The following is a 72,089-nucleotide window of genomic DNA, read 5'->3' as shown; positions in this document are numbered from 1 at the left end:
AAATAACCTTTGAAGCCAAAATCAAACAAAGGGAGAAATACAGTGGGAGAAACCCATTTATTGCTTTCAAGCTTTTGTCTACCCCTGCTCTCTTCTATCTATCAAAACCCCATTGTAAAAGGACCCAACCAAACGTTTCCAGTCCAGATAGGCCCTGGCCGCCAACAGCTCCTTGTAATTACCTGTTGACATGGAGGCACACTAAGGACTGGCGGGAGATTCTGGAAGTATTGCACTTTTATCTACATGCCACCCTTCAGAAACTTCACCTCACGATCTACTCACTACCCATCTTCTGCGATGGGAGCTGTTCAAGAAAACAGGAGTACTGGAACCAGACTAATAACATACAACAACAACAGCAAACAAATCATGATAATCCTCAATCCAGAGAATTTACCAAGGTTCAAAGTCCTATGCACATTAAGTTCTTAGCTTGCCCATTCCACAGGAAGCCAGTAAGTAGGGAGTTCAGAGCTGTCATAAGGTGGCAACTGGGGAAATGGGGAGGGTCAAAGCCACAGATATTATAGAAGAAATTAACACTAAGGGCAATAAAATACATGATTCAATAACACCAGAATATGCAAATCTTATCCATCAGGCATTAGGCATGCAAGAGAGTGGTCCTGTGATGGCACAGTGGCAGCAATGGGATCTCATCCTGGTCTGGTTTACAGACCTGCTCCCCCATCACTGTGGGAGTTACAGGTTGGTCAGTATATATTGCTGCAGGATATATGTTTATTGTCCATTTATATAAAAGAAAACTTCCCCACAAGATTCCCTTACCTCCCAGTCATTCTGGGAACAGTACTCTGATCATTGTGGAACACTCTGCTTTTACTCCAGGAACACAGAGAAGTCCAGCTTCCAGACCTTTTTCCAAAGGTAGCAGAAGGAACAGCCATCACTGGTCCATGAGTCAAAATCTCCAGGATCACGCCCACTCTACAGAGCCTCCAAGGTTAAAAGCAGATGGGCCTGGCAGGAGGATTTTGCCCCACTGGCCATATCCTGGCTGCAATAACTCCTTTTTGGTTTTCATATACAACTGTATAGGACGGACAACAATGTGTGTTCGTATGTCCACAGGACTCAAGGCTCTCCTTGAGGGATTCTCACCCAAATGCTGTAGCACCGCCTGTCCATAAGCAAGATGACAAGACCTGCTGAAAGACTATTGGTGTCTGACTTCAGACCAGATTTCTACAAACCATCGTACCTCTCTATCATGCCTTCCCCAATAGGGTTATGTGGTACATGAAACTTCTATTTTATTCCTAATTGCTGAACCCATTCTTGTACTGCACGTCCAGTAGAATGGATGCCTTGATAACACTTAATCACCTGCAGTCGGCCACAGGCTGCAAAGAGACATTCTAGGTATGTTTTGGTCACTTCTTATCTGCAAGATGTGCAGGAAAAGAAAAGAATAGTCCAGTAGCTGCATCAACACAAGTCACGGTATACCAATATCCTTCTGATATTGGCAGGGGCCCAATATAATCTACTGTCACCTGACAAGTGGTATCATCCACTTTAATGCTGTCCCATGTTGCTGCAGGACTCAGTGTGAGTCCCTCTTAGAGCACACAAGGCATTCCTTCTGGGCTCTGCTGACTTCCTAAAAGGTCAGAAGCATGCCCCAAAGACAGACTACAGCTAACATTGTATTCTGCCCTGTGTGTAACAGATTCTGATGTAACCAGTGAACTACCTCAGAGGTAGGCTTTCCTTCTAGCCAGCAGACCAGTAATGATAAGTCTGCTTTGTCATTCCCTGGGGATACCAAAGGCAAATGGCAAATCATGTGCTGTATAGTAACTGTCCTAGTCTGACCAGAGGCCCATAGGTCTTGCCACTACTCTTGATCCCAGTGGGGCTGGTGACCAACCATCCAGATGGCATGGTACCATGTTAGTAGCCACAGGGTCAAGCCCTGATGGATGGCCTAGCTGTCATTGCAGAGAACCATAGTGTAGGGCTCATGGGTGATTGCGAGCCATATCGCCCACAACTCAACCCATTGACTGCTCTTGCCGTCTCCATCCTCCATCCATATTGTCTCAGTCTTAGGATGGGAAGTCACAGCCCTCCACTTCGGGGGCTGCCCACAACTTGAGTTATCTGTATAACCAGCATCTTCAGGTATAGGGGCTTTTCTGTCTTGATAAGGACTCTTGGCTACCAATGGCTCAAAGGCAAGTTTTTACTGCTTTCCAATACTGTATTTCTCTGGCCCCATTACTCACTGGAGTTTTCCACTTACGGGGCTGGAAGACAGAGCACTATGCTGCTGTAAGTATGCACCCCATTTGGCCAGAGCAAACAAATGTGCCCACCACTCAATGGCCTTTGGTTCCATTTTCCACCCAACCTGCAATGGGATAGGTGGTTATTACCTAAGCTGGAGTTTTTCCAGTGATTGGTTCCATAGCCAGCAAGACATGATACAAAGCAGCCAGTTTGTTCTCTATCAAGGTGTACCAGTAATCTTCTCCTTTCCATAGTTCTGACCAGAATCCAATAGGTTGGCATGTTCAAGTCGCTGCCAAAGACCAAATCCATAAAGGTCTTTGGTTACATGAGCATCTAACTCACATGATGTTCATGAGTCCATTACACGCAAGGCCTCTATGGCTTTGGCCGCTTTGCTGCTCAGTCAGCAGCAATAAAATCAGCTGCACATGTTTCATCCTAGTCTCACCTGATGTCGTCTTGTACCAACCAGTATAAGGGGTTCAGAATTTGTGCCAAGTGCAAGATAAATAATCTCCAGTAGCCCAAGAGACCCCAAAACTCTTGTAATACTGCCACAGTTGTAGGAGGAGGGAAAGCCTGAACCTTGTCTATGCCTGATCCTGGGATAACTTTAATTTTACAAGCCAGACAACCCCTAAGAATTTACAGACAACCCAGGTCCCTGAACCTTGATGCTGTTCACAGCCCATCCTTTCTCTTGTAGATGTTGCAGCAGTCTAGGAACTGCCCCTTCTAAATCTGCAGGAGAATCAGATGTGAGCGATCATGTAGTGATACAACCACATTGTTTGCGGTTTCTTCCATGCAGCTACAAGTCCATGACATATCGTGGGTCTGTGGAGGAATCCCTGTGCATGGACAGTCAATGTCCAATGCCAGCCTTCCCACATGAATGCAAACTGTTCCTGACTTTTCTGTGCTATGTCAATAATGAAGAAAGCATTAGCCAGGTCTACAATATAATTATACGTTCCCAGTTCATGATTGAGAGTATCCATAATGGTCAATTCCCTATAGTCCATGGTCATATGTCAGGAGCAATCTGGACTTTTTACTGGTCAGACTGGGGAATTAAAAGGACTATGAGTGGGCTTTATGATTCTCCAACTCTTGTAGAGCTTCTCCAATTTCCTTGTGCACCCCAAGCAATTTATACTGCTTAGTATTTGTCATTTGCAAATGTGAAGTCAGAGCTACAGGTGGATGCTTGCATGTCCCCTCAGAACGGCCTTCACCACATGCATCCTCAGTCTGCACTCACCTGCAGTGGGATGTTGCCACAGGCCCTGCAGGATATCTCCCACCAAAGTATAATCAAGGATGGGAGAAATGTACGCAGTACACACTCCTTTGGGGGTACATGCCCCAGCCCCAGTGGGATTTGGACTTTCTTCACTCTAATTGGCTTACTTCCATAGCCATCCATCACAGCAGAAGTTCTAGGAAAATGATCTGGATTGCTATAAATCAGAGAACACTCAGTTCCTGTGTCCACTAGCATCAAGACACATTGTACAATTTTTGTACACTTCATTCATAACTCAGGGTACCAAGGAATTGCTAATTCTACATGTGGCCTCTGTTCCCCACCATGTCCCCCAAGATAGGGATCTTTGCCTCCCCGACTCGAACCATGATGCCCAGTCGCCCTCCTGTGGGGTGAGGGCCCAAGCAAATTCTGAGTACTTTCCCCCAGGAAGTTTTGCAGGGACTCAGGCCAGATGTGAGGCTGTGACTCCAGCTTCTGTGTCTGAACCTCAGCAGCCAGATGCACTGCTCAGGCTTTAATTGGTGCCACAGTTCTAATAAGTTCCTATGGGCTGTCCATCAAAATTTTCTTTCACGACCCCAGCCATTATCAAATCAACCCTCATCTGGGTCCTCGATGTGTCTTTTGCACCTGTCCTTTCAGTCATAGCCTATACCTACTTCTGTGATCCTATTATTTCAATCTCCCCCAGATCTGCTAAAGTTCAAGTAGCCTCACTTTGGGTTGCCCTATCTGGGTGGCAAGAGTAGTCACTAGGAACCCAAAGAAAGATGTGGAAGCTGTATGGAGCACCAGATTTCTCATTCCCACTTTGAACAACTCCTCTCTGAAGTCTTGATGTCCATACTACAGACAATAGTTTTCATGCCCAATTTCCGCCTTACCTGTTGGAGCTCTACATATGTTTTCCAGCTAGTGGGTAAGTATGATAAATCACCCTGATTAGGCCAAACCGCCCTGATGGCAGCTGTCTGCCAATCCAGAGGTGTCTAATTCCCTGAGGCATGATGGGCACTTTGCAACTGTAGCCAGAGGGAAGAGTGAGTCATCAGGGAAGCCAGTCTACTCATTTCAGGACCAGACATGACAATATTTTCCACCCCCATATCCCAGAGACATTAAAGCCATGCAGGCAGAGGTTCCGTTGGCTTCTGCCTGTACTGGACGCTCATGTCCCCGAGCTCATACTTGGTGTAGGGGCGAAGCATTGGGTGCTCCACAACCTGGGGAGGGGGTGACTCCTCCCACTGAGGAGCCCGCGGTTGTTTGACTTTAATTTTTTTAATTACAGCTACGTGTACTTTTAACACAGTAGAGGCTCATGCTTCAGGCGATGGCCTTGGCAGCAGATCAGCTCCTGGCCCCGCCTCTTCATCCTCTGTACCACCTCTTCCCTTCCCCAGCTCCAGCTCCTCCACCATCTCCGGGCTGAAGGCACCGCTCCTTCCTTCTACTCCACAACAACCTTCTGCAATGTGGCTTCTGCTTCCTTGTCCCAGGAGCGTGATCCATCGTCTCAATAATGGTCTCTCTTCTTTAAGGGCATCCCATAGGTTACCATCCAGCACCTCCAAGCGATGCAAAAGTCTGTCTCTCTCCTCAATAACCCTTTCCACTATCTCGACAAACAAAGATCCTACAATGCCAGCTGCTACAAAGACACTCAGGCCTCTAAGCAACCTTCTATCTTACAGTGAGCTAATTTTGCAGCATCTGATGTCTCCAACCTTCCCCAATTCTGGGGAAGGCCCAAACCCTCTTGGAGGTACTTTATGCATGATCAATTCCCCCACTAAGAGCTCCCCAATTGGAAGCGACACAGGTAGGGGCTTCCCAGGTGAAGCTGCACCTTCTACTACTGCAGCCACTGGTGCCTTCCCACTGTCTACACTGGAGGTTCTAGGCATCTCCTCACTATCTCTAGGGTCACTCCACCAAAGGGTCACACTCGTGGAGACAGATTTCAGGTTCAGAGGTCCTGCCAACTACCGCCAGATGTAACTCCAGGGAGGAAACACCAGGGCAAAATACCTTTGAAACTGAAATCAGTCAAAAGGAGAAATAAAGTTTAAAACCCATTTATTGCTTACAAGCATTCATCCCACTTCTGTCTCTCTTTCTCCTGATGCATCAGAAGGGAGCAAATACTCCCCCCAACCTTTCTGGTTCAGATGGACTACTTCTCTCCAGCCCTTGGAAACACCTGTTGATACGGAGATGCACTAAAGCTGGATGAGAGATTCTGGAAATGTTGTAATTTTACCCACTCTGTTATGCACACATTCATGTCAAATGTTACTTCTGTGTCTTTTCTACTCACATATTAGTTCTCACTTTTCATTGTCAGAAGTTTCAAATCATCATATTGGAAAATTGTCTTTTAAGTAACTAATATTTGTCTGTGTCAGGCATAAAACTTTCTAGAATTTGGCCTATGAGGAGACCTTGTCAAATGTATTTGCCATTGAGAGTAGAAGAAGGAGAAGTAAACATGCAATTGCAGTTTGGTAAGGAATGAAAGCAGCGGGTAAGTGATGACAGTAGTGGGAATGAGTCGGACTAACCCAGGCCTGGGGTCCTGCTGGTGGAATCATAAGACAAGGTCAGCAATAAATTCTTGTGGGAATGTCATCTAAACTGGAGGTTAGGAAGTTGAAAAATGAGGGGTAAATTCATGCCTACAGTGTCCATGAAATGAGAAGTGTCCTGAAATACAGAAAAAGGATCAAACGAAATTTTACTATGTTGCATTATGGAAGAGGAAGTTGGAACAAAATGTACTGAATAATGAAATGCTGGTGTTTCCTTGAGGGATTATAACTAGGTGTGTAAATTGGTCTCTTGAATTGACATATTTTTCATTTAAAAAAGAATATCATCACATTGATATTTGTATTCACATTTTATTCTATTTCTCTTTTGTTCTTTCCTAATATAATTGGTCAAGGCTTATTAATATATCACTCTTCTAGCCCTATATTAGTTTTCTTGGACTTACAGCCATCTGTTTGCTAAAATACTCTACATACAAGATTAAGCAATTTAATTGGGACACCAATATAAATACATTTCATGTAACTTCAGTGAAGGATTTATCTTTAACAGAAATTACAAGTGCATTTCTCTCTTCATTGTTACTTAATTCATGACCCTTTGGAAAATTTTAAATAACTTTCATATTAGATAGCATCCAGTCAATAAAATATGTGCATTGTGTGATATCAAAGATTTTCCATTAGTAAATGCTTCTTTCAAATCCTACATCTTATACTTATTCCTCATTTAAAAATATATCTTCAGTTTATGAAATTTTTCTTATAACACATAAACAAGTATTTGTTCTTTTCAAAATTAGTCTCTTATTTAAGTAAGGTTTTTGGTTTGCTTTTTGTATGTGTTCTATTTAAAGGAATGGTGTTCACTATTGTACTAATATTTTAAGATAAGTTTCCCAAACCTCTTAGAATTGGAAAGGAAATGTTAGGAGTGAAGTCATGCTTAGATTTCCTGAAACATCTATTCTCATTTTTCTTCATTACAATTATCGTCTGAAAGAAGCTTTTTTGTAAGGAATTCAAAGGGGTGATGTGACAAGGGCTGGTACCAAATGGAAGGCCAAATCTAGATCAGGAAAAGGCAAAATCATATAGAAACTGAAGAAAATATGTTTAGAGATACTGACAACAACATTACCCTAATTCTTTCACAGCAATTTAAATCTTTTGACTAAGTCATTCAAGGCTCGTTTCACTTGTTTGTTCCTCAGAGTGTAAATGAATGGGTTCAGCATGGGGGAAATGGAAGTAGTAACTACTGTTACTCCCTTATTAATGGCCATTTCATCTTTTGCTGAAGGTTTGATATAAAAAAATATGCAGCTTCCATAGGTGATGGAAACCACGATAATGTGGGAAGAAGAGGTGGAAACGGCTCTTGTCCTCTGCTGGGTAGAGGGAAGTCTTAGAATTGTCCTGATGATGTACATGTAGGACAGAACCACACACAGCAGAGTTATGAGGAAAGTCATCACAGAGTTGATGATGATCATCTGCTCTATGAGCCATGTATCTGAGCATGAGATCTTCAGCATAGGGTTAGCATCACAGACAAAGTGGTCAATGGCATTAGAGGCACAGTATTCCAGGTCCAGTCCCAAGCTAAGTGCTGGCAATATGATCAATAAAGAAATTATCCAACAGCAGAAGATGAGCCTTTTGCAGACCGTGAATTTCACAATAGTCATGTAATGCAGGGGTTTGCACATGGCTACATATCGATCAAAGGACATGGCAGCCAGGAGAAAAAATTCTGTTATTACAAAAACATATGTAAAAAAAAGTTGGCATACGCAAGCATTATATGTAATAGTCCTGTCACCTGTTGATAAGCTGTACAAGAATCTAGGAATGCAGGCAGATGTGAACGAGATTTCTAAGAAGGAGAAATTTTGAAGAAAATAGTACATCGCAGTTTTAAGGTGAGAATCCACTAATGTGAGGATGATGATGCTCAGGTTTCCAGTTACACTCAACATGTAGGTGATCAGTAGAAATATAAAAATCAGAATCTGTAGCTGAGGGTCATCTGTCAATACCAGAAGGATGAAACTGGTTACAGATGTGTGGTTTCTCATTCCAGGGGCGCTGAATTTTGCCCAAATTGCATGTAAAATCAAAGGATGTAAGTTCTGAGTATATGATGGTAAAATTGTCCTATTATGGTTTTTTTCAGAAAAGTCACATGTATTTTAGGTGTGTTTTGTTTTATTTAATAATGAATTTTAAAAATATTTTTTACTTGGCTCTGTTGATTGCATATCATCATATGGATCAGAAACCTGGTTTTCAAATATTTTTACTACAATATATGGTAATATAGACATTTCATACTGCAACCCGGTATACAAGTTCACACCCACACAAATACTTACACACATATACGGGGAACAAAAATGACAATAAAATACTGATCCTTTGGTGCCCTTCTCTCTGATGTTATATGTTCTAATGTATCTCATTAAAAATAAATACAAATAACATTAAATTGATTTTATAGCCTACTAAATGGTCATGACATGTATTGGGAAAAATCAAAGGTTTTATGGATTTTTTGAATAGTATAGTATAAGGAAAACATTGTTTTCTCTGATAATTTTTAAATGTGCACTATTCTTTTAATCCCCACTTTGGAATGGATTCGTTCATCACACATTTGTTCCCTTAAGAATATTTCCCTTATCAATAACCAAAATTTTACCCAGTTTCACTATCTGCTTGTAGCACTTTTTTTCTTGAATGAACTATAAACACATGAGGTGTATTTTTGACACAAGATGACTCTAGATCCATCTACTAATACTGTTGAAGTCTCTGTTCTCCTTAACAACTCATGTTACATGAACTACCTGTCTGGAAAAAAATATTTTCTAATTGTTTTATTTGCTCTCTCCCCCTTCATCCATTTGCTGATTCTGACATAAACCTGACTCTTTGTGATTCATTCCTCTGTTTTCTACTTACACTCTTCAGAGAAGTACTTCCAAAACTCCCAGGCCACTTTAAAAACTTTCTATGTGTTTTTGTCACACTCCATGTTACTTAGAGGGTGTAAAAATTTTGTTGGAAACAGGATTTTCATTTGTTTAATGTAATAAGCACAGAGCAGTGTGGACTGAGATATAGAGTTACTTCAAGGTATTATATAACCTCACATCTAGATAAGTGATTTGTTTATAATGTGGATTCAATTTTAAAACTACTCTGACAGTTGCCAAAGGGTAAGGGACTTGGGGAGGTGGGTGGGAAGGGAGAGAGAAGGAGAATAAGGGGCATTAAAATTAGCACACATAATGTAAGGGGGGATGGGGAAGGCAGTATAGCACAGAGAAGACATGTAGTGACTCTATAGCATCTTCCAAAGCTAATGGACAGTGACTGTAATGAGGTGTGTGGTGGGGACTTGATAATGGGGGGAATCCAATAACCACAATGTTGCTTATGTGATTGTATATTAATGATACCAAAAAAAACCCAAACCAAAACAAAACAAAAATACTACTCTAACAACTGTTACTTTTGCTGAACCCCTTACTCTACTTTAGGTGATTCTTGTTGGCTTTTATGTGTGGTGGAGGAAATGCTCTGAGTGGCTCCTGAGTCACACCATAGCCTGACTACACACTTAGCATGTATGTAATATCTGCAAAGGCAAATTGTTTTACTTGACATCACTGGTTTATTTCATAGAAATAGCTTTGTTTATGGATTCCATTCATACCTCCTCATACACCTGTCTGAAATGTATTAACACCACAGATTAAAACTCTTAAATCCTGCGTTAGGACCATCAGCTGCTCTGCGGTTGATACTTATTGATGCCACATAAGTACACTAATTCCATCCAAAATGATTTCAACCTCCAATGTTTGCTTAAACCCATAAGTAAATTGAAGAATAACAAAGTCATTTGTTATAGAATGTCTAATTAACTGGCTATGAGAATGTTTCACTTAATTACTTTAAAAATAGTCCTTTCCTTCAGAGGTGGGACATACTCTGTATCAACCACTAGCCTATTACCCATAGTAAACCTCCAAGACTTTTCAGGTTTCGGTAAAGGAATGAAAAGATGACCATGGTTTTAAGTTTTAGGATGAGCAGGGCACCCTCATGAATGTGAACATCACACAACTAACAATAATTTAAGTGAATAGTTACTATAGATTCAGTAATTAAAATAATTAAATAGTTGAGTCAAAACAAGATATGGAAAAGGAAACATATACAGGCCACTTACCTCTCCTTTCTTCTGTCGTAACACAACTCTGCCCTACAATAGTCTTGAAACTTTAGGCAATGTCCTTGCTCCTAAATATCTTGAAAAAAAATTAACACTATTGTTTGACTAATGTACGTTTACTTCTCTTGTCTTACAGAAAACTAAACATTTCAGAGAGTGCAAGGATCTAAATTACGGCAGCAGATGATTTCCAATTCGAGGTTGCTTCCAGAAGTCCTTTGTTTCACCTATTTTAGGTGACCTAATACATGTTGATATACAAATCCAGCCCTATCAAAGCCTTCAGTCAACTCAAAGTTATAAACTCCTGTTTCTTTTTAGCACAATTCAATTAACTATTCATATCTCTCTAATCTTGGTAAAACATATAAAACTGTTTCTAAAAGAAAATAATTTTCTAAGTCTCTCAAAGACTACAGACATGGTAGTTTCAGTTGCTTGTTTATACTTGAACATCCTGAGGGTTAGAAGAATGAGGAAATGTTTGCATGGCTTGTATATGGACTCAAGTCCCAGATGAATTAGGATCCAAAGTTATTTATGAATCTTTTGTGTAATATTTTGGCAAGGACTCTGAAACAGGCAGCAGTGGGGACAATGTCCTCAGAGAACTGAAGATTCCACACTGCTATCCAACAAAGTACTTTACACAAAATATAAATCAAATGAGAAAGAGCAAGCCTAGTTTTTACTCCCTTTCTTCAATAACACCTATAGTGGCTAATTACTATAAGAGAATACAATTATACCTTTTCTTCTTCGGTAACATATTTTTACCATAAGCAAAGCCTATTTCTTATTAAAAAATTAATATAAGAAAAATAAAAAAATAAGCTAAAGGTAATAACCATCCTCAGTCTATTATACCTTTCCATATAATCCAACAGAAATATATTCTTATGAGCTGACATATTCACAAATATGAAGCATCATTTATGTCATGGCTTTCCAATTATTTTGACAATTTAAAACAAACCTTTCTACTCAATAGTTAGAAAATTGTATCATTTGGAAAAGACGCAGTATTTCATTTTGGTGCATTCCATCACAATTTGAAATCAATTCTAACACATGACACTTTGTGATTGCTTAGAAAACATTTCACTATTATAAATAATGACTATCTTGAGCTTATTAAGTGACCCTAAAATTATTATTATAAATATATAAATCTTTTAAACTCAAACTTCAGCTGTGATACAGACATTTTTGTACAAATACCCTGTTCTACTGACAATATTTTCTAAAACTAAGCACAAATTACTACTCCTTATGTATATATATCTTGTTACCTATGTACGTATATCCTGTTATGTGTATTGTGACTATTTCACCACTTGTAAGATGGTCTTTAAATGTGTTTATTCTATTTTACTTACATATAATTTCATGTTACTTTTCAGAAAAAATTTCTAATTTTCTAAATAGTCCTTATATATTTTACAAATCTTTCATACTCAGTACTTTTTAAATGATTCATGCTTTATATTTTTGTAATTATTTCTGTTTAATATTTATTGATTTTATTAACAATATATAAAATATTTAATTACTAAATATTGAATAATGTTAAATAAAAATTTTCATTTACTATTTAATAAAAAGTTAAATATTTCAATATTGATTTTAATAGTTTTCTATGAAACAAGCAGAGTAATAATCAGAAAAAATAATAATATGGGGGCATCTCACTTCCTGATTTCAAACTAAACAAGAAAGCTAGAGACAGTCCCGGCATCAAAACATACATACAGAACAACGGAGTAGAATAGACAGGCCAGAAATAAAGTTCCACATGTATTAATTGACAAGGAGTACAGATAACATGATACTGTACATAGAAAGCCCTAAAGAATACACTCCAAAACTACTAGATCTAATATCTGAATTCAGCAAAGTTGCAGGATACAAAATTAATACACAGAAATCTGTGACATTCCTATACAGTAAAGATGAACTAGCAGAGAGAGAAATCAGGAAAACAAATCCATTCACAGTTGCATCAAAAAGAATCAAATACCTAGGAACAAACCTAACTAAAGATCTGAAATACCTATCCTCTGAAAACTACAAGACCCTCATGAGAGAAATTAAAGAAAATACCAATAAATGGAAATACATCACATTCTAATGAATAGGAAGAATTAATATTGTAAAAATGGCCATTTTGACAAAGGCAATCTACAGATTGAGTGTAATTCCTATCAAAATACAAAGAGCATTCTTCGAAGACCCAGAGCAAATCATTCCAAAATTCATATGGAACCACAAACGACACTGAAGAGGCAAAGCAATACTGAGAAGGAACAATAAATCTGGGGACATTACACACTTGGACTTCAAGCTCTACTACAAAGCCACAGTAATCAAGATAATTTGGTACTGGCATAGGAACAGACCCATAGACCAACGGAACAGGATAGTGAGCACAGATATAAACCCAAGCATATATGTCAAATAATATACAATTAAGGAGCTATAAACATACAATGGGGAAATGACAGCCTCTTCAAGAACAGGTGTTGGCAAAACTGGATGCCAACATGCAAGAGACTGAAACTGTATTATTGTCTAACCCCATACACAAAAGTAAACACAAAATGGATAAAGACCTGAATTTGAGTCATGAAACCATAAAACTCTTAAAAGAAAACATAGGCAAAAATCTCCTAAATGTAATCATGAGCAACTTTTTCATGAACGCAACTCCTCAAGCAAGGGAAACATATGCAAAATGAACAAATGGGACTACATCAAACTTAAAAGTTTCTGCACAACAAAGAACACCATCAGCAGAACAAAAAGACATCCTATAGTATGGGAGAATATATTTGTAAAGGACACACCTGACAAGAGGTTAACATCCAAAATATATAAAGAACTCACACATCTCAACTCCCAATAAGCAAATAACCCAATTAAAAAGTGGGCAGAGAATATGGACAGACAATTCTCCAAAGAAGAAATTCAGATGGCTAACTGGCATATGAAAAGATTCTCCACATTATTAATTATGAGGGAAATGCAAATAAAAATCACAATGTGCTACCACCTAACACCAGTTAGTATGGCCAGCATTGAAAAGACTAAGAAAACCACAAATGCTAGTGAGGAGGCAGAGAAAGGGGAACCCTCCTACACTGCTGGTGGGAATATAAGCTGGTTCAACCATTGTGGAATGCAATATGGAGTTTCCTCAAAAATCTAAAAATATAAATACACTTTCATCCAGGAATTCCACTCCTAGGAATTTATCCAAAGAATACAAGTTCTCAGATTCAAAAAGACATATGCACCCATATGTTTATCACAGCACTATTTACAATAGCCAAGAAATGGAAGCAACCTAAGTGTCCATCAGTAGATGAATGGATAAAGAATATATGGTACATATACACAATGGAATATTATTCAACCATAAGTAGAAAACAAATCCTACCATTTGCAACAACATGGATGGAGCTGGACAAAATATGTTCAGTGAAATAAGGCAGGCAGAGAAAGACAAATACCAGATGATTTCCCTCATTTGTGGAGTATAACAATGAAGTAAAACTGAAGGAACAAAACAGCAGCAGACTCACAGACTCCAAGAAGGGACTAGCAGTTACCAAAGGGGAGGGGTGGGGGACAGAGGATGGCAAGGGAGGGTGAAGGAGATTGAGGGGTATTATGATTGGCACACATGGTGTGGGGGGATCATGGGGAAGACAGTATACTACAGAGAAGGCAAACAGTGACTCTGTGCAATGTTATTACACTTGTGGAAAGTGACAGGACTGGGGTAAGGGGGTCTCTATAACATGGGTGAATGTAGTAACCACATTATTTTTCATGTGAAACCTTCATATCAGTGTATACCAATACTACCTTAATAAAAATTAAATAATAGGTTAAAGATGGCAGTGTGAGAGGTGAGACAGGGGATTCCTCCTAAAACCACATATAATATGAAAATATAATTAATACAACTAATCCCGAGAGAACCACAGGAAAGAGGACTGTGCCAGACTGCTCACACCTAGAGAAAAGAACAGACGTCATGAAACAGGGTAATGTACCAAAGCTGTAGCCCAGCAGGACCCAAATCTTCCCCTGCCTCAGCTCATGAGTGGGAGGAAGATGAACTTAGCAAGCAGGGAGTGGAGACCTGGGACTGCTGAATAACTAACTCTGGAGATCTGCTCTGGGAGCAGAAACCTACATTTCATGGTGCTTTCATGATACTCATGTGATTTCAGGGTTGTAAAGCTAAGACAGACACAATTCCTAGATAGACTGAGATTCCACCCACTTGTGGAAAGCAGGGATCCATATCTGGCTGCTCTGGGACAAAAACATATACCTGTATGCTTGGACCACTGGATCAGGAACTGGAGACAGGCATAGCAGTTGGAAAGCAGGAAACAGCACTTTCCTCCCCCAAGGCACCAATACCGCATCACTGCAACCCCCAACATTGCTTCAGGGACTGAGCAGCTCCAGAGAGTAGGGATTCTGGACACTAGAAGGCTCCATACAGAAATATGAAATGCCAAAGGAACCTGGTCCAGTGTAAAATTAATGTAAGTCTTGAGAAAGATTTAAATGACATGGAACTTATGACTCTTCCTGAAAGGGAGTACAAAATAAAAATCATCACCATGCTAATGGAGGTACGGAGAGATATTTAAGAACTCAGGAATGAATTCCGGTCAGAGATCCAATCATTGAAGAGCACAATGGAGGGTATTAAAAGCAGATTAGATATGGTGGAGGGGAATATAAATGAAATAGATACTAGAGAAGAGGAATACAAAGGGGATGAGGCACAGAGAGAAAAAAAGATCTCTAAGAGTGAAAGAATATTGAGAGAACTGTTTGACCAATCCCAATAGAACAATATTCACATTATAGGGGTACCAGAGGAAGAAGATAGAGATAAAGGGATAGAAAGTGTCTTTGAGGAGGTAGTTGCTGAAAACTTCCCCAATCTGTGGAAGGAGACAGTATCTCAGGCCATGGATTCACTGATCTACCAACATAAGGGAATCAAAGAAGACAACACCAAGACATATAGTAATTAAAATGGCAAAGATCAAGGATAAGGAGAGAATGTGAAAAGTAGCCAGAGAGAGAAATAAGATCACATACAAAGGAAAGCACATCAGGCTAACATCAACAGAAACCTTACAGGCCAGAAGGGAGTGGCATGATGTATTTAATGCAATGAAACAGAAGGGCCTGGAACTAAAAATATTTTTCCAGCAAGATTATCATTTAAATTTGAAGGAGGGATTAAACAATTTCCAGATAAGCAAAAGTGGAGAGAATTTAGCTATCACAGACCATCTCTATAGTCTATTTTGGAGGGACTGCAATAGATGGAAGTGTTCCTAAGTTTTAAAGCTGTCACCAGAGGTAATAAAACCACAGTAAAAAAAGTAGAACAGTTAATTAGTAGCAAATGCAAAATAAAATTAACTATCCCCAAAGTCAATCAAGGGAAAGAAAAAGAGTACAGAATATGACACCTAATATATAAAGAATGGAGGCGGAAGAAAAGGAGGAGAAAAATAAAAGAAAACTTACATTGTGTTTGCAATAGCATATTAAGTTAGTTAAGTTAGACTCTTAGATAGTAAGGAAGTCAACCTTGAACCTTCGGTAACCACGAATCTAAAGTCTGAAATGGCAACAAGTACATACCTATCGCTAATCACCTTAAATGTAAATGGACTGAGTGCACCAGTCAAAAGACATAGAGTCACTGAATGGATGAAAAAAAAGACCTATCTAAATGCTGCGTACAAGAGACACACTTTAAATTCAAAAACATACACAGACTAAAAGTGAAGGGATAGAAAAAGATATTTCATGCAACTATAATAGAGAGAAAAAAGCAGAAGTTGCAGTACTTTATCAGACAAAATAGACTTCAAAAAAAAGAAAGTCACAAGAGACAAAGTAGGACATTACATAATGAAAAGGGGAAAATCCAACAAGAAGATATAACCATTATAAATACATGTGCTCCCAAATCAGGGGCACCTACATATGTGAAAGAAATGCTAACTGAAATAAAATGGGAGATAGAATGCAATGCATTCATTCTAGGACACTTCAACACTCCACTCACTTTGAAGGACAGATCAACCAGACAGAAATGAGTAAGGAAACAGAGGCAATGAACAAAACATTAGAACAGATGGCCCTAACAGACATATAGAAGTCTTCACCCAAAAGCAGCATGATACACATTCTTCTCTAGTGCACATGGAACATTTTCAAGAATAGGTCATACACTAGGCCCCAAAAAGAACCTCGGAAAATTCAAAAAGATTGAAATTGTAGCAAGCAGTTTCTCAGACCACAAAGGCATGAAACTAGAAATAAATTATGCAAAGAAAATGAAAAATCCCACAAACACATGGAGACTTCACAACATGCTCCTAAATAACCAATGGATCAACAACCAAATAAAAACAGAGATCGAGCAATATATGGAGACAAATGACAGCAATAATTCAACACCGCAAAATCCGTGGGATGCAGCCAAGGCCATGCTAAGAGGAAAGCATATTGCAATACAGACCTACCTCAGGAAAGAACAATCCCATATAAGCAGTCTGAACTCACAATTAATGAAACTAGAAAAAGAACAAATGAGGCCCAAAGTCACAAGAAGGAGGGACATAATAAAGATCAGAGCATAAATAAATAATATTGAGAAGAATAAAACAATAGAAAGAATCTATGAAACAAAGAGCTGGTTCCTCGAGAAAATGAGCACAATAGATAAACCCCTAGCCAGAGTTACAATGAAAAAAAGAGAGTCTACACATAAAAACAGAGTCAGAAATGCAAAAGGGAAACTCACTATGGACACTGCAGAAATACAAAGAATTATTAGAGAATACTATGAAAAATTATATGCTAACAAACTGGATAACCCAGAAGAAATGAACAACTTTCTAGAAAAGTACAACCTTCCAAGGCTGACCAAGGAAGAAACAGAAAATCTGAACAGACCAATTACCAGCAACAAAATCAAACTGCTAATCAAAAAACTACCTAAGAACAAAACACCTGGACCAGAAGGCTTCGCTGCTGAATTTTATCAAATATTTAGTGAAGACCTAATACCCATCCTCCTTAAATTTTTCCAAAGAGTAGAAGAGGGAATACTTCCAAATTCATTCTATGAGGCCAGCATCACTCTAATATCAAAACCAGGCAAAGACACCACAAAAAAAGAAAATTACAAACCAATATCCCTCTTGAACATAGATGCAAAATTACTCACAAAATATTTGCACACTGAATTCAAAAATACATGAAAAAGATCATCCATCAGGGTCAATTAGGATTTATTCCAAGGATGCAAGGATGGTACAACATTTGAAAATCCATCAAAATCATCCACCACATCAACAAAAAGAACAAAAACCACATGATCATCTCCATAGATGATGAAAAAGCATTTGACAAAATTAAACATCCATTCATGATAAAAATTCTCAACACAGTGAGTATAGAAGGCAAGTACCTCAACATAATAAAGGCCACATATGATAACCCCACAGCCAACATCACACTTAACAGTGAGAGGCTGAAAGCTTTTCCTTTAAGATTAGGAACAAGACAAGGATGCTCTCTTTACCCACATCTATTCAGCATAGTACTGGAGGGCCTAGCCATGGTAATCAGACAACACAAAGAAGTAAAAGGTATCCAGATAGGCAAGGAGGAAGCTAAACTGTCCCTGTTTGCACATGACATGATATTGTACATAAAAAACCCAAGAGAATCTACTCCAAAACTACTAGATCTAATATCTGAACTCAGCAAACAAAATTAATACACAGAAATCTGTGGCATTCCTATACACTAACAATGAAAAGCAGAGAGAGAAATCAGGAAAACAGATCCATTCACAGTTGCATCAAAAAGAATCAAATACCTAGGAACAAACCTAACTAAAGAAGTGAAAGACCTATACTCTGAAAACTACAAGACACACATGAGAGAAATTAAAGAAGATAACAATAAAAGGAAACACATCCCGTGCTCATGTATAGGAAGAATTAATATTGTCAAAGTTTCCATCCTTCCTAAAGCAATCTAAAGATTCAATGCAATTCCTATCAAAATACCAACAGCATTCTTCAACAAACTAGAGAAAACCATCCTAAAATTCATATGGAACCACAAAACCCCTTGAATAGCCAAAGCAATCTTGAGAAGGAAAAATAAAGCAGGGGGAATTATGATCCCCAACTTCAAGCTCTACTACAAAGCTAGATTAATCAAGAAAATGTGGTATTGGCACAGGAACAGCCCCATAGATGAATGCAACAGATTAGAGAGCCCTGATATAAACCCAGACATATATAGTCAATTAATATACAATAAAGGAGCCATGGACATATAATGGGGAAATGACAGCCTCTTCAACAACTGATGTTGGCAAAAGTGGACAGCTACATGTAAGAGAATGAAACTGTGTAATTGTCTAACTCCAAGCTCACAAGTAAACTCAGAAAGAATTAAAGACCTGAATGCAAGTCATGAAACCATAAAACTCTTAGAAGAAAACATAGGCAAAACTCTCTTGAATATAAACATGAGCAACTTCTTCATGAACATATCTCCCTGGGCAACAGAAATAAAAGCAAAAATGAACAAGTGGGACTATATCAAACTAAAAAGCTTCTGTACAGCAAAGGACACCATCAGTAGAACAAAAAGTCATCCTACAGTATGGGAGAATATATTCATATGCAACATATCTGATAAAGGGGTGACATTCAAAATATATAAAGAGCTCACATGCCTCAAGAAATAAAAAGAAAATAATCCAATTAAAAAATGGGCAGAGAATCTGAACACACAATTCTCCAAAAAAGAAATTCAGATGGCCAACAGGCATATGAAAAGATGCTCCACATCGCTAACCATCAGAGAAATGCAAATTAAAACCATAATGAGATATCACCTCACACCAGTTAGGATGGCCAACATCCAAAAGACAAACAACAAATGCTGGTGAGTATGTGGAGAAAGGGGAACTCTCCTACACTGCTGGTGGGAATGTAAATTAGCTCAACTATTGTGGAAAGCAGTATGGAGGTTCCTCAAGAAACTAAAAATAGAAATACCATTTGACCCAGGAATTCCATTCCTAGGTATTTACACTAAGAATGCAGGAGCCAAGATTCAAAAAGACATATGCACCCATATGTTTATCACAGCACTATTTACAATAGCCAAGAAATGGAAGCAACCTAAGTGTCCATCAGTAGATGAATGGATAAAGAATATATGGTACATATACACAATGGAATATTATTCAACAATAAATAGAAAACAAATCCTACCATTTGCAACAATATGAATGGCGCTAGAGGGTATTATACTCAGGGAAATAAGCCAGGCGGAGAAAGACATGTATCAAATGATTTCACTCATCTGTGGAGTATAAGAACAAAGGAAAAACGGAAGGAACAAAACAGCAGCAGACTCACAGAACCCAAGAATGGACCAACAGTTACCAAAGGGAAAGGGACTGGGAAGGATGGGTAGGAAGGTAGGGATAAGGGGGAAAAAGGGGCATTATTATTAGCAAACATAATGTAGGGGGGATGGGGCACAGGGAAGGCAGTACAGCACAGAGAAGACAAGTAGTGATTCTAAAGCATCTTACTACACTGATGGACAGCGACAGTAATGGGGTATGGTGTGGGGACTTGATAATGGGGGGAGTCTAGTAACCATAATGTTGCTCACGTAATTGTACATTAATGATAACAACATAAAAAAATAAAATAAAATAAAATGGGACAATTTGAGTTTGCAAATAGCATAATGAATTAAATAAAACATAGATAATATATTTTTAAAATCCGTGATCATATAGTCTTTAAATGGAAATTGATCACCAGTGGAAGTCACTAGGACATCAGATTACTACCACAAAACATTGATAAAGGAGGCAATGCTCCTTCCTACCTTTCCTTGGAGTCAAATACGTTATCAAAAAAGCCATGGATTCACAGAAATACAAAAAAAACAATGTTTCAAAACCTATTAAGAGAAGAGTGAAGCTCAACAATGTGTTACTGTGTGCTAAACACCATTTGTGAATTATTGATGGGGATATTCATAATAGAGACATCAGGCTGCCAAGACATGAATACACTGACTAATCTAAGCATTGCTGAAAGTATGTCAAATGTGCATTATAAGGGTCACGATGTGGTACAACAGAAAACATACCACCTCACCTATTGATCATTTTGCTAAAACCATGAATCTAAATCAAGTCAATAATTAAATCTAGCTAACATGTAAGAAGAAACTGGATGATTGAGAAACAAGATAAGTGACACTATTAGGAAGCAATCAGTTAAATATTCAAAGATGTCATTCACTACAAATGACCTAATTTCTCCCTTAATTAAAGCTAGAAAAAGTGAAAGGATTCTAAGGAAATTTTTAAATGATGTAAGTAATGTAACTACCAAAAGTGTTAGATTTTGATCCAAACACCTTACCTAAAAGAAATACAAAACAAAAAACAAAACATCTTTATGTGACCCAGGGAAATAGGAATACACACAGAATATAAAAATCTATTATAATTTATTGATAATATTGATATGTGGGATAACGGCATAATGATATTATTCTTATTAAGAAATTTTCCTTTTCAGATAGCCATATTTACAGATAAACTTGTGGGTGAAATATAATGAATGTATGTGTGAATGGTATAAGGTGAAATGCCAGCCAAAACATAAAATATCAGAGAGTGATAGAGAAAAGTATTTTTAATATATTGATAACTATGGAAACCAGACAATGAGTACGTCTGGTTATTATTGTATCTTGTCTCCTTTTATGAATGTTTAAAAATCCCCACCCAAGAATATTTGCAAAACCTAGGTTACTGAATAATTTTCTACAAAATTTATCTGCTTGGTGAGATTCGAATAAACCACTACTCGTAACTGGCTATGTGTAAGGCAAGCACACGGCCCTCTTACCTCTACTCACCACGGAGTCAGCTCTCGGGGACAGTGTCATTGCCTAATGATAGCAGAATTGCTTGGCTTCTAACACGGCAGGAAAGTCACACCAGTTTAAGCAACCTCCCTCCTCTTAGCCATATTCTTCAATCTCTATTTATCATGAACGAAATAACTATTTAAACTCATCGGAATCATGAGCATGTTTATCCTTTGTTCAGATCTCACATTGAGATAATGTGTGACTAAATAGTAGCAAAGAGCAACCAGGTTATGGTCTAGAAAACTAATATCATGGATAACATATATATTTGTGACCAAGCTATGAGCCCAGAGGATAAAGCAGGCTGGAATAGAAAATGATTTTTCACCTTTGTTAAAGAAGTCAGAAATCAGTGGTGTGACAGTAGTTATATTCACTTGAATCACTGAGGACTTGATTTTCAGAAGTTCAACTCTACACCTTTTGTGTAGTGGTGTACATAGGCTAAGGAACTCCCACTTGGGCTAAAAAGCAAAAGTAAAATATTAACTGAAGTATATATGTTGTCTGGATTTAAGATGAATATCAGAGAAGCTGAATATCTCAGAATTCTGAAGTGAAGGATAGCCATAGGGTGAGGATACCTGCCCAGATGCTTTCATCTGGTTGAGATGTGGAAGGCCACTAAACATTTTTGGTATTCAATGGGGGCTAAAAATTGGAGAACCTTTCTCTCAAACTCCCTTAAATATTGAGAAATCCATGCAGGGCCATCTATGTTCTTAATGGGCTCCCCTGAGGAGGCTCTGCACAGAACAGATGATTAGCAATTAGAAAAATGCCTAGAGGCAGGATTTCCTCAATGAGATTGAACATCCAGGCTAAAGACCATTTTTTCTTTTCTCCTCTCCTCTGGTTTTTACTTCTTTTTCCATTTCCACTAATTACTTATTTCTCTGTATTTGTTACCTGATTTTTAAAATGTAATTTTACAGTTTTTATAGTATATAATCCAATTAACATCATTTATTACCATTATTTTAATATTCATAATGTGTATCACAAATATATTATATTTTACTTTTTTGAAACTTTGTTAAAATAAATTTTCTTAAAATTTAGTACTCACAGATATTTCTTTGATGGGTGTTGAATTTTGTCAAATGCTTTTTCAGCATCTCTGGAGATGATCCTGTGGTTTTGTCCTTTTTGTTGATGTGGTGTATGCTGATGGATTTTCAAATATTGTACCATCCTTGCATCACTGGAATAAACCCGACTTGATCATGATAGATAATCTTTTTGATGAATTTTCAAATTCAAGGTGCTGATATTTTGTTGAGTACTTTTGTATATGTGTTCATCAGGGATACTGATGTGTAGTTTTCTTTTTTTGTGGTGTCTTTGCCTGGTTTTGGTATTATTCTTATGCTGGCATCATAGAATGAGTTTGGAAGTATTCCCTCCTCTTCTGCTTTTTGGTAATCTTTAAGGAGGATGGGTAGCATGTCTTCACTAAGTCTATGATGAAATTCAATGGTGAATCCATCTGGTCCAGGGGTTTTGTTCTTAGGTAGTTTTTTGATTACCAATTCAATTTATTGCTGTTAATTGGTCTGTTCATGTTTCCTGTTTTTCCTGGGTCATCCTTGGAAGGTTGTATTTTTCTAGAAAGTTTTCCATTTCTTCTAGATTACCCAGTTTGTTAGCATATAAGTTTTCATAGTACTATCTAATAATTCTTTGTATTTCTGTGGTGTCCTTAGTGATTTTTCCTTTCTAATTCTGTTTATGTGCATAGACTCTCTTTTTTTCTTGATAAGTCTGGCTAGGTGTTCATCTATTTGGTTTATTTTCTCCAAGAACAAGCTCTTGCTTTCATTGATCCTTTTTATAGTATTTTTCTCCTCAATTAAATTTATTTTCTGCTTTAATTTTATTATGTCCCTCCTTCTACTGACTTTGGGCCTCATTTGTTCTTCTTCTAGTTTAATTAACTGTAAATTTAGACTGTTCATATGGGATTGTTATTCTATCCTGAGTAGGCCTATATTGCAATATACTTCTCCCTTAGCATGGCCTTTTCTATGTCCCAGAGATTGCTTGGTGTTGAATTATTGTTGTCATTTGTTTCCATGTATGGCTTGATCTCTGTTTTTATTTGGTCATTGATCCATTGATTATTTAGGAACATGTTGTTAAGCCTCCATGTGTTTGTGGGCTTTTTCATTTTCTTTGTGTAATTTATTTCTAGTTTCATACCTTTGTGGGCTGAGAAGCTGGTTGGTACAATTTCAATCTTTTTGAATTTACTGAGGCTCTTTTTGTGGCCTAGTATATGATCTATTCTTGGAAACATTCAATGTGCACTTGAGAAGAATGTGTATCCTGCTGTTTCGGATGGAAGGCTCTGTAGATGTCTGTTAGGTCCATCTCTTCTAAATGTGTTGTTCAGTGTCTCTGTTTCCTTACCTATTTTCTGTCTGGTTGATCTGTCCTTTGGAGTGAATGGTGTGTTAAAGTCTCCTAAAATGAATGCATTGCATTCTATTTCCCCCTTTAATTATGTTAATATTCATTTCACATATGTAGGTGCACCTGTGTTGGATTCATAGGTATTTATAATGATTATATCCCTGTGTTTGACTGACTCCTCTATCATTATGTAATGTCCTTCTTTGTCTCTTGTTACTTTCTTTGTTTTGAAGTTTATTTTGTCTGATACAAGTACTTCAATTCCTGTTTTTTTCTCCCTATTAGTTGCATGAAATATCTTTGGAAAAGACATCCCTTCAGTTTAAGTCCTTGTATGTCTCTGGGTTTGAAGTGAGCTGTTGTGGTCAGTGTATAGTTGGGTCTTGGTTTTTCATCCATTCAGTGACTCTAAGTCTTTTGATTGTTGCGTTTAGACCATTTACATTTAGAGTGATTATCAATAGGTATGTACTTATTGCCATTGCAAGCTTTAGTTTTGCAGATATCAAAGGTTCTAGAGTAACTTCCTCATTATCTAATGGTCTAATTTAATTCACTTAGTATGCTATTATAAACAGAATATAATGGTTCTGTTTTTTCTTCCTCCTTTTTCTTCCTCCACCATTCTTAATATATTAGGTATTATATTCTGGACTCTTTATCTACTGCTTGACTGACTTTGGGTATAGTTGATTTGATATTGCATCTGCTCAGTAATTAATTGTTCTACTTTCTTAGTGTGGTTTTATTTTCTCTGGTGACAGCTATTTAGCCTTAGGAACACTTCCACTATAGCAGTCCCTCCAAAATACACTGGATAGATGGCTCGTGGGAGCTAAATTCAGCTTTTTATCAGAAAATTGTTTAATCCTTTCCTCAAATTTAAATGATAATCTTTTCATGTATAGTATTCTTGGTTCAAGGCCCTTTACCTTCATTGCATTAACTATATCATGCCATTTCCTTCTGGACTGTAAGGTTTCTGCTGAGAAATCTGATGACAGCCTGATGGGTTTTCCTTTGTATGTTATCTTTATTCTCTCTCTGGTTGCTTTTAATTTTCTGTCCTTATCCCTGATCTTTGACATTTTAATTATTATATGTCTTGGTGTTGTCTTCCTTGGATCCCTTGTGTTGGGAGATCTGTGCACCTCCATGGTCTGAGAGAATAACTCCTTCCCCAGATTGGGGTATTTTTCATCAATTATCTCCTCAAAGTCACTTTCTATCCTTTTTCTCTCTCTTCTTCTCCTGGTATCCCCATAATGCAAATGTTTTATTCTGTTTTTATTGGTCACATAGTTCTATCAATTTAATTTTATTTCTAGAGATCCTTTTTTCTCTCTGTGCCTCAGCATCTTTGTATTCCTCTTCTCTGATTTCTACTTGATTTACTGTCTCCTCTGCTTCTTCTAATCTGCTTTAAAATCCCTCCATTGTGTGTTTCATTTCAGATACTGTGTTCTTTAGTAATTGAATCTCATTGTTCCCTGTGGTTTTGAATGTTTTTCTGTACCTCCATGAGCATGTTTATGATTTTTATTTTGAAAAGTCTTTCTGGAAGATTTATATATTCAGTTTCACTTGGCTCTTTTCCAGTGTTTGTGGGATTTTGGTTTGAACCAGGTTCCTTTGGTGTTTCATATTTGTATGTCATACCCTCTAGTGCCTGAAGCTCTACTCTCCAGAACTGCTCAGCCCTTGGGGCAATGGCAGGGGTCACAGGTGAGTGGCACTGGTGGTTGTCAGGAGGAAAGAGCTGTTTCCTGCTTCTCAGTGCAGTGCCTGTCTCCATTGCCAGGGCCATTGGGCCAAGCATGCAGGTACAATCCTCTATGGCTTGTGAGAGTGTAGCTGCAATAGACTGGCCTCCCCCTGGCTGGCCTGGTACAAGAGGGGGGTAGCCAGTTTGCAAGCTGGTGCCAACCGGGAGGAAGGTACAGCAGGTTGTGTATTATGGTGGGAGGCCTCGGAGCTGGGTACCCAGACAGGGGAATGGAGCACCTATAGCTCTTGAAAGTTCCCAATCTGCCGGACAGAGTGTGCCCAATTTTGTCCACCTGTCCTTTCTCCTGAGCAGCAAGATCTCTGCAATCCCTGCCCCTTTAGCAGCCCACCTGCTGTTACTAAGTCTCTCAGACTGCCTGCCTTTCTTTTATCCCAGAGCAGCCACATGTGGATCCCTGCTTTCCACAAGCAGCTGGAATCTCAGTCTCTCCAAGTATTCCACCTGTTTTAGTTTTCCAAGCCCACTAATCTCCAGAGCACCATGCAGTGTAGGTTTGTACTACCAGAGCAGATCTCCAGGGCTGGGTCTTCAGCATTTCTTGGTCTGAACACCCTCCCCACTCCATTTCTCTTCCTCATGCCAGTGATCTGGGGTTGGGAAGGGCTTGCATCCTGCTGGATCACAGCTTTAATATGTTGCTCTGTTCCATAAGGCCTCTTCTGTTCTTCTGGTGTATGCAGACTGGTGCAGCTTTCTTTCCAGTTGCTCTTTTAGGATTAGTTGTATTAACTACATTTTCATATTGTATGTGGTTTTGGGAGAAGGTTTCTGTCTCAATTCTCATGCCATAATCTTTAATCCCCTTTCAATAATTCATGCTTTTAAACTTTGATTTCTCCACATTTCTCCAGTGTAAATTATGAATACACATATATGTTGTAGTATTATTTTCAGGTTTATCAATATACATTTTCAACAAATTGTGGCTTACATTTTATTTCCTTTAGATATTTAAAAATAAATATTTTACCAGGATTGCTTCTTACCGTCATGCCATTCTTTATCGATTTTTCACAGATTCAAGTCATTGTTACTTTGATGTTTTTTCTCTTCATATGTTAGTTCTCATTTGCATCTTCTGAAGCTTCAAATCATCATATTGGTAACTTATCCCTTATGTAACTAATATTGGTCTAGGCATCAGGCATAAAGCATTCTAGAATTTGACATATGAAGCAAACATTTTCCAAGGCATTTGCCACTGAGAGTAGAATGACAAGAAAATGTGAAATTGCAGTTTGGTAAGGAATGAAAGCAGCAGGTAAGTGATGACTCTAGTGTGAATGAGTCGGACTGACCAAGGCCTGGTGGTACTGTTGGTGCAATCGTAAGACAAGGTCACCAAAAGATTCCTGTGGGAATGTCATTTTAACCGGAGGGCCCTTTGGGTTTAGAAGTTGAAAAATGAGGGGACAATTCCTGCCTGCATAAGTGACAGTATGAGAAGTGGCCTGAAGTACGAGAACAAGAATCAAAGGAAATTTTGCTATGTTCAACTATAGAAGTGGAAGTTGGTACATAATGCATTGAGTAATGAAATATTAGTCTTTCTTAAAGGAATTATAATTAGGTGCATAATTTGGATTCTTGAACAGTATTTTCTCCCTTTAAAATAGAAAATCATCTCATTGATATTTGTATTCACATTTTATTCTTTTTTTTTATACCCTGAATATTTGACTTACCTCTTATTTACCACTCTTCTACCCCAATATTAATTTCCTTGTGCTTGCTGCCATGTGTTTGTTTAAATGCTCTACATTCAAGATTGAATATTTTAATTGGGACATCAATGTTAATTTGTTTTATGTAACTTCAGTGAAGGATTTATCTTAAACAGGAATTGCCAGTGCATTTCTCTCTTCATTGTGACTTAAATCATGCTCCTTTGGCAAATTTTAAATAACTTCTATATTGGACAGGATCCAGTCAATAAAATAATATGTGAATCAACTGGTTTTAAAGATACTCCATTAATAAATGCTTCTTTCAAATCATAAATCTTATACATATTCCCTATTTGAAAAATATTTTTCATTTATGAAATTTTACCGCATAACACTGAGAAAAGTATTGATTCTTTTCAATATTAAGCCCCTTCTCATTAAAGTAAGGATTTTGTTTTATTTTTGTTTTTCTGTGTGTGTGTGTACTTTCTTTTGAGTTATGATGCTCACTATTGTACTAATATTTTAAGATAAATTTCACAATCCTTTCATCAATGCTAAGGAAATCTTAGTAGTGAAATCAAGTTTAGATTTCCTGAAACACCTATTCTCATTTTTCTTCATTACAATTATCATCTGAAAGAAGCTTTTTTATAAGGAGATGAAAGCGGTAAATTGACCAGGGTCAGTACTGGATGGAAGGACAAATGTAGATGAGGAAAAGAAAAAATTAGGCAGAAACAGAAGAAAAAGTGCTTAGGGATGTGGACATCAGTGTTCCCCTAATTCTTTGACAGCAATAGAAATCTTTTGACTAAGTCATTAAAGGCTTGTTTCACTTGTTTGTTCCTCAGAGTGTAAATGAAAGGGTTTAACATGGGGGAAATGGAAGTAGTGAGTATAGATACTCCCTTATTAATGGCCATCTCATCCTTTGCTGAAGGCTTGATATAAACAAAGATGCAGCTGCCATAGGTGATAGAAACCACGATAATGTGGGAAGAACAGGTAGAAAAGGCTCTTGTCCTCTGCTGGGCAGAGCGGAGTCTTAGAATTGTTCTGATAATGTACATGTAGGACAGAACCACACACAGCAGCGTCACAATAAAAACCATCACAGAGCAGACAATAACCATCTGCTCTATGAACCATGTATCTGAGCATTAAATCTTCAATATTGGGTTAGCATCACATTCAAAGTGGTCAATGACATTAGAGGCACAGAATTCCAGGTCCAGTCCCAAGCTAAGTGGTAGCAATATGATCAACAATTTAGTCATCCAACAGCAGAAGACGAGCCTTTTACAGACCGTGTAGTTGATAATAGTCATGTAATGCAGTGGTTTGCAGATGGCTACCTATCGATCAAATGACATGGTGGCCAAGAGAAAAAATTCTGCCCCTGCAAAAACATCTGTAAAAAATAGTTGGCATACACAAGCATTATATGTAACACTCCTGTCACCTGTTGATATGCTGTACAAGAATCTAGGAATGCAGGCAGAAGTGAATGAGATTTCTAACAAAGAAAAATTTTGGAGAAAGAAGTACATTGCAATTTTAAGGTGAGAATCCACTAACATGAGGATGATGATGCTCAGGTTTCCAGTTACACTCAACATGTAGGTGATCAGTAGAAATATAAAAATCAGAATCTGGTAGCTGAGGGTCATCTGTCAATCCCAGGAGGATGAAACTGGTTAGAGATGTGTGGTTTCTCATTCCTGGGTCCTGTCTTTTTCCCAGTCTGCATGTAAAAGCAATGGAAGTAAGATCTGTGTAGAGAGTGGAAAAATTGTCTTACAGTGGGTTTTGTTCAGAAAAGCCAAGCAATGTATTTTACATGTATTTTGTTTTTCTTGATAATGAGTTTTAAAAATAATTCATGCTCTTGGCTCTGTTGATAGCATATCATTAGGTGGATCATAATCCTGGCTTTCAAATGTTTTTTAATACAACATATGGGGTAAGGTAGACATTTTATGTCGCAGCCCAGTGTACCTGCTCACACCTACATAAATACTTAAACACATATATTGGAAACAAAAAACTAACCCTTAGGTTCTCTACTCTCTGGTGTGTATGTTCTAATATATCTCATTAAAAATAAATACATGTATCATCAAGTTGTTTTTATAGCCTACTAAGTGGTCATGACTGTATTTCAGAAAAAAAATAATGTTTTTGTGGAATTTTTTGAATAATATAGTCCAAGGAAAATAGAATCTTCCATGAGAATTTTTTAAATGTGCACTATTAGTTTAATTTGCACTTTGGAATAGATTAGCTCATGGTATACTACTTCCCTTAAGAATATTTCCCTTATCAATAACCAAGGTTTTCCTCATTGTCACTTCCTGCTTGTAGCATTTTTTTCCTGAATGAACTAAAAACACAACAGTTGTGTGTGAAACAAGATAGTTCTAGATTCCTCTACTAATGCTGTCAAAGCCTGTTCCACTGCACAAGTCATCTTATATGTCCTACCTGTCTGGAAAAAATTTTGTGTAATCATTTATGTTTTTTCCCTCCCCTTTACTACATCCATTAGGCTGATTCTGACCTATACCTGGGTCTTTGGGATTCATTCCTCTGTTTCTATTTAACTCTTCAGATAAGTCCTTCTAAATCTCCCAAGCCACATTAAGAACTTTCTCTGTTTTTGTCACACTTTATGCTTAATAGTATATGTTAAAAATTTGCTGGAAACAGCATTTTCATCTAGTTTAACGTAATAACCTCAGAGCTGTTGGTGACTAAGATATAGAGTTAATTCAAGGTATTATTTATCCCCAGACCTAGATAAGTTACAATATTTATTATGTGGACTCAATTTTAAAACTACTCTGACAACTCTTTTGCCATATCTTGACTTTAATTTAGAAGATTCTTGGTGGCTTTTATGTTTGGTGTAGGAAATGTTCTGAGTGGCTCCTAAGTCACACCCTGACCTATGTACTCAGCATATATATAATACCTACTTTGAGGCAAAAAAATGTTACCTAACTTACCACTGTGTTTCGCAGAGAAATAGCTTTCCTTTTTTGGATTCTATCCATATTTAGTCAACACACTTGCCAGGAATATATTCACACCACAGAATAAAACTCTTAAATTCTGCTTTTGGACCATCACCTGCTCTGTGGTTAATCCTTACCTAACAACAAATAACTGCACTAATTCCTTCTAAAATGACTTCAATCTCCAATGCTTCTTAAAGGCCATAAATAATTTGATGAAAAACCACATCAATTGTTATGCAAATTCTAATTAACTGGCTATGTAAAGGTTTCACTTAATAAGTTTAAAATATCCTTTCCTTCATTAGTAGGAGATACTCTAAACATACCATCTGCCCATTTCCCATAGTAAATACCTAAGAGTTTTCAGGTTTTGTTAAAGAATGCAAGGAAGACCCTGGTTTGATGTTTTAAGATTAGCTGGGCACTCCCCTGAATATGAATATCACACAACTAACAATAAATTAAATGAATAGCTGCAATAGATTAAGCAATTAAAATAATTAAGTAGAATAAGAGACTCGAGACATAGAAAAAGAAACATTACACCTACCTACCTCTCTTTTCTTCAGTCTTAACACCCTGTGCTTTACACAGGTCTCTAAATATGAGCCATGTCCTTGCTCCTAAATATCTTGAAAAAATTAATAGACACTATTGTTTCACTAATATATGTTTCCTTATTTTGTCTTTTAAAAAAGTGCAGAAATCTAAATTATGTCAGCTGATGATTTCCAATTCAAGCTTGCTTCCAGAAGTCCTTCGTTTCACCTATTTTTAAGTGACTTAACATTTGTTGATATACAGATCCAGCCCTATCAAAATCTTCAATTAACTCAAAATTATAAACTCTTGTTTCTTTTTACCACAATTCAATTAACTATCCATTGATCTTGGTAAAATATATCAAACTGTTTCTTAAAAAAAATAATTTTCTTAGTATCTCAAAGACTACAGACATACTGGTTTCAGTTGCTTGTTTATCCCGGAACATCCTGAGGGTTAGAAGGATGAGGAAAGGTTTACATGGCTTGCATGTGAACTCAAGTCCCAGATGAATTAGGATCCAAAGTTATTTATGAATTTTTGTGTAATCTTTTGGCAAAGACCCTGAAACAGGCAGCAGTGGGGACAATGTCCTCAGAGAATTGAAGATTCCACAGTGATATGCAACAGAAGCCTTCACAGAAAATAAAAATCAAATGAAAAAGAGCAAGCCTACCTTTATATCCTTTTATTCAATAACATCTTTAACTGCCAATTACCATGACAGAATACAATTACTTTTGTACTTTGGCAACATATTTTCACCTTAAATAATTGCTATGTATTATTAAAACATTAACATAACAAAAATGGAAAAATTAAGCTTAAAAGTAATAATGACACTTAATGTCTCTATTACACCATTCCATAAAATTCCATGTAGCATATTCTTATTAATTGGCATATTCACAAATATGAAACGTCTTTTGTGGGTAGGTTTCCAAACTACTTTGATAATTAAAAACAAACCTATTTTTTAATCAATGGTTATAAATTCGTATCATCATTTGGAGAATAAGTAATACTTCTTTTTGGTTCATTCCATTATGATTTGAAATCAATTCTGACAGTTGAAACTTTGTGATTTCTTAAAGAAAAAATTCACTATTATAAAGAATGACTACCTTGAGCTTATTATATGATTCTATAATTTTATTATAAACATGTTTTTTTATGTATCAACTTTCAGGTGCGTTGCAGTCATTTTTCTATAAATATCATTTCCTTTTTATAATATTTCCTAGAACTGTGCATTGTTTGTACTTATTATATATTAACAATTTGTGATATATTTTGCAAATATTTGACCACTTTTAAGTTGGTCTTTATTTATGCTATTTTATATATGTAGAATTTCATGCTACCTTTCAGAAAAATATTATTGTTTTCTGAATAGGCCTCATATATTTTTCATAATCTTTATGCATCATACTTTTTAAATGAGTCCTGCTATTTATATTTGAAATTATTGTTGTTTAATATTTATTAATTTTATTAATATTAAATAAAATGTTTAATAAATATTTGATATTTATACAATTTTTAATCTTTATTAATATTGAATAAAATTTTAGATATTTTAATGTTGATATTCATAGCTTTCTATGAACCAGAATAATAACTAGATAAAAGAACAAATCTGAAGGTATCACACTTCCTGATTTCAAACTATACTACAAAGCTACAGTTGAAACACTATGGTTCTGGCATAAAACCAGGCACATATACCAATGCAGGAGAATAGACAGCCCAGAAATAAACCTCCACATATATTATTTGACAAGGAAGCCAAGAACACTTACTGGAGAAAGGAACGTTTACAATAATGGTGTTGGGAAAACTGGATGACCATTTACAGAAAAATGGAATTGGACTCCACTCTTTCACAGCTCATGAAAATGAACTGGAAATGAATTAAAGATGTGAACATAAGACTTGAAATTATAATGCTCCTAAAAGACAGTATAGGGAAGAATCTCCTTTACATTAGTCTCGGGAATAATATTTTGGATATGACACAAAACCACAACTGACAAAAGGAAAAACAATAAGTAGGACAACATCAAACTAAGAAAATTCTGCTCGGAAGGACACCATCAACAAACTGATAAGGCAAACTACCAAACAGGAGAACATTTTTGCAAACCATACCAGATAAACTGTATTTAGGGCCCTCAAAAATTCCAAAACATGTAGGAAACACATACAACTCAAAAGCAACAACAAAATGAAAACCTGATTTAAAAAATAGGCAGTTGAACTAACCAGGCATTTTTAAAAGAAGTCATCCACGTGGAGAATAGGTATATGAAAATATGATCATCATTAATAACCAGATGCAAATCAAAACCACAATGAACTATCAGTTCCCACCTGTTAGAATGCCTATCATCAAGAACACAGTAGGTAATAACTGTTGGTGTGGATGGCAAATAATAGGAAGCCTCCTACATTGTCTGTGGGAATGTAAATTTGTCAGCCCTTTTGGAAAACACTATGGATTGTCCTCAAAAAACTAAAAATACAAGTGCCTTCTGATCCATAAATCCACTTTGGGGACATAGACAAAGGGATTGAAAACAGGTGCTGAAGTGAAACATGAACTCCCAGGCTTACTGCAGCATTATTAATAATAGCCAGGAAAGGAATCAACCTAATTCTCCATGAACAGATGAAGGAAGGAAGAAGATGTGGTACAAATACACAATTGAATATTATTCATCCTCAAGAAAGAAGGAAATTCTGCCATGTGTGGCTCCATGGATATGCCTTGAGGGCATTACGCTAAGGGAGGTAACTCAGGAAAAGAAAGACAAATACTGACTGGTATAACTGATGTGTGCAATCAAAAACGTTTCTATGACAATCTGTTTTCATAGAAACTGAGAGAAGAAAAGTGGTTACCAGGAAATACTGGGGGTGGAAATGGAGAGGGTATAAACTTGCAATTAGAAGATGAATAAGTTCTGGAGATCTAATGCACAGCATAGTGGTTAAAATCAACAATATTCTATTACATACTTCAAAACTGCTGAGAGAGTAGTCTGAAAAGTTCTCACCACAAAAGAAGTGATAATTATGTGATGTGATAGAGATGTTAATTAAAGCTATTTGGTAGTCATATTGCCATATACAATGTATCTATTAACACATTGTAGACCTGAAATTTACACAATGCTCTGTATAAATTACATCTTGGTAAAAAATTCACCACAAAGATATAACAATTATAAATATATATGCACTCAACATCACAGCACCTAAATATATAAAACAATAATTAACAGACCTAAAAGAAAAAATAGAAATACCAAAATATTAAGAGACTTCAGGACACCAATTTCATCAGTGATAAAACATCCAGGCAGATATCCAATAAGGAAACACGACTTGAAAAAGACTACGGACAAATGGATCTAAAAGGCATACACAGAGCATTCTACCAAATAGCAGCCATGTGCACAATCCTTTCAGGCATCTACAGCTTATTTCTCCAATGTAGATCACATGTTAGGCTATAAGTCCTAAATTTAAGAAGACTGAAACCATATCAAGTATCTTTTCTGCCCCACAAGAGCATGAAACTATAAATTAATCCTATAAAAAAATTGGAAAATCCGGCGAGGCAAGCCAAGATGGCGGCGAGAGTAGGAAAGTGGGAATCTTCTCCCAAAAAATATATATTTATGAAAATACAACAAATACAACTATCCCTAAAAGAGAGAACAAATGTCACAGGACAACAGCCAGACTACATCCACACCTGCAAGAAACCAGCGCCTAGTGAAAGGGGTAAGATACAAGCCGCAGCCCGGCGGGACACAAGGCCCCTCACCCCAGCTCCTGGCAGGAGGAGAGGAGTCGGCGCAGGGAGGGAGAGGGAGCCCAGGACTGCTAAACACCCAGCCCAAGCCATCCACACCGGAGCACAGACACAGTGAATGCGTGGGGTGCTGGAAACTAGGGAAGAAGGACAGTAATACCTGTGAGTGGGTCCCGCAGCTGGAGCCCCAGGGACAAAGAAAAGCGAGTGCTTTTTGAAAGTCTTAAAGGGACAGGGACCCCAAAGCTGGATGGGAGCATCCCGGGTCACAGTCCAGCAGCTGGAAATTCCCGGGAACTCCGGGCGTACTAACCCCCTGGATATCAGCTTTGAGACCCCTCACAGAAGTAAACAGCCAAACAGACCCCCATCCATTAACCCTCCAGGGCACTGCCATAGCAGAGCCACAGCCTGAGGCTGGCCATGTCCACAGCAAGGGAGCTTCCTCCATCCCAGCTGGGCAAGGTAGAGACCCAGTCTACACGCAATTGCCCAACACAAGCCACTAGGGGTCGCAGTTCTCCCAGTAAAGAAAGACCAGGAGCAAGTGGAAAGAGTCTTGGCTCTCCCAGCTGACAGATGAGTCAATAGCATACCACTGCACCTATCAACATGAAAAGGCAAAAAAATTTGATCCAGACAAGACTAACCCAGACATCTTTGACATCTTCTACATCTTCCCCTGAGAAGGAACCTGGGGAGATAGATTTAACCAATCTTCCTGAAAAAGAATTCAAAACAAAAGTCATAACTATGCTGATGGACTTGCAGAGAATTACGCAAGAACTAAGGAAGGAGAATACAGAAATAAAACAAGCTCTGGAAGGACTTCAAAGCAGAATGGATGAGATGCAAGAGACCATTAATGGACTAGAAAACAGAGAACAGGAACAGAGAGAAGCTGATGGAGGGAGAGATAAAAGGATCTCCAGGAATGAAAGAATATAAAGAGCACTGTGTGACCAAATGAAACTGAACAATATCCGCATTATAGGGGTAACAGAAGAAGAAGAGAGAGAAATAGGGATAGAAAGTGTCTTTGAAGAAATAATTGCTGAAAACTTCCCCAAACTAGGAAAGGAAATGGCCTCTCAGACCACAGAGGTACACAGAACTCCCATGACAAGGGATCCAAGGAGGGCAACATCAAGACACATAATAATTAAAATGGCAAAGATCAAAGACAAGGACTGAGTATTAAAGGCAGCCAGAGAAAAAAACGTCACCAACAAAGGAAAACCCATCAGGCTATCATCAGAATTCTCAACAGAATCCCTACAGGCCAGAAGAGAATGGCATGATACACTTAATGCAATGAAACAGAAGGGCCTCGAACCAAGAATACTGTATCCAGCATGATTATCATTTAAATATGAAGGAGGTATTAAACAATTCCCAGACAAGCAAAAGTTGAGGGAATTTGCCTCCCACAAACCACCTCTACAGGGCATCTTACAGGAACTGCTCTAGATGGGAGCACTCCTAAAAATAGCACAGAACAAAACACCCAACATATGAATAATGGAGGAGGAAGAATAAGAAGGTAGAGAAAAAAAGAATCATCAGACCATGTTTATAATAGCTCAATAAGCGAGTTAAGTTAGACAGTAAGGTAGTAAAGAAGCTAACCTTGAACCTCTGGTAACCACAAAGCCTGCAATGGCAATAAGTACATACCTTTCAATAATCACCCTAAATGTAAATGGACTGAATGCATCAATCAAAAGACACAGAGAAATAGAATGGATAAAAAAGCAAGACCCATCCATATGCTGCTTACAAGAGACTCACTTCAAACCCTAGGACAAGCACAGACTTAAAGTCAAGGGATGGAAAAAGATATTTCATGCAAACAACAGAGAGAAAAAAGCAGGTATTGCAATACTAGTATCAGACAAAATACACTTCAAAATAAAGAAAGTAACAAAAGATAAAAAAGGACATTACATAATGATAAAGGGCTCAGTCCAACAAGAGGATATAACCATTATAAATAAATATGCACCCAATACAGGAGCACCAACATATGTGAAACAAATACTAACAGAATTAAAAGAGGAAATAGAATGCAATGCATTCATTTTGGGAGACTTCAACACACCACTCACTCCAAAGGACAGATCCACCAGACAGAAAATAAGTAAGGACACACAGGCACTGAACAACACACTATACAGATGGACCTAATAGACGTCTATAGAACTCTACATCCAAAAGCAACAGGATACACATTCTTCTCAAGTGCACATGGAACATTCTCCAGAATAGACCACATACTAGGCAACAAAAAGAGCCTCAGTAAATTCCAAAAGATTGAAATCCTACTAACCAACATTTCAGACCACAAAGGCATAAAACTAGAAATAAATTGTACAAAGAAAGCTAAAAGGCTCACAGACACATGGAGGCTTAACAACATGCTCCTAAACAATCAATGGATCAACAACCAAATTAAAATGGAGATCCAGCAATATATGGAAAAAAATGACAACAATAACACAAAGCCCCAACTACTGTGGGATACAGCAAAAGCAGTCTTAAGAGGAAAGTATATAGCAATCCAGGCATATTTAAAGAAGAAAGAACAATCCCAAATGAATGGTCTAATATCACAATTATCGAAATTGAAAAAAGAACATATGAGGCCTAAGGTCAGCAGAAGGAGGAACATAATAAAGATCAGAGAAGAAATAAATAAAGTTGAGAAGAATAAAACAAGAGCAAAAATCAATGAAACCAAGAGTTGGTTCTTCGAGAAAATAAACAAAATAGATAAGACTCAAGCCAGACTTATTAAGAGGAAAAGAGAGTCAACACACAGCAACAGATTCAGAAACTAGAAAGGAAAAATCACGACGGACCCCACAGAAATACAAAGAATAATTAGAGATACTATAAAAACCTATATGCTAACAAGTTGGGAAACCTAGGAGAAATAGACAACTTCCTAGAAAAATACAGCCTTGCAAGACTGACCCAGAAAGAAACAGAAAATCTAAACAGACCGATTAACAGCAAAGAAATTGAAGTGGTAATCAAAAAACTACCAAAGAACAAAATCCCCGGGCCAGATGGATTTACCTCGGAATTCTATCAGACATACAGAGAAGACATAATACCCATTCTCCTTAAAGTTTTCCAAAAAATGGAAGAGGAGGGAATACTCCCAAACTCACTCTGTGAAGCCAACATCACTCTAATACCAAAACCAGGCAAAGACCCCACCAAAAAAGAAAACTACAGAGCAATATCCCAGATGAACGTAGATGCAAAAATACTCAACAAAATATTAGCAAACTGAATTCAAAAATATTTCAAAAGGATCCTACACCACGATTCATCCCAGGGATGCAAGGATAGTACAACATTGGAAAATCCATCGACATCATCCACCACATCAACAAAAAGAAAGACAAAAACCACATGACCATGTCCATAGATGCTGCAAAAGTATTCGACAAAATTCAACATCCACTCGTGATAAAAAATCTCACCAAAATGGGTATAGAGGGCAAGTACCTCAACATAATAAAGGCCATCTATGATAAACCCACAGCCAACATCAGACTGAACAGCGAGAAGCTGAAAGCTTTTCCTCTGAGATCGGGAACAAGACAGGGATGCCCACTGTCCCCACTGTTATTCAACATAGTACTGGAGGTCCTAGCCACGGCAATCAGACAATACAAAGAAACACAAGGAATCCAAATTGGTAAAGAAGAAGTTAAACTGTCACTATTTGCAGATGACATGATATTGTACATAATAAACCCTAAAGACTCCACTCCAAAACTACTAAAGCTAATATCGGAATTCAGCACAGTTGCCAGATACAAAATTAACACACAGAAACCTGTGGCTTTCCTATACACTAACAATAAACTAATGGAAAGAGAAATCAGGAAGACAATTCCATTCACAATAGCATCAAAAAAGAATAAAATAACTAGGAATAAAGCTAACCAAGGAAGTGAAAGACTTATACCCTGAAAACTATAAGACACACTTAAGAGAAATTAAAGGGGTCACTAACAAATGGAAACTCATCCCATGCTCTTGGCTAGGAAGAATTAATATTGTCAAAATGGCCATCCTGCCCAAAACAATATACAGATTTGATGCAATCCCTATCAAATTACCAACAGCTTTCTTCAATGAACTGGAACAAATAGTTCAAAAATTCATAAGGAAACACCAAAGACCACAAATAGCTAAAGCAATCCTAAGAAGGAAGAATAAAGTGGGGGGGATCTCACTCCCCAACTTCAAGCTCTACTACAAAGCCACAGTAATCAAGACAATTTGGTACTGGCACAAGAACATACCCACAGACCAATGGAACGGAATAGAGACTCCAAACATTAAACCAAACATATATGGTCAACTAATATTCAATAAAGGGGCCATGGACGGACATACAATGTGAAAATGACAGTCTCTTCAACAGATGGTGCTGGAAAAACTGGACAGCTACATGTAAGAGAAGGAAACTAGATCACTGTCTAATCCCACACACAAAATTAAATTCAAAATGGATAAAAAAATTGAATGTAAGTCATGAAACCATAAATCTCTTAGAAAAAACCATAGGCAAAAATCTCTTAGACATAAACATGAGTGACCTCCTCATGAACATATCTCCCAGGGCAGGAGAAACAAAAGCAAAAATGAACAAATGGGACTATATCAAGCTGAAAAGCTTCTGTACAGCAAAGGACACCATCAATAGAACAAAAAGATATCCTACAGTATGGGAGAATATATTCATAAATGACAGATCTGATAAAGGGTTGACATCCAAAATAAAGAGTTCACACATCTCAACAAACAAAGAGCAAATAATCCAATTAAAAAATGGGCAGAGGAGCTGAATAGACAGTTCTCTAAAGAAGAAATTCAGATGGCCAACAGACACATGAAAAGATGCTCCACATCGCTTGTCATCAGAGAAATGCAAATTAAAACCACAATGAGATATCATCTCACACCAGTAAGAATGGCTACCACCCAAAAGACAAACAACTACAAATGTTGGAGAAGTTGTGGAGAAAGGGGAACCCTCCTACACTGCTGGTGGAAACGTAAATTAGTTCAACCATTGTGGAAAGCAGTATGGAGGTTCCTCAAAATGCTCAAAATAGAAATAACATTTGACCCAGGAATTCCACTTCTAGGAATTTACCCTAAGAATGCAGCACTCCAGTTTGAAAAAGACAGGTGCACCCCTATGTTTATCGCTGCACTGTTTACAATAGCCTAGAATTGGAAGCAACCTAAATGTCCATCAGTAGATGAATGGATAAAGAAGATGTGGTACATATACACAATGGAATATTACTCAGCTATAAGAAAAAAACAGATCCTACCATTTGCAACAACATGGATGGAGCTAGAGGGTATTATGCTCAGTGAAATAAGCCAGGCAGAGAAAGACAAGTACCAAATGATTTCACTCATATGTGGAGTATAAAAACAAAAGAAAACTGAAGGAACAAAACAGCAGCAGAATCACAGAACCCAAGAATGGACTATAGTTACCAAAGGGAGAGGGACTGGGGAGGATGGGTGGGAAGGGAGGGATAAAAGCAGGAAAAAAGAAAGGGGGCATTAAGATTAACATGTATATTGTGGTGGTGGGGGCACGGGAAGGGCTGTGCAACACAGAGAAGACAAGTAGTGATTTTACAGCATCTTACTATGTTGATGGACAGTGACTGTGAACAGGTATGTGGTGGGGGGGGACTTGGTGAAGGGGGGAGCCTAGTAAACATAATGTCCTTCATGTAATTGTAGATTAATGATACCAAAATAAAATTTTTTTAAAAACTGGAAAATCCAAAATATGTGGAAATTAAACAGAATGCCCCTGAACAACCAATATTCTAAACAATAGGTTAGCCACTAAAAGCTTTTTTATAGAGTTAAAAATAAATAAACCAAAAGTATACATAATATGGAAGCATAACAAACATTAATTATTTCTAGGTCTTATTGAATTCGTTTTTGGAGAATGAATATTCTTGCATTTCAAATCTCCAGATTTGTTAAGATATTGTGATGCTCCAGAATATTGATTACATTGGTAAATTGTCCATGAGCACTTAAGAGGAATGTGTGTTCACCTTCACTTTGGGGGTGTTATCCCTAAAGGTCATTTTGGACAAGGCAATTGTTAGTATTATTGCAGCCTTCTAGGTCTTTACCATTTCTCTGGACATGGTCTATCAATGCTTGAAAAAAGGGTTTTGAAATATTCTGTGTAATTATGTATTTGTTTATTTTCCAACCTTCCACTTTTAAAATATCTGTATATTTGTATTTCAAAAGAATGCCTAGTATAGCACATAGTTTGACTCTGTACTTCATCTAATATTACAATCTCTGCACATTTAGATTTACATTTATCATCTTTTTGCTTGTTTCCTATTTTTCATTATTCCAAAATCACTACAATATCTAAAATTAAAAAAAAGAATATCACATGCTGCTGTGGATTTGGTGCTAGAATTTTCATGTACCACTGGTGTGAGAGCACTAATTAGTACCATGATGTTGGAGATCTGTTTCTGGCACCCATTATCACAAAACATACATCTTTGATACAATAATAGCACTCCTAAGTATATAATAGTGAAGCAAAAGGAATATTTATATGTCCCTCAAAAGAAGAATAAAAAGTGCATAGCAGCATTGCTAATAAATACCACCAACAAATGAAGTATGAAAAATGAGCACAGCAGCATTCCTTATGAATACCACCAAACTGGAATCACCCTACAGATCTTGAGAAGTAAAAGAATGAATTGTTATACATTTTTGCAATGAAAATGGTCAATGACTTAATAAAACAACATGTATAAGCTCACAATTATAATTTTGGATGCAAAAAAACCAGAAACTTTGTGATTTGACTTATATAAACTCAAGAAAAGTTAAAAATAATTATTGCAACTGTTAAGGTGAAGACTGTTGTTAGCTTTGAACAGATAAGTATTCTTTGGTATGGAAGGGGATTCTTTGATAAAAATTATCTTTATTCTGACTATGGTTACAAGGATGCACTCACTTTGTGAAAATTCACTAAAGCATACATTGATCTGTATACCTGATATATATATTTATACATATATTTATATGTGGTTCAATATACATTATAGCTAATAATGTTATCCTTCATCCAAGAAAGATATCCATATGACCAGAAAACATAAAAAAAGGTGTTGAATATTGTTAATCATCATGGAAAAATAAATCAATGAAACGAGACACCACCTCACAGCCAATAGGATGGATAGAATAAAAAAGTCAGTTAATAACAGGGACTGACAAGTTGTGGAGAAATACGAATGCTCATACAGTGCTGGTGGGAATGTAAAATGGTGCAGCCATGCTGGAAAAGACTTGCATTTACACAAAAGATTAAATGTAGAGTATAATATGACTCTATTCACCACAATTCCATTCCTAAACATATACCCAAGAGACATGAAAACATATATCCACATAAAAACCCATATACAAGTGTTTATGGAAGCATTATCCACAAAAACAACAACGTAGAAAAGAACCAAATGACTATCAGTGGATGAATGAATAAATTAAATGTGCTATATTCATATACATTTATATTTCAAAGGGGTCCTATTCCAGCATATGCCTGTGCCTGTACTATAGTCAATAGGGCAATCCCTGCATGACTGGTTATATTAAATACTCTGATGAATGGTATAGGCCATGAAAATGAAGAAATAATAAATGCTATGACTTGGATGAATTTTGGAAACATTGTGCTGAGTGATAGAAGCCTGTCACAAAGACCAAATATCATATGATTTCATTCATATCAAACCTCAGAATAGGGAAATATAAAAGACAGATATCAGATTAGTGATTGCTTAAGGATGGGAAGGTGATATGTGTTGGACATAAAAACTAAAATGGGGGCCTCTTTGGAAGTGATGGAAATATCCTAAAATGGACTATGGTGACGGTGGTACATATGTATGAATATAATAATAACCATTAAATCATACACTTTAACTGGGTAAAACGTATGGCATATGAATTAAATCTCAATGATGCTGTTTTTCAATAATACCCTGTCACACATTACAGGAAAGGAATATTTCAGAATAATCTCTCTTGTGATTAAACATACAAATGTCCCAAACAAATGTTAACAAAATAGGTCTAGTGTAATACAGAAAGGATGGTAAACCAACATATACTTCTATAACTTTCTGAGATCATAGGCTGGTTTGATATTTGAAAATAATTAATACAGTCTCATTACATTCATAGAATATGAATAAAATCCTATGAATCTCTCAGTTGATTTTAAAATGTATAAAATTCCAAATCTATTTATGATAACCCATCAAAAAAAAGGGAACTTCTCTAATCTGACAAACTGCTTATATACCCACACATGCTTTGCAAACATCATGCTCAATGTTGAATGTTGATAGCATACTTCTGAGTCTCTAATAAGAAAATGATCTTTGATACATCATTTTTGCTCAACATTATATTGGAGCCTGTAGATAGAAAAATTAACAGAAAAGGATAATAGATATAAGAATTTTTTAATGCATAAAGTTGTTAATTGAGAAAAGAAATTATGTCTGTGTTGAAAATCAAAAATAATCTAAGAAAAAGTTTTAGAATTTATGACGCAACTTAAAGTTCATGGACAAGTCAATACACAATAATCAATTTTGCTCCTATGTACTGAAGGTGAGAAATTAGAAGATAAGTATTTGCAATCATTTCCTTTATAATATCATTCAAAACCAATGAATACTAATAAATAAATTTAATTTGTCATTTGCAGTAATTCTAAGTGCACAGACAAATATGCACTCAAAAGTAAAACTGTAAGATATTGAAAGAAGTTAAAGAATAACTAAATGAATGAACAGGGATACCATATTAATAGATTGGAAGGCTCTATACTCTGCAAATGTAAATAGTACACTGACCAATTGTTGCATTGATTTGGTCAATCAATCCATTTCACAAAGTCTATCAAAACACTTGCACACTATTTTTCTGTTAAGTAAATGTCTGATTCTAAAATTTGTTTGGCAATGCAGAAGACTAAGTCTCGAAAAACACTCCTGAAAAAGAGCAAAATTTTATTGACAGTAGTATGAAAAATAGACCAAAGGATAAGACAGGAAGCAAGGAAACAGACCCATGTGAATATGCCCCTGACTGTTTCTCCAAGCCTGTCTATCTCTGTGTCCCTAGGTAACTCTGGGGGGAAAAATATGTTCCCAGCCCAGGGCAAATAACCTTTCAAGCCAAAATCAATCAAAACGAGAAATAAAGTGGAAGAAATCAATTTATTGCTTTCAAGCATTCGTCTATCCCTGCTCTCTAATATCTATCCCAACCCCACTGTAAAAGGACCCAACCACATCTTTAAAGTCCAGGTAGGCCCTGGCCGCCAAAAGCTCCTTGTAATTACCTATTGACATAGGCACACTAAGGCCTGGAGGGAGATTCTGGAAGTATTTCACTTTTATCCACATCCCACCCTTCAGAAACTTCACCTCACAATCTACTCACTCCCTATCTTCTGCAATGGGTCCTGTTCAAGAAAACAGGAGTACTGTAACCAGACTAATAACAAACAAAAACAACAGCAAAAAAATCATGATAATCCTCAATCCAGAGAATTTACCAAGGTTCAAAGTCCTATGCAGATTAAGTCCTTAGCTTGCCCATTCCACAGAAAGCCAGTAGCTAGGGAGTTCAGAGATGTCATAAGGTGGCATCTGGAGAAATGGCGACGGTCAAAGCCACAGAGATTATAGAAGAAAATAACATTAAGGGCGATAAAATACATGTTTCAATAACACCAGAATATGCAAAACTTATCCATCTGGTATTATGCATGCAAGAGAGTCATCCTGTGATGGCACAGTGGCAGGAATGTGATCTCATTCTGATCTGGGAGTTACAGGTGGGTCAGTATATATTGCTGCAGGATGTACATGTACTGGCGGTTTACATTAAAAGAAAACTTCCCCATAAGATGCTCTTACCTCCCAATCATTTTGGGAACACTACTGTGATCATTGGAAACCACTCTGCTGTTACTCCAGGAACACAGAGAAGTCCAGCTTCCAGACCTTTTTCCAAAGGTAGCAGAAGGGCCAGCCATCACTGGTCCATGAGTCAAAATCTCCAGGATCACGTCCACTCGACAGAGTCTCCAGGGTAAAAAGCAGATGGGCCTGGCAGGAGGATTTTGCCCCACTGGCCATATCCTGGCTGCAATAACTCCTTTTTGGAAGTCAAATACAACTGTATAGGACAGACAACAATGTGTGTTAGTATGTCCACAGGACTCAAGGCTCTCCTTCAGTGATTCTCACCCAAATGCTGTAGCACCGCCTGTCCATAAGCAAGATGACAAGACCTGCTGAAAGACTATTGGTATCTGACTTCAGACCAGATTTCTACAAACCATTTTACCTCTCTATCATGCCTTCCCCAATAGGTTTATGTGGTACATGAAACTTCTATTTTATTCCTAATTGCTGAACCCATTCTTGTAATGCACGTCCAGTAGAGTGCATGCCTTGATCACTCTCAATCACCTGCAGTCGGCCACAGACTGCAAAGAGACATTCTAGGTACCTTTTGGTCGTTTCATATCTGCAAGATGTGCAGGAAAAGAAAAGAAGAGTCCAGTAGCTGTGTCAACACAAGTCACGGTATACCAATACCCTTCTGATATTGGCAGGGGCCCAGTGTAATCTACCGTCACCGGACAAGTGGTATCAGCCCCTTTACTGCTGTCCCATGTTGCTGCAGGACTCAGTGTAAGTCCCTCTTAGAACACACAAGGCATTCCTTCTGGTCTCTGCTGACTTCCTAAAAGGTCAGCAGCATGCCCCACAGACAGACTACATCTAACATTGTATTCTGCCCTGTGTGCAACAGATTCTGATGTAACCATTGAACTACCTCAGAGGTAGGCTTTCCTTCTAGCCGGCAGACCTGTAATAATAAGTCTGCTTTATCTTTCCCAGGGGATACCAAAGGCAAATGGCCAATCATGTGATGTACAGTAACTGTCCTAGTCTGACCAGAGGCCCATAGGTCTTGCCACACCTCTTGCTCCCAATGGGGCCGGTGACCAACCATCCAGATGGCATGGTACCGTGTTAGTAGCCACATGGTCAAGCCCTGATAGATGGTCTACCTGTCAGTGCAGACAACTATAGTGTAGGACTCCTGGGTGATTGCGAGCCATACTGCCCACAACTCAGCCCATTGACTGCTCTTGCCCTCTCCATCCTCCATCCATATTGTCTCAGTCTTAGGAAGGAAGCCACAGCCCTCCACTTTGGGGGCTGCCCACAACTTGAGTTATCTGTATAACCAGTATCTTCAAGTATTAGGGGCTTTTCTCTCTTGATAAGGACTCTTGGCTACCATGGCTCAAAGGCAAGTTTATACTGCTTTCCAATACTGTATGTCACTGGCCCCATTACTCACTGGAGTTTTCCACTTATGGTGCTGGAAGACAGAGCACTATGCTGCTGTAAGCATGCACCCCATTTGGCCAGAGCAAACAAATGTGCCCACCACTTTGGGTACAGTTTGCACCCACCCTGCAATGCCATAGGTGGTTATTACCTTAGCTGGAGCTTTTCCAGTGATTGGTTCCATAGTCAGCAAGGCATGATACACAGCAGCCAGTTGATTCTCTATCAAGTTGTACCAGAAATCTTCTCCTTTCCATAGTTGTGACCAGAATCCAATAGGTTGGCATGTTCAAGTCACTGCTAAAACCCAATCCATAAACATCTTTGGTTACATGAACATCTAACTCACATCTTCATGAGTCCATTACACGCAAGGCCCATATGGCCTTGGCTGCTTTGCTGTTCAGTCAGCAGCAATAAAATCAGCTGCACATGTTTCATTCCAGTCCCATCTGATGCCATCTTGTACCAACCAGTATAAGGGGTCCAGAATTTGTGCCAAGTGCAAGATAAATAATCTGAAGTAGCCCAAGAGACCCCAAAACTCTTGTAATACTGCCACAGTGGTAGGGGTAGGGAAAGCCTGTACCTTGTCTGTGTCTGCTCCTGGGATAACTTTAGTTTTACAAGCCAGACAACCCCTAAGAATTTACAGACAACCCAGGTCCCTGAACCTTGATGCTGTTCACAGCACATCCTTTCTCTTGTAGATGTTGCAGCAGTATAGCAACTGCCCCTTCTAACTCTGAAGGAGAATCAGATCTGAGCATGATAATGTAGTGATACAACCACATTGTTTGCGGTTTCTTCCGTGCGGCCGCAAGTCCATGAAATATGGTGGGTCTGTGGAGGAATCCCTGTGCGTGGACAGTGAATGAGCACTGCCAGCCTTCCCACATGAATGCAAACTGTTCCTGAATTTTCTGTGCTATGTCAATAAAGAAGAAATCATTAGCCAGGTCTACAATATAATTATGCATCCCAGTTCATGATTGAGTGTATCCATAATGGTCAATTCCCTATAGTCCATGATTATATGCCAGAAGCAATCTGGACTTTTTACTGGTCAGACTGGGGAATTAAAAGGACTATGAGTGGGCTTTATGATTTTCCAACACTTGTAGAGCCACACCAATTTCCTTGTGCACCCCAAGCAATTTAGACTGCTTAGTATTTGTCATCTGCAAATGTACAGTCAGAACTACACATGGATGCTTAGCATGTCCCCTCAGAACGGCCTTCACCACATGCATCCTCAGTCTGCACTCACCTGTAGTGGTGTGTTGCCACAGGCCCTGTAGGATATCTCCCTGAAAAGTATAATCAACGATTGAAGAAATGTACACAGTACACACTCCTTTGGGGGTACATGCCCAAGCCCCAGTGGGATGTGGACTTTCTTCACTCTAATTTTCTTACCTCCATAGCCATCTATCACAGCAGAAGTTCTAGGAAAATGCTCTGGTTTGCTATAAATTAGAGAACACTCAGTTCCTGTGTCCACTAGCATCATGACACATTGTACACTTTTTGTACAATTCATTGACAATTAAGGGTACCAAGGAATTGCTAATTCTACATGTGACCTCTGTTCCCCACCATGTCCCCCAAGATAGGGATCTTTGCCTCCCCGATTCAAACCATGATGCCCAGTCGCCGTCCTGTGGGGTGAGGGCCCAAGCAAATTCTGAGTACTTTCCCCCAGGAAGTTTTGCAGGGACTCAGGCCGGATGTGAGGCTGTGACTCCAGCTTCTGTGTCCTGGACCTCAGCAGCCAGATGCACTGCTCAGGCTTTAATTGGTGCCACAGTCCTAACAAATTCCTATGAGCTGTCCATCAAAGTTTTATTTCACTACCCCAGCCATTATCAAATCAACCCTCATCTGGGTCCTCGATGGGTCTTTTGCATCTCTCCTTTCAGTCATAGCCTATACCTACTTCTCTGATCTTATTGTTTCAATCTCCCCCAGTTCTGCTATAGTTCAAGTAGCCTCACTTTGGGTTGCCCTATGTGGGGGACAAGAGTAGTCACTAGGGACCCAAAGAAAGATGTGGAAGCTGTATGGAGCACCAGATTTCTCATTCCCACTTTGAACAACTCCTCACTGGAGTCTTGATGTCCATACTACAGACAATATTTTTCATGCCCAATTTCAGCCATACCTGTTGGAGCTCTACATATGTTTTCCAGCTAGTGGGTAAGTATGATAAATCACCCTGATTAGGCCAAACTGCCCTGTTGGCAGCTATCAGCCAATCCAGAGGTGTCTGATTCCCTGAGGTATGATGGGCACTTTGCAACCGCTGCCAGAGGGAAGGGTGAGTCATCAGGGAAGCCAGTCTACTCATTTCAGGACCAGACATGACAATATTTTCCACCCCCATATCCCAGAGACATTAAAGCCATGCAGGAAGAGGTTCCGAAGGCTTCTGCCTGTACTGGACGCTCAAGTCCCCCAGCTCATCCTGGGTGTAGGGGCGAGGCATTGCCTGCTTCACAACCTGGGGAGGGGGTGACTCCTCCCACTGAGGAGCCCGCGGTTGTTTCACTTTTATTTTTTTAATTACAGCTACGTGTGCTTTTAACACAGTAGAGACTGGTGCATCAGGCGGTGCCGTGGCAGCAGATCAGCTCCTGGCCCCGCCTCCTCATCCTCTGCACCACCGCTTCCCTCCCCCAGCTCCAGCTCCTCCACCGTCTCCGGGCTGAAGGTACCGCTCCTTCCTTCCACTCCCCAATATCCTTCTGCAATGTGGCTTCTGCTTCCTCGTCCCAGGAGCGTGATCCATCGTCTCAATAATGGTCTCTCTTCTTTAAGGGCATCCCATAGGTTACCACCCAGCACCTCTAAGCGATGCAAAAGTTTGTCTCTCTCCTCAATAAACCTTTCCACTATCTTGACAAAGATCCTACAATGTCTGCTGCTACAAAGACACTCAGGCCTCTAAGCACCCTTCTATCACACAGTGGGCTAATTTTGCAGCATCTGATGCCTCCAACCTTCCCCAATTCTGGGGAAGGCCCAAATCCTCTTGGAGGTACTTTATACGAGACCAATTCCCCCACTAAGAGCTCCTCAATTGGAAGCGACACAGGTAGGGGCTTCCCAGGTGAAGCTGCACCTTCAACTGCTGCAGCCACTGGTGCCTTCCCATTATCTACATTGGAGGTTCTAGGCATCTCCTCACTATCTCTAGGGTCAACCTACCAAAGGGTCACACCCGTGGAGACAGATTTCAGGTTCAGAGGTCCTGCCAACTACAGCCCGTTGTAACTCCAGAGAGGAAATTGCAGGGCAAAATACCTTTGAAACTGTAATCAATCAAAGGGAGAAATAAAGTTTAAAACCCATTTATTGCTTACAAGCATTCATCCCGCGTCTGTCTCTCTCTCTCCTATTGCATCAGAAGCGAGCAAATACTTCCCCCAACCTTTCTGGTTCAGATGGACTACTTCTCTCCACCCCTTGGAAACACCTGTTGATATGGAGATGCACTAAAGCTGGGTGAGAGATTCTGGAAATGTTATAATTTTACCCACACTGTTATGCACACATTCATGTCAAATGTTAATTCTGTGTCTTTTCTACTCACATATTAGTTCTCACTTTTCATTGTCAGAAGTTTCAAATCATCATATTGGAAAATTGTCTATTAAGTAACTAGTATTTGTCTGTGTCAGGCATAAAACTTTCTAGAATTTGGCCTATGAGGAGACCTTGTCAAATGTATTTGCCGTTGAGAGTAGAATAAGGAGAAGTAAACATGCAATTGCAGTTTGGTAAGGAATGAAAGCAGCCGGTAAGTGATGACAGTAGTAGGAATGAGTTGAACTAACCCAGGCCTGGGGTCCTGCTGGTGGAATCATAAGACAAGGTCAGCAATAAATTCTTGTGGGAATGTCATCTAAACTGGAGGTTAGGAAGTTAAAAAATGAGGGGTAAATTCATGCCTACACTGTCCATGAAATGAGAAGTGACCTGAAATACAGAAAAAGAAACAAAGGAAATTTTACTATGTTGCATTATGAAAGAGGAAGTTGGAACAAAATGTACTGAATAATGAAATGCTGGTGTTTCTTTGAGGGATTATAATTAGGTGTGTAATTTGGTTTCTTGAATTGACATATTTTTCATTTAAAAAAAGCATATCATCACATTGATATTTGTATTCACATTTTATGCCATTTCTCATTTGTTCATTCCTTATATAATTGGCTTAAGGCTCATTAATATTTCACTCTTCTAGCCCTATATTAGTTTTCTTGGACTTGCTGCCATCCTTTTGCTAAAATACTCTACTCTACATACAAGATTAAACAACTTAATTGGGATACCAAAATAAATACATTTTATGAAATTTCAGTGAAGGATTTATCTTTAACAGAAATTACAAATGCATTGTTACTTAATTCATGACACTTTCTCAAATTTTAAATAACGTTCATATTAGATAGGATCTAGTCAATAAAATATGTGAATTGTGTGATTTCAAAGATTTTCCATTAGTAAATGCTTCTTTCAAATCCTAAATCTTATATTTATTCCTCATTTAAAAATATATCTTCAGTTTATGAAATTTTTCTTATAACACTTAGACAAGTATTGATTCTTTTCAAAATTAAGTCTCTTATTTAAGTAAGGTTTTTGGTTTGTTTTTTGTTTCTGTTCTATTTAAAGGAATGGTGTTCACTATTGTGTTAATATTTCAAGATAAATTTCCCAAACCTCTTAGAATTGGAAAGTAAATGTTAGGAGTGAAGTCATGCTTAGATTTCCTGAGACATCTATTCTAATTTTTTTCATTACAATTATCATCTGAAAGAAACTTTTTATAAGGAGATCAATGGGGTGACTTGACCAGGGCTGGTTCAGAATGGATGCCAAATCTAGATCACGAAAACGCAAAAGGAGACATAAACTGAAGAAAATATGCTTAGGGATACTGACATCAACATTCCCCTAATTCTTTGAGAGCAATTTAAATCTTTTGACTAAGTCATTAAAGGCTCTTTTCACTTGTTTGTTCCTCAGAGTGTAAATGAATGGGTTCAGCACGGGGGAAATGGAAGTAGTGAGTATAGATACTCCCTTATTAATGGCCATTTCATCTTTTGCTGAAGGTTTGATATAAACAAAGATGCAGCTGCCATAGGTGATGGAAACCATGGTAATGTGGGAAGAACAGGTGGAAAAGGCTTTTGTCCTCTGCTGGGCAGAGGGGAGTCTTAGAATAGTTCTGATGATGTACATGTAGGACAGGACCACACACAGCAGAGTCATGAGGAAAGTCATCACAGCACTGATAATAATCATCTGCTCTATGAGCCATGTATCTGAGAATGAGATCTTCAGCATAGGGTTAGCATCACAGAGAAAGTGGTCAATGGCATTAGAGGCATAGAATTCCAGGTCCAGTCCCAAGCAAAGTGGTGGCAATATGATCAACAGAGAAATCATCCAACAGCAGAAGATGAGCTTTTTGCAGACCCTGAAGTTCATAATAGTCATGTAACGCAGGGGTTTGCAGATGGCTACATATCGATCAAAGGACATGGTAGCCAGGAGAAAAAATTCTGTTATTCCAAAAACATATGTAAAAAAAAGTTGGCATATGCAAGCATTATACGTAATAGTCCTGTCACCTGTTGATATACTGTACAAGAATCTAGGAATGCAGGCAGACGTGAACGAGTTTTCTAAGAAGGAAAAATTTTGGAGAAAAAAGTACATCGCAGTTTTAAGGTGAGAATCCACTAATTTGAGGATTATGATGCTCAGGTTTCCAGTTACACTCAAAATGTAGGTGATCAGTAGAAATATAAAAATCAGAATCTGTAGCTGAGGGTCATCTGTCAATCCGAGAAGGATAAAACTGGTTACAGATGTGTGGTTTCTCATTCCAGGGGCGCTGAATTTTGCCCAAACAGCATGTAAAAGCGAAGGATGTAAGTTCTGAGAATATGGTGGTAAAATAGTCTTATTATGGTTTTGTTCAGATAAGTAACACGTATTTTACGTGTGTTTTGTTTTATTTAATAATGAATTTTAAAAATAATTCATACTCAGCTGTGTTGATAGCATATCATTACATGGATCAGAAACCTGGTTTTCAAATGTTTTTACTACAACATATGGTAATTTAGACATTTTAACTGCATCCCAGTGTACAAGTTCACACACCACAAATACTTAAATACATATACTGGGAACAAAAATGACAATAAAATACTGATCCTTTGGTGCCCTGATCTCTGATGTTTTATGTTCTAATGTATCTCATTTAAAATAAATACAAATAGCATCAAATTGATTTTATAGCCTACTAAATGGTCATGACATGTGTTGGGAAAAATTTAAGTTTTTATGGGTCTTTTGAATACTGTAGTGTAAAGAAAACAAAATTTTCCCTGATAATTTTTTTAATGTGCACTATTCTTTTAATTTGCACTTTGGAATAGATTAGTTCATCACACATTTGTTCCCTTAAGACTATTTCCCTTATCAATAACCAAAATTTTACCCAGTGTCACTATCTTTTTGTAGCCCTTTTTTTCCCTGAATAAACTAAAAACACTTGAGGCATCTTTTTGACACAAGATATATCTAGATCCATGTACTAATGCCGTTGAAGTCTCTGTTCCCCTGCACAAGTCACGTTACATGAACTACCTGCTGTCTGGAAAAAAAATATTATCTAATTGTCTTATTTTCTCTCTCCCCCTTACTTCATCCATTTGCTGATTCTGACATATACCTGACTCTTTGTGATTCATTCGTCTGTTTTCTACTTGCACTCTTTAGAGAAGTACTTCCAAATCTCCCAGGACACTTTAAAATTTTTCTATGTGTTTTTGTCACACTCTATGTTAATTAGAGGGTGTAAAAAATTTGTTGGAAACAGGATTTTTATCTTGTATAATGTAATAACCACAGAGCAGTGTGGACTGAGATACAGAGTTACTTCAAGGTAATATATAACCTCACATCTAGATAAGTCATTTGTTTATAATGTGGATTCAATTTTAAAACTACTCTGACAGTTGCCAAAGGGAAAGGGCCTGGGGGTGGTGGGTGGGAAGGGAGGGAGAAGGAGAATAAGGAGCATTAAGATTAGCACACATAATATAGGAGGGTGATGGGGAAGGCAGTATAGCACAGAGAAGACAACTAGTGACTCTATAGCATCTTACTACGCTGATGGACAGTGACTGTAATGGGGTGTGTGGTGGGGACTTGATAATGGTGGGAATCTAGTAACCACAATGTTGCTCATGTGATTGTATATTAATGATACCAAAATGAAAAACAAAACAAAACAAAACAAAAAAACTACTCTGACAACTGTTACTTTTGCCAAACCCCTTTCTCTACTTTACGTGACTCTTGTTGGCTTTTATGTGTGGTGGAGGAAATGCTCTGAGTGACTCCTGAGTCACACCATAGCCTGACTACCCACTCAGCATGTATGTAATACCTGCAAAGGCAAATTGTTTTACTTGACATCACTAGTTTTTTTCATAGAAATAGCTTTCCTTTATGGATTCCATTCATACTTCTTCACTACACCTGCCAGAAATATATTAACACCACAGATTAAAACTCTTAAATCCTGCATTAAGACCATCAACTGCTCTGTGGTTGATCCTTATTAACACCAAATAACTACACTAATTCCTTCCAAAAATGATTTCAATACCCAATGTTTGTTTAAAGCCATAAGTAAATTGAAGAATAACCAAGTCATTTGTTATAGAAATTCTAATAAACTGGCTATGAGAATGTTTCACTTAATTACTTTAAAAATAGTCCTTTCCTTCAGAAGTGGGACATACTCTGTATCAACCAGTTGCCTATTACCCGTAGTAAATCTCCAAGAGTTTTCAGGTTTCATTAAAGGAATGAAAGGATGACCCTGGTTTGATGTTTTAGGATGAGCAGGGCATTCCCATGAATGTGAACATCACACAACTAACAATAAGTTAAGTGAATAGTTATAATAGGTTCAGTAATTAAAATAATTAAATAGTTGAGTCAACAGAAGATATGGAAAAGGAAACATATACAGGCCACCTACCTCTCCTTTCTTCTGTCATAACACAACTCTGCCCTACACTAGTCTTGAAACTTTAGGCCATGTCCCTCCCTGCTCCTAAATATCGTGAAAATAAATTAACACTATTGTTTGACTACTGTATGTTTACTTCTCTTATCTCATAGAAAACTAAACATTTTAGAGAGTGCAAGGGTCTAAATTATGTCAGCAGATGATTTCCAATTCAAGGTTGCTTCCAGAAGTCCTTTGTTTCACCTATTTTAGGTGACCTAATATATGTTGATATACAAATCCAGCCCTATCAAAGCCTTCAATCAACTCAAAATTATAAACTCTTGTTTCTTTTTAGCACAATTCAATTAACTATTCATATCTCTCTAATCTTGGTAAAACATATAAAACTGTTTCTTAAAGAAAATAATTCTCTATGTCTCTCAAAGACTACATACATGGTGGTTTCAGTTGCTTGTTTATCCCTGATCATCCTGAGGGTTAGAAGGATGAGGAAAGGTTTGCATGGCTTGTATGTGGACTCAAGTCCCAGATGAATTAGGATCCAAAGTTATTTATGAATCTTTTGTGTAATATTTTGGCAAGGACTGTGAAACAAGCTGCAGTGGGGACAACGTCCTCAGAGAATTGAAGATTCCACAATGCTATCCAACAAAGGACTTTACACAAAATATAAATCAAATGAGAAAGAGCAAGCCTACTTTGTACTCCTTTTCTTCAATAACACCTATAGTGGCTAATTACTGTAAGAGAATACAATAACACCTTTTCTTCTTTGGTATCATATTTTTACCATAAGTAATGCCTATTTATTATCAAAAATTTAACGTAAGAAAAATGGAAAAATAAGGTTAAGGTAATAACCACCCTTAGTCTATTATACACTTCCATATAATCCAATGTAAAAATATTCTTATGAACTGGCATATTCACAAATATGAAGCATCCTTTATGTGATGGCTTTCCAATTATTTTGACAATTAAAAACAAACCTTTTTACTCAATAGTTAGAAATATCTATCATTTGGAGAAGATGCAGGGTTTCATTTTGGTGCATTCCATCACAATTTGAAATCAATTCTAACAGTTGACACTTTGTGATTGCTTAAAAAACCTTTCACTATTATAAAAAATGACTATCTTGAGCTTATTAAGTGATTCTACAATTTTTATTATAAATATATAAATCTTTTTAACTCAACCTAAACTGTGATGCAGACATTTTTGTACAAATATCTTCTTCTACTGACAGTATTTCCTAAAACTAAGCATAAATTACTATTGCTAATGTATATATATCTTGTTATCTATGTACATATATCTTGTTATGTGTATTGTGACTATTTCACCACTTGTAAGATGGTCTTTAAATGTGTTTATTCTATTTTATCCACATAGAATCTCATTACTTTACAGAAAAAATTTATATTTTTTAAATTGGCCTCATACATTTTTTGTATCTTTCATACTCAACACTTTTTAAATGAGTCATGCTATTTATTTTTGAAATTCTTTCTGTTAAATATTTGTTAATTTTATTACCACTAATAAAATATTTAATTACTAAATATTGAATAATGTTAAATAAAAATTTTCATTTAATATTTAGTAAAAAGTTAAATATTTCAATATTGATATTAATAGCTTTCTATGAAACAAGCAGAGTAATAATCAGAAAAAATAATAATCTGGAGGCATCACACTTCCTGATTTCAAACTAAACAAGAAAGCTACAGATGGTCCTGGCATCAAAACATTCATACAGAACAACAGAGTAGAATAGACAGGCCAGAAATAAAGCTCCACATATATTAATTGACAAGGAGTGCAGATGACATGATATTGTACATAAAAAGCCCTAAAGAATCCACTCCAAAACTACTAGATCTAATGCCTGAACTCAGCAATGTTGCAGGATACAAAATTAATACACAGAAATCTGTTGCATTCCTATACACTAGAGAGGAACTAGCAGAAAGACAAATCAGGAAAACAATTCCATTCACAATTGCAACAAAAAGATTAAAATACCTAAGAACAAACCTAACCAAGGAAGTGAAAGACTTAAACTCTGAAAACTATAAGACACTCATGAGAGAAATTAAAGAAAATACCAATAAATAGAAATACATCATGTTCTCATGAATAGGAAGAATTAATATTGTAAAAATGGACATTTTGACTAAGGCAATCTATAGATTGAAAGCAATTCCTATCAAAATACAAATAGCATTCTTCAATGAACTAGAGAAAATCCTTCTAAAATTCATATGGAACCACAAAACACACCCCAAATAGCCAAAGCAATCCTGAGAAGGAACAATGAAACTGGGGAGATTATGCCCCCAACATCAACCTCTATGACAAAGCCAGAGTAATCAAGACAATTTCGTTCTGGCACAAGAACAGACCCATAGACCAATGGAACAGGAAAGAGAGCATAGATATAAACCCGAACATATATGGTCAATTAATATATGATAAAGGAGCTATGGACATACAATGGGGAAATGACAGTCTCTTCAACAACAGGTGTTGACAAAACTGGATGTCTACATGCAAGAGATTGAAAATGGATTATTGTCTAACCCCATACACAAGAGAAACCGTGAAATGGATCAGAGACCTGAATGTAAGTCATGAAACCATAAAACTCTTGAAGAAAACATAGGCTAAAATCTCCTGAATATAAACATGAGCAACTTTTTCCTGAACGCATCTCCTCAAGCAAGGGAAACATGCAAAATGAACAAATGGGACAACATCAAACTTAACAGTTTCGGTACAACAAAGGACACCATCAACAAAACAAAAAGACATCCTACAGTATGGGAGAATATATTTCTAAATGACATATCTGACAAGAGGTTAACATCCAAAATATATAAAGAACTCACACACTTCAACACCCAATAAGCAAATAACCCAATTAAAAAATGGGCAGAGGATATGAACAGACAACTCTCCAAAGAAGAAATTCAGATGGCTGACAGGCATATGAAAAGATGCTCCACATTGTTAATTATCAGGGAAATGCAAATAAAAACCACAATGAGCTATCACCTCACACCAGTTAGGATGGCCAGCATTGAAAAGACTAAGAAAACAACAAATGCTGGAGAGGATGTGGAGAAAGGGGAACCTTCCTACACTGCTGGTGGAAATGTAAGATAGTTCACCCATTGTGGAAAGCAATATGAAGGTTCCTCAAAAACTAAAAATAGAAATACCATTTGACCTGGGAATCCCACTCCTTGGAATTTACCCAAAGAATACAACTTCTCAGACTCACAAAGACATACACACCCCTATGTTTATCACAGCACTATTTACAGTAGCCAAGATATGGAAGCAACCTAAGTGTACATCAATAGATGAATGGATAAAGAAAATGCAGTACATATACACAATGGAATACTATTCAGCCATAAGAAAGAAACAAATCCTACCATTTGCAACAACATGGATGGAGCTAGAGAACATTATGCTCAGTGAAATAAGCCAGGTGCAGAAATACAAATGCCAAATGATTTCCCTCATTTGTGGAGTATAACAACAAAGCAAAACTGAAGGTACAAAATAGCAGCAGACACACAGACTCCAAGAGGTGACTAGTGGTTACCAAAGGGGAGGGGTGGGGGAGGGTGGGTGGGTAGGGAGGGAGATGAGGATTGAGGGGTCTTATGTTTAGTACACATCGTGTGGGGGATCATGGGGAGAACAGTGTAGCACAGAGAAGGCAAACAGTGAACCTGTGGCATCTTACTACACTGATGGACAGTGACTGCATTGGGGTATGGGTGGATACTTGATAATAAGGGTAAATGTAGTAACCACATTGTTTTTTCATGTGAAACCTTCATAAGAGTGTATATCAATTATACATTAATAAAAAAATTTTTAAGTACATTATAGCTGATAATTATATCCTTTTATCCAAGTAAGATATCCAAATTACCAGAAATCCCACAACCACTAGGATGGCTAGAATCATAAATTCAGTTAATAATAAATGCTGAAAAAGTTGTGGGGAGCTTAGAATGCTCGCACAGTGCTGGTGAGAATATAAAATGTTGCCGCCATTTTGGAAAACAGTCTAGCATTTACTTAAATGATTAAACATAGAGTTATCATATGACTCTACTCCCAGCAATCCCATTCCCAAATATATACCCAAGAGAAATGAAAACATGTATCCACACACAAAAACCCATATGCAAGTGTTCATAGCAGCATTATTCATAAAAACCAAAATGTAGAAAACAGCCAAATGTCTACAATGGATGAATGAGTAAACTAAATGTGGTATATTCATATGCATTTATATTTCAAAGAGATTCTATTACAGCATATGCCTGTGCCTTTTGCTATGGTCAATATGACAATCTCTTCATGTTTGGTTATATTTACTAGTCTTCTGAATGATATAGGCCATGAAAATGAACAACTAATACATACTGTGTCTTGCATGAATTTTGAAAACATGGTACTATGTGATAGAAGCCTATCTATCACAAAGACCAAATATCACATGATTCCATTCATATGATGTCTTAGAATAGGGAAATCTATAAAGATAGGAAGTACATCGGTCATTGCTTAAGTATGGGAAAGGGAGGTTAGTTGGGGATAAAAGCTAAAATGGGGCCTCCATTGTAGTGATGAAATTATTGCAAAATTGACTATCGTGATGGTGGCACATATGTGTGAATATACTAAAACCCATTGAATTATACACTTTAAGTGGGTAAAATGTATGGTATATGAATTATATATCTCAGTAAAATCCTGTCACACATTACAGGAAAGGAATATTTCAGGATAATCTCTCTTGCAATCAAACATACAAATGTCCCAAATGAAATGTTAGCAAAATAGATCCAGTGATTCCCAAAAGGGATGGTAAACAAAGATAAACTTTTATTAATTCCTGAGGTTCAAGGATAGTTTGAGATTTGAAAATCAATTAATATAATTTTATCATATTATTAGAATTATGAATAAAATTCTATGATTCTCTCAGTGGATTTTAAAATGTTGAGTAAAGTTCCATATCATTTATAATAAACCAATAACAAACAAATAGGTAACTTTTCTAATCTAATAAACTGCCTATATACCCAAAAAACTTAGCAAACATTGTGCTCAATATTGAAATGTTAATGAATTATTTCTGAAATCAGTAATAAGACAAGAATATTTGATAGATCACTTCTGCTCAACATTATATTGGAGACTCTAGCTAGAACAATTAATCAACAAAAAGGGTTAAAACATATAAGAATTTAAAAGGACTGCATAAAACTGAGTTTTGTTACAAGAGAATTTCAATTTATGTTGAAAAAACAAAATAACCTAAGAAAAAATTTTAGAATTTATTATGCAACTTAGAGCTCATGGATACCAAGTAATTATAAAATAATCAATTTTGCTTCTTTGAACTAGAGGTAAGAAATTAGAAGATAAAGTATTTGCAATGATTTCCTTTACAATAGAATCTAAAAAATTGACTAATAAAGAAACTTAATGAGTCATTTGCAATAATTCTAAACACACAAACACATATGCATCCAAAAGGAAAACTATAAAATATTGAAAGAAATTAAAGAATAAGTAAATAAGTGAACAGGGATACCATGTTAATAGACAAAGAGACTCAACATTCTAAAAATGTAAATTGTTACGTTGTCTGACCAAATTGACAATTGATTTGGTCAATTGATCAATTGATTTCACAAAATCCATCAAAATCCTAGCAAAATATTCTGTGTAAAGTAAAAGTCCAAATTTTTATGGAAATGCAGAGGACCAAGTCTAGAGAAATACTCCCGATAAAGAAGAAAATCATATTGGCAGTAGTAGGTAAAATAGACCAAAGGATAAAACAAGAAGTACAGATACAGACCCATGTGAATGCGCCCCTGCCTCTGTTTCTCCAAGCCTGTCTGGCTCTGTGTCCCCTTGTAACTCCAGAGAAAAAATATATTCCCAGAAAATTCTTCCTGCTTTCTTCTGTTATATGCCACTGGCTCCAAAAAGAATGGAGTTCTGCACTTAAGGGGCTAGTAGAAAAGGTGCTATGCTGCTGAAATTATGCACCCCATTTTGTCAATGTAGGCGTCAGTGACATAACACTCTGTGGTCTTTGGATCCAGTCTCATACCACCCCATGATTGGATAGATTGTTATTACCTTGATCAGAGCTGCTCCACTGATGGGCTCCATAGTCAGCAAGGCATGATATTCAGCAGTCACTTGCTTCTCTATCAGGTTGTACCAGACCACTGCTCTTTTCCATAGTTGTGACCAGAATCCAATAGGTTGGCAGATCTGTTTAACCTGCTGCCAAAGGCCCCATCCATAATCATGTTTGGATACATTAACATGTCGCTCATAGGGCCTTGATGAGCCCATTAGATATGGCCTTGAATGCTCGCTAAGCAGCAGTAAAAGCAGCTTCATGTTTTGTCCCAGTACCACCTCATGCCCTTTTGTACCAACAGGTATAAGGGCTTTAGAATTTGTACCAAATGTGGGATGAACAATCTCTAGTAACCCTAAAGAGTCAAAAACTCTTGTAATAATGCCACAGTGGTAGGGATAAGGAAAACTTGCACCTTGACTATTACTGTGTCTGGGATAACTTTAGTTTTACCTGACCAGACACAACCCTCAAGAACTTAATGACAGACCAGGTCCCTGAACCTTGGTGCTGTTCACATCCCATCCTTTTTCCTGTAGACAGTACAGCAGTCTAAGAACTGCCCCTTCTAAATTTACAAGAGAACAGCCATACCATTTGTGGTTTCTTCCACCTGGCCAAATCCTAGGCTAAAAACCATGAAAATGGTGGGACTAGGGAGGTATCCCTGTGGACGGACACTGAATGTCCGCTGCCAGACCTCCCATGTGAAGGCAAACTGTTCCTGACATTCCTGTGATATGTCAAGAGAGAAGAAAGCATTGGCAAGGTCCACAATTTAATTATACATCCCTAGTTCATGACTGAAGGTGTCCATAAAGGCTGCTATAGAGGAAACAGCAGCATGCAAAGGGGGTGTGACTTTATTCAGTTCCCTGTAACCACGGTCATACACCAGGAGCCATCTGGCTCTTTCACTGGCCACACTGAGGAATTAAAAGTACTATGAGTGGGCTTTATGATGCCTACCTTCTCCAACTCTTGTAGAGATTCTCCAATTTCCTTGTGTCCCCCAGGCAATATATACTCCTTAGTACTTGTCACCCACTGAAGTAAAGGCAGATATACAGGTAGATGTTTAGCATGTTCCCTCAGAACTGTCTTTACCACACATGCCTTCAATCTGAACCCACCTGTTGTGGTCTGTAACCACAGGCTCTGCAGGATATTCCCCCAAAATATATTCAGAGATGGGAGAAATGTACACAGTATACTCCTTTGGTGGTAAATGCCATATCCCAATGGATTTACTTCCTTCACTCTTATTGCAATACAATTATAGTCATCTATCAAAGCAGGGGTCCCAGAAAAATGCTCAGGGTGCCCCTATATCAGAGAACACTCAGCCCCTGTGTTAACCAGCACTACAAGAAATTGTACATTCATGGGGGACCAATGCATTACTATTTCTATATGTGGGCTCTGATCCCCACCATGTACCCAAAGTAGAGGCCTTGACCTCACCCTCAATCACACCACAAAACACAGTTGTCCTCCTGTGGGGGTGAGGGCCCAGGTGAAGCTTAAATATTGTCCTCCAGGAAGTCCTGCCAGGAGAGAGGCCAAGCATTGGGCTTTGCCTCCAGCTTACATGTCCTGGACCTCAGCACCTGGAATTACTGCTCTGCCTTTAATTGATGCCACAGTTATCACAAGATCCTACTGGGATTCCCATTAAGTTTTTCTTTCCCTACCTCAGCCTTTATCAAATCAACCTACATCTGGGTCCTTGAGACCTTTGTGGGGCCATTTGCACCTCTCCTTTCATTCATAGCCCATACTTCCTTATTGTTTCAACCTCCCCCAGGTCTGCTAAAGAACAAGTAGCCTCATTTATGGGTTGCCTTATGTGGGGCAATATATAGAAACAAATTAGAACAAAAATACAACAGTCCAAAAATTGTGGGACACCACAAAAGCAGTTCTAAGAGCAATACAGGCCTACCTCAAAAGCAAGAACAATACCCAAAATACAGTGCAAACTCAGAACAAAAAATATAAACCCAAAGTCAGTAGAAAGAGGGATATAATAAGGATCAGAGCTGATATACATAAAATAGAGAAAAATAAAACAAGAGAAAAAAATCAATGAAGCTGACAGCTGGTCCTTTGATAAGAGAAACAAAGTAAACAAATCTCTAGCCACATTTATAAAGAAAAAAAGAGGACACAAATAAAATCAGAAATGAAAGAAGAATAGTTACAACTGACACCACAGAAATACAAAGAGCTATTAGAGAGTTCCATGAAAAATAATATGCCAATAAATGGAACAACCTAAGAGAAATGAACAGCAAGAGCTATTAGAGTGTTCCATGAAAAATAATATGCCAATAAATGGAACAACCTAAAAGAAATGAACAGCTTCCTAGAAAAGTCCGACCTTCCAAGACTGACCCAGAAAGAAGCAGAAAATCTGGACAGACTAATGACCAGTAATGAAATTGAACTGGTAATCAAAAAACTCCCAACAAACAAGAGTCCAGAACCAGAGAGCTTCACAGATGAATTCTACCAAACATTTAAAGAGCTAATACACATCCTTCCTAAAGTATTCCAGAAAGTAGAGAAGGACGAATTACTTCCAAACTCATTCTATGAGGCCATCATCACTCTAACCAAAACCAGGCAAAGACACTCCAAAAAAATAGGCCAATATCCCTGATGAACATAGAGGCAAAAATCCTCAATGAAGTATTAGAAAACCAAATTAAAAGTCCATCAAAAGGATCATCCACCGTGACCAAGTGAGATTTATTCCAGGGATGCAAGGATGGTACAATATTCATAAATCAATCTATGTAATACAAGAAATTAACAAAAAGTAGATTAAAAACCATTGATCATCTCAGTAGACGTTGAAACAGCATTTGACAAAATTCAACAACCATTCATGATAAAAACTCTCAACAAAATAGGTATAGAGCAAGCAGAGCTCAACATAATAAAGGCCATATAAGACAAACCCACAGCTAGTATTATACCCAATGGCAAAAAGCTCAAGGCTTTTCCTCTAAGTTCAAGAGCAAGATAAGTATGTCTACTCATGAATTTTACCCAGCATAGTACTGGATGTCCTAGCCATGGCAATCGGACAAGATAAAGAGATAAAGGCATCTAAATTTGTAAGGAAGAAGTAAAACTGTCACTATTTTCAGATGACTTGATACTATATATAAAAAACCCTACAGACTCCATCAAAAAACCATTAGAACTAATAACTGGATTCAGCAAAGTTTCAGGATACAAAATTAATACACAGACATCTGTTTCTTTCCTATATATTAACAATTAACTAGCAGAAAGAGAAATCAGGAAAACAACTCCATTTACAATTGCATCAAGAAGAATAAAATACCTAGAAATAAACCTAACAAAGAAGATAACAGACCTGTACTCTGAAAACTGTAAGACACTCATGAGAGAAACTAAAGACAACACAAATAAATGGAAATCTGTCCCATGCTCATTTATAGGAAGAATTAATATTGTCAAAGTGACCATCCTTCCCAAAGCAATTTATAAATTCAAGGCAATTCCTATCAAATACCAATGGCATTTTTCAATGAACTAGAGCAAATAATCCTAAAATTCATATGGAACCACAAAAGACCCAGAATAGCCAAAGAAATCCTGAAAAAGAAGAACAAAGGTGGAGGTATTACATTTCCTGATTTCAAGGTACACTACAATGCTACTCAAACAGCACAGTACTTGCACTAGAACAGACTCATAGATCAATAGAAAGCACAGATATAAACCCACAAATATACCTTCAATTAATACATGATAAAGGACCCATGTGTATAGAATGGGAAAAAAACAGTCTATTCAATAGTGTTGGGAAAACTGGACAGCTACATGCAAGAGAATGAAACTGGGTTACTGTCTAATTCCACATATCACAGTACACTTAAAATGGATTTAAAACCCAAAGGTAAGACAGGAAACCACAAAACTCTTAGAAGAAAACATATGCAAAAATCTCTTCAGTATCAGCATGCATAATTTTTTTTCTGAACATATTGCCATGGGCAGGGGAAAGTAAATAAAAAAATGAAAAAGGAGGACTACAACAAAGTAAAAAGCCTCTGTACAGCAAAGGAGACCATGAACAGAAGAAAAAGGCAACCTACGTTAAGGGAGAATATAAGTAATTTATTTGATAAGGGGTGAATACCCAAAATATATGAAGAACTCAGACAACTCAACACCAAAAAACCAAACAACCCAATTAAATCATGGCTGGAGGACTTGAACAGATTTCAAAAAAATACACACAGATGGCCAACAGGCACGTGAGAAGTTGCTCCACAATGCTAATCATCAGGGAAATGCAACTCAAAACTGCAATGAGCTATCACCTCATACCAGTCTGAATGTCCTCTACCCAAGAGACAAGAAATAACAAGTGTTGGCAAGGATGTAGAGAAAGGGGAACCTTCTAACTATTGGTAGGAATGTAAACTGGTGCAGCCACTGTGGAAATCAGCATGGAGGTTTCTCAGAAAACTAAAAATAGAAATACTTCTAGGAATCTACTTGAAGAAAACAAATCCCTATTCAAAAGGATATGTGTGCCTGTATGTTTATTGCTACGAAACAGACCCTCTCAGAGCCAACACTTGAGATGAGACCAGGCTGGATGGTGCTGTGACTGCAGCCCCATGACAGCCAGTTAAGCTCTACCCTGGACACCTTCCCACAGAAACTGAGATGTTTGTTGTTTTAAACTGTTATGTTTGTAGTAATTGATACCCATAATATATTACTAATTTAAAGAATTATCTACTCTAACTATTCAAATGTATTGAGAGAAGGTTTCCATAATACTCCCATCATCATCTTAAAAATTCCAGCAACTATGATTATGTCCACTTTCTTCACAGTACTTTTCTACTATGAAAGGAATGGGGCTATTCATCAAAGAGTAACAGGCTTCAGAAACTGAAATGGCATGCCTGGGACTGCATCTTGACAATGATGAATGTGGAGATGAGTCACATTATGAGGCTGGATAAGGAAGAGATTATTGACATTGAAGGAGAATTCAGGATCAAACTCAGACATGGATATCTGGACATGATGCTAAGATAGTGCTGGGACGGCTCTCTGAAGGTATAAAATAATAGACCAAGGTTAATAAGGTAGAGCTGCTGAAACCACCATGTCAGAAAAGGAATTAAGATTCAAAACAGCCAAAAGGTGAGCAAGCAAAAATATATTTATAAACTAAAACTAGAGAATCCATCAACTGACTATAAATCCTAGAGAGGCACAGAGGATCCTACCTTCATTAAACACTAAGGAATGCATTGGTGAGACTGGGCGCCATGGAAACAATTTTTATTATCCTTTCAGATTCTCTAGAGGAGTAGAATCTGTTATGGAACTAGATTCCCTGTTGCCAATGGAGACAACAGATTTCAGTAAAACAGACACCAGACAATAGAACTTAAGTATCAGAGGCAAGGTAATATAGTTATTGTACAACACCAGAAGAGAAAGTAGGGAACAAAAGAGCACCTGATCAGCAGAAATTTGTGGTAATGGCTAGATGACCATGGTGATGGTAAAGGTGAGATAGAAAAAGGCCACCAAGGATGTCAATATACTATAATAAAAACTGATTGAGAATGCATGAGCAGAAGGCTGATAGAGCAGCCACAGTGGGAAACTCATGTGTCTCCAGCCAGGTCTCAGCACTGGTCCACCTTTCAGGCTCAGAGCTCCTTCAGGACAGGGAGACTATATGCCTTCAGTGCAAGACTCTGAAGGACATGAAGAAAGGTAATGAATCCTCCAGTCCCTCCCCTAAACAATCCAAAGGCATGTACCTAATTAGATGGACACTGAAGAAAGAATTCTAGACATTTATAGGACTATTGGGTAGAATCTTAGCTGAGGAATATATCAGATACAAAATTCTATAATGAAACCAATATATTTCAGGTGATGGGAAAAGAGGTGACACATGGAGTCCTTACCCAAGACTAGCTCACAGTGCATTCAGTGCTTCTGTAATCATACCTTATTTAATTTTCCTGATCTTTGAGTGCCATCAGAAAGCATAGTTAGAAATGACAGAGCCCTCATTACAGGTCACTTTACAACCTGTGGAGTAAACACCAAATGTAACTGCCAAGTGAATTGCCTGCCTTGGCCAAGTTTAATAAATCAAAAATAAGAATACATCCTGTGAGAATGGCCAAGATAAGGGGCACCCTAAATTATTTAAACAGTGCAGGATTTATAGGTCCCATCAGAGCCTCACTTAAATTATCAGTTTGCTTCCTGCAAAACTTTTGGAACATAGTGATGATAGCAGCTGTCTTAAACTTAAACAAGTCCGGCTGCTTTGCAGACCAAATCTCTACCACATCTGACACTTGCTATTCAGAATTTCATTTGATGAATTCTCTTTTTGCAGTTCCTATAGAGAAGTTGGCATCTGAAGTATTTTGCATTCACTGCAATGACCAGTAAAAGCATTCACAATCACATCTCAAGGCTGTGTTTATTCTACTCTTTATCACTTTAGAGACCAAAAGGAGCCTGATCATCTGGACATTCCTCAGCATGTCGTTCTGGTCCACTTTAATGATGACACTGTGTTAATCAGACCTAGTGAACGGAAGCTTCAGGTGTCCTGAATGTCAGGTAAGAGTGTATACATGGAAAGTGGGAGCCTGCTACATGAGCAAAACTTTAAAGGTCCATCATCAGGGGCATCTGAGGACATCCCCTTTAAGGATAAAAAAGAAATTATTAATTCCTGCACCTGAAGCGTTTGGTAGGCTTCTTCACAGACTACGCACAGATCATATCACCCTTGGGAATGCAATTCTGACAGCTTTATCGGGTGATTCAAAAGTACCCACTCTGAATACAGCCTGGTGAGCATAAGGAGGGTGTGCAGCAGACTCAGGCTGAAATACAGCTGCTCCTGCTATTGGACCATAGCATCCAGCAAATTTCGTGTTGCTAGAGGCATTCATGGTACATAAAGTTGCTGGGGGTAATGTCTGGGGGCCAAACAACAGAGATGCTGCATAGAGATCAAAAGTTCTGGAACAAAGCCATTCCATTGCACCAAAAATGTATTCGTGATTCAAACCAGTTCCTGCAACCTACTGGGGCCTTATAAAGACTGAACACTGAGACAATGAAGATTGGAGATGACATAAGAGGTTGAAACTATGTGACAGGCAACAAGTGTGTATCTCTCTATCCTGTATCAATGGCCATTTGAAAGCATCTATTGCACATGAAGCCCTGACCAAGCAGGTGGATTGCCTCCTGGCATAAGTAGCCTAAAATGACCAGGCAAAACTTATTTTGTTCCTGGTAGAAATATTTCTCCCACTCGCAGCCATACTAGCATTTCTAGTCCAGCAAACTGTAAAGTTTCAGGAATGAGAAGCACAAATTTAACAACTGCTTCACTGAAGATAGAGAGGCCAGGGCCACTTGTCTGTCTATCACTTGGATCCTAGGCCTGTGTATCCTACCTATCAGGAATCAGTATCTTTAATAATCATTGTTTCAAGTACATACTTCATCTTTGGACCAGTGCCCAATCTTCACAGGACGTCACTGGTACCCAAGTTAAACAATTGCCTTTTATGAGGCCTTTGCTGTGCTTCATCTTCTGGGTGATGCAGTGTGTGTTGGTACAGGAGACACCATGGTCAGGTGCCTTGGTTCAACCTGTTTTCCATAAAGTGGTTCCTTGAAATGAAGAGATAATCTGCAGCATCCTGTGAAGATAAGTCAGATCATGGATAAACTCTCACACATTGGTCCTGGACAAGGCACTGAGGAAAAGAAACATATCTCCAACATGTTTCAATCCAAGGAAGCCTGAATCACTATTCACTCCAAGATACAAGGGTTCTAACATAATCATCTTCAACTATGGCTGCTTGCTTTAACTTGGCTGATCCATGCGTAAACCAAGCCTGGGCACACAAAGAACTTCCATATGTCAAACCCCAACAAGTACAAAGCACGGTCAGACTCCAGCACAGGAATAGGTGCACGAAGGGTTCAGGCCACTGCTTCGTGCAGCCTGACTTACTCCTGTCTTAAATGCACCATTTGTACTTAAAGATGGGTGCTTGGTGGGCAATACCTTCCTTCTTGGGGCTTTGCTCTAAGCCACGCAAAAATACTGATGTCAGGAGAGAACAACACTTGTGGTTGATTAGTAAGAATTTCTGTCCAAATAAAGGTATACTGGGCAGCAGTGTCTGGCAAGCACTGTATCCAAGACCCCACAGGGCACGTTGGATGAGTATCAATGTCTTTCTGTCACAGGCTCCATTTCTACATAACTATAGGTCAACTGAGTCAAAGTCTCACTAGAACTAATGGCCCATTTGGGAGAACCGTCTGTATAGCCTCTTGGGTAATAAGCCTAAACACCCCAGCTTTTACCAGCTCACTAATCAGTATAGTGATTTCTTCATGTCTCCTGTTCTGCACTGCTTTAAGATAACCACTTTGGTGAACAGAGGAAGCCTATGGACTCCAAGGTGTGCATGTGATCCGCCTCCACTGTTCAATTGGTGGCAGTTCCTTATTGGAATATCAGTTGTCACAAGGAGAAATACTGCACGCACTTAAAACGTCTGGTCCCTTAAAACAATACATTCCTCATTATCAGTTACAACCCCATGATTGTATTGAATATCCATAAAACAGGATGACTATTGGCCCATGGCTACATTGCTTTGCAATGAAAGGTGCACCATGTCAGTTATAGATGTTCTGAAATGCTGACAAATGATAGATAATTCAAGGACCACAATTATCTATGTACAAAAACTTGGAGGGTAGATAAATACATCTTCAATAAATAAAACTACCTACAATAAATCTTGACCCACTCACTTGTTGCTAATGGCTCGGGAGCTTGTCCCATCAGACCTCTCTACTTTTGACAGGGTCCTGAACAGGGCAATGTTTCCTGACACACTATGGACATACACAGGACAAGAAGGAACACATCAATTTCATAACACATTTAGCAATGGGAGTTATAATAGGTGTACCTTGAACCAATGAGAGGCTCCATCCCAATGGTTACTTTAACTTTTCATCTCACAATGAGTCTTGATTTAATCCTCTCAGTTGAATTCAGGCACCCTTTTTCTCTAAAACAGACCAAGGTGCCCTAACACTTGTACATTAGGGTTTATAACAGCTGCCAGAAAGTCATGTCATCTCCAGCTGGGAGCTAAGGGAGAGCAGAGGATGGGAAAGGTACCCAGGGAGCAGGGAGATGGCCAGACAGGCAGAGAGCTGTTCTTTCCTTTGACTTTTCCCCCCCAAGCTCAGTGCCCCCTCCTCCTCTGCACATCTCTCAGTGTCAGGAGAGACTGGGGCACAAGGGGCTCTTACTTTTGGCCCCTGCACAAGCACCACAGCTTTGCCTGCATCTCTGGGAGTGCACTGCCAACCTTCACTTGGAGCCTCCTTCCCTGTGGGACTGGGTACGGTGGAACCTGGTTCGCTGATCCCAGAAGATCTATAAAGATGTCTACTCCTTCTCTTCCCCAAGTTTCACAACTCACATGGCTGTTTACAGAAAGCAGCTGAGGCCAGGAAATAGAACTCCTTCATGCACAGCAAACAGCCGTCCACCAGCGGTGGCCCAGAGGTGCTTGGTCTTCACCCTCTGCCTTCTGTAGATGTTAACCTTTCAGTGACCTGGGGCACTCGAACTTCCCTCATGCTGGGGACAGATACCTGGACTATGAAGGGATGGCAGTGCGCAGGACATGAGGTCATTGTTCTTGATGGAATAAAGCAAAACCAGATCAAAATCCACAGTCTCAACAAAGATGTCATAATGGGGAGTATTTTCTTTTCTTTCTTTCTTTCTTTCTTCCTTCCTTCCTTCCTTCCTTCCTTTCTTTCTTTCTTCCTTCCTTCCTTTCTTTCTTTCTTCCTTCCTTCCTTCCTTCCTTCCTTTCTTTCTTTCTTTCTTTCTTTCTTTCTTTCTTTCTTTCTTTCTTTCTTTCTTTCTTTCTTTCTTTCTTTCTTTCTTTCTTTCTTCCTTTCTTTCTTTCTTTCTTTCTTTCTTTCTTTCTTTCTTTCTATTTTTTTTTGTTTTGGTATCATTAATCTACAATTACATGAAGAACATTATGTTTAATAGACTCCCCCTTCACCAAGTCCCCCCCACATACCCCTTCACAGTCACTGTCCATCAGCGTAGTAAGATGCTGTAAAATCACTACTTGTCTTCTCTGTGTTGCACAGCCCTCCCCGTGCCCCCCACGCACTATACTTGCTAATTGTAATGCCCTCTTTCTTTTTCAATGGGGAGTATTTTCTTACATAATCTAATACAATAATTATATAAATTCTTCTGGAGAATTCTCCTTTGGAGGAACATTGTCATCCTCTGCCAGATTTGGACCAAAGAGCACAAAGCCACATTTTTTTTAGTGTGACTATTGCCCAGATATTGAAGCTTTAAATAACCTCACTAAAACAAGTACTTCCTGGAGTGGAATTGTGGCCTTATCTAAATCAATACGGGACTGTACTAGTTCAGTGTTCTGAGAAAGCAAGGTTTCTCTCACAGCCATCTAAAACCTAAACAAAGCTTCTATCAGAACAGTAATCATGGATTTAGTAAAGTAGGTTATAAATAAGAATGTGTATCTATAAGTAGAAACATAATTCCATAATAATTCCTAAAAGAGACAAAAAGATAAAATACACCCAAAAAAGAAAGCACACACAAGAGCTCCTAAGACTGTTCAGAGGAAATACTATAGCTTCATTAATCCTAATAGTATTACTCCTGAGTGTGTAGGCTACCATCTAATTTAAAAATCAACAATGACAAAACAAAACCAGAGAAACATAACTAGAGAAGCCAGAAGTTAATAACTTTTCCTTTTAAGTTAAAAAATATCAGATTATATGTGGATTCCCAGGGCATAAAATCATATATTAGCACATGGAGAAAGATGAATAATCATCTCTGTAAGGTTATGTTCATCTAATCAGTAGCAGAACTATCCAGCCCGGTAAAGAGACATAGAAAGTTGTGTTTCCCAAAAGTGAAAGAATGTTCAGTCCCTGATCAATATTCATTGTGAGAATTTTCCTGAGTCACATCCAATAGATTACAAAGTAAGGTGATAGTTAATTATAATCTTGGGCCATTATTCCCACGGAATCCACTAATAGATGGAAAGCCCAATAGAACTGATACGTATCTAGTAGAAAAGCCCAAACACCCCTTTGCCCTCACTTGCACACTACCCCTGGGGGAGCAAGACAGCTCAGCTGTTCATGGCAAAACACAACTTCACACAGAGCACCTGAGGGAGTGAACAGAGAACCTAAAGTTGTTTGTCTATTACTTTTAATAAGTAATGAAGAGGGTATGAGAAGCTTTTGAAAGACCACTTAAAAATTCTTACATTAAAACAATGATGTGTTATGACTTAATAATTATTTTATCTTGGAACTTTGTGTGGTGTGTGTGTGTGTGTGTGGTCCTGAAAACTTCCCTTATTGTTAGTTTACAATGTGCCGTGGACCTTTCCTCCATGCATATGGGTGAAAATTCCCTCATGAGAAAGCGCTGTGGCTGGATCCCAGCCCTGGGAACATCAGGGACACAAGCAAAGTATCAGCTTAAGG

At 37.8% G+C, this 72,089-nt stretch overlaps 1 protein-coding gene across 1 annotated transcript; it reads right to left on the bottom strand.

Annotated features, from left to right (window-relative positions):
- Positions 1–51,111: 51,111 nt before the first annotated feature.
- Positions 51,112–52,050, bottom strand: LOC130679281 (olfactory receptor 6C2-like). Its single transcript, XM_057487900.1, has one exon. The coding sequence runs from the start codon at positions 52,048–52,050 to the stop codon at positions 51,112–51,114; it is 939 nt and encodes a 312-aa protein (XP_057343883.1).
- Positions 52,051–72,089: the final 20,039 nt, after the last annotated feature.

The sequence above is a fragment of the Manis pentadactyla genome, chromosome 10 (genome assembly GCF_030020395.1).
Source record: "Manis pentadactyla isolate mManPen7 chromosome 10, mManPen7.hap1, whole genome shotgun sequence".
Classification (NCBI taxonomy): Eukaryota; Metazoa; Chordata; class Mammalia; order Pholidota; family Manidae; genus Manis; species Manis pentadactyla.
Note: the sequence above shows the minus strand (reverse complement) of the source record. Positions and strands in the feature narration are given on the sequence as shown.

Excerpts from the sequence above, each read along its gene's own strand:
- LOC130679281 (XM_057487900.1), bottom strand. The coding sequence starts at position 52,050 with ATGAGAAACCACACATCTGTAACCAGTTTTATCCTTCTCGGATTGACA.